At 40.4% G+C, this 72,089-nt stretch overlaps 2 long non-coding RNA genes across 2 annotated transcripts; one reads left to right on the forward strand and one right to left on the reverse strand.

The window, feature by feature from the left end:
- The first annotated feature begins 3,333 nt into the window (after positions 1 to 3,333).
- On the forward strand, positions 3,334 to 25,300 carry LOC124263584. Its single transcript, XR_006894895.1, has 3 exons — positions 3,334 to 3,343; positions 11,267 to 11,276; positions 25,171 to 25,300. It is a non-coding gene; the product is annotated as an uncharacterized LOC124263584 (long non-coding RNA).
- Positions 12,478 to 37,629, reverse strand: LOC124263583. The gene is made up of 3 exons (XR_006894894.1): positions 37,506 to 37,629; positions 16,973 to 16,982; positions 12,478 to 12,487 (listed from the first exon to the last, which is right to left on the reverse strand). It is a non-coding gene; the product is annotated as an uncharacterized LOC124263583 (long non-coding RNA).
- Between the last annotated feature and the right edge of the window lie 34,460 nt (positions 37,630 to 72,089).

Genomic DNA, 72,089 nt, shown 5'->3' on the forward strand with positions numbered 1-72,089 from the left:
GCCATTAAAAATGCAATTTGAAATTCATACTTTCTTTACTCACATTAATTTCAACATATATAAACCTAACTGGCAGATATGTTTTAAGTGAACATCTGTGAATAATTCCATCTGAAAATGTCCAGTCAACAACTACATCAGTGACGCAACAACGACATCAAACAAAGGAGTGGTCACTTGCAGTCAATATCGTGGGTGTCCACCGTGCGCTGCAAGACATGCTCGCAGTCTTTGGGGCATTGTAAGACACACATTTCTCAGGAACAGCTGTTGGATGGTCTGCAGCCTCTGATGGTCTGTGGTCTGATCATGACACCACCCCCTCCAAAACGATCATGTTCAAGGACACAGTTTGGCGCAAGTCTTTCTCTTTTACGTCGATAAATCTGTTGACGTCTATCTGCAAAGGATAAGTTAAACCTGGATTCATCTGAAAAAATGACATCAGGCCATGTCATGTTGTCAAGATTGGCCCCATTTACTGCCCATCGCTGTCTGGCAAGTCTGTGGTGATGAAATAAGGTTGGACCACGGTACGGGTGATGACAACGGATGTTGAAAGCACCTTTTGGGCGCTGAAATGATGTTGACTTGTCCCAATTGTCCTCCTTGCCTAAACATCAGCCTTTTGGAACCGACTTTGCAAGTGTGAAACTCGGATATTGCGGTTTTGTCGAGCTGTTATCACAGGGGGTGCACCAGGTCGCGGAAGATCAGCAACACTTCCGGTAGCCCGAAAACGTTGTCTGAGTCGACTTACTGTGGATGTGAATGGATGCACATTAAAGTGCCTGGCAATCATCACATCTGAAGCACCTTGGCTGACCATACCGATAACCTGATTCCTTTGGTCTTGTGTCAAGTGTGGCATTTTCTCAAAGTGATTGAGTTCCACAATTCCTTGTGCTTTTACAGGGCCTGGGTGCAGGTAATGCATGTGCACAACGTGTTTCATGAATGTTGTTGTGTTTACGAGAAATGTCAAAGGTTCAGTTTTAAGTATAAAAGTTCATGTCAGAGGAATGCTCCGGGACTCGAACTCGAAATGGGCCAGAATAACAGCCTTTTATTCCTACATCCTCTGTATCGCAGGAAAAAGTTTCAGGACAACAAATACCAATTGCGTTTTTAATGGCTTACAGTATATTAAAGATTTTAATTCGCATCTGAATATAATTATTTTTTCATTTAGAAAAAGTTTTTCACACATTGATATAGCAACGATGATTACCGTTCAAGAACTGAAAAGGATTGCCAAAAAACGCAGAGTGATCGGTAAGTCCCGTTTGAGGAAATCTCAGCTGTTGAAATTGCTCGGCATCATCAACGAACCTCCTCAGCCCACGGTGAAACAACTAAAGCTCCGAGCGAAGGAGCGTCGGCTCAGAGGTTATTCGCACATGAGGAAAGCCAAGCACGTCGAACTGCAAGAGGAACCCAAACCCGTCGAACTACGGTTCGTGCAGATGAAGCACGTCATAGGTCAATGTCTGAGAGGCTGGAGGCTGGACGTCGACAAAAAAAAACCTGATTCGACTTTGTTGGCGAGGAACTGAACGATCTGGGAAGCCTCAAATTTCAACTCACGGTGAGAATGTCACTGGAAAAACAGCAGACGGAAGGCACCACCGAGCATATCCAGCATTACTTCAGAGTCAAGCAAGAAGTCGCGACTCAACCCGAATCCATCGATACATCCATCGACACCTCGTTTGCAAAGATACTAGAATCCCTGGAATGCTTCACGCACATGGGCTCGGGCTAGGGTCGTACCTGGACCTGCCACCATACATGATGAGCGTCAAGAACAATGGCGATGATTGCATGAGGGTTGCGATCAGATCCGCGAAGTTTCCGGACAAAGCACATTCAGACAGACTTTCGAGCTATCCCAAAGATGATGGGACCAACTGGGACGGCATAGACGAACCCACTCCATGGTCACCAAAATCGAAAAACGACATAGCCATCCATTTCTTCGTACACGAATGGAATAAAATGATCGTGCACAGGATCAGCTCCCTCACAAACAAACACCGCAAAATGAACAATATATTCATGTTCCAGCAAGGTGACAAGTATCACTACACGTGGATAAAATATTTGAACAGACTGTTGTACGATCAATCGAAGCATAAGGAAAAGAAACACTTCTGCGAAAGATACCTGCACGGCTTTACGTGAGCCGACCTGCTGGAATCCCATTGGGAGGATTGCCGAGGCGTGGGAGAGACGGCTGGACGTAAAGATAAACACGCTAAAATTCTTCAACCAGAAACATCAAATGCTCGTGCCCAACGTCATCTACGCCGATTTTTAAGCCCTCATCAAAACCGTCGACACCGTCGGCCCCCCCCAAAAAGTTTCACGTAAAGGCAAGAACACAAAGCCGGCGGATTCGGGTACGTGGTCGTTCGATCCGACAGGAAAACGAATTTTCTGCAGAGGTCCCCACGCGGCCGAACGATTTCTCGCGTGTTTGAAACTTGATGAGAGAAAAATATGGAAAGCTTTGTCAAACACTAATTCCATACGCATGACACAGTGGGACAGGTTCCTTCATGTACAAGCTTTATATTGCCACGTGTGCCGGGGACGTCTTAAAAACGATACCGTTCAAGATCACTGCCACATCACCGGTAAGTACAGAGGTGCCGCTCACAACGCGTGCAACCTGAAGCTCAACCTGGACGATTGGGTCAACGAGATGCAATTACCTCCCATCGACCGCTTTTACAGCAACTTGACCGATTCCAATATCTCTCAGGACGATTACGTGCCAACCCTCAACGTAGGGACAAACTGGACTGCAAGAATTTGGGCAACTACCGCAACCTGTACTTGAAAACGGACGTGCTGCTGATGGCAGACGTGTTCGAGATATTCAGAAAAACGTGCTCGAAACAGTATGGCCTGGATCCCGCATGGTATTTCTCCTCCCCCGGTCTCTTTATGGATGCCTTGTGAAACTGAAACTACTGACGGATTATGACATGCACCTGTTCGTGGAGAAAGACCTACGAGGCGGGATTTAAATGGCATCCAAGCGATACGCGAAAGCCAACAACAAGTACGTTCCCGGTCACGACCCCGGCAAACTGACCAAACACATCCTCTATCTCGATGCCAACAACCTGTACGGCTGGGCCATGAGTCAGTATCTCCCCACCTGGGGGTTCGAATGGGTCTCCTCGCCCAAAATGATTGACATGAATAGCATCGCGCCGGATTTGGACAAAGGCCACATGCTCGAAGTGGACTTGGACTATCCCACAGAACTACACGAATCGCACAACAGCTATCCACTTGCTCCAGAACGATTGGTGGTGAACCCAGACTGGATGTCCGAATATCAACGAAACTTGCTTGGAGACAACGACCTGTTTAACGTCGAAAAACTTGATGATTAAGACAAAACACGTCATTCACTATCGTATCTGCAGCTGTACTTGTCGCTTGGAATGAAACTCACGAAAATACACAGGTCGCTCCAGTTCAATCAAAGGCCGTGGATGGAACCTTACATTCGGTTGAACACGAATCTGCAAAAAACAAGCCATGAGCGACTTAAAAGAAAATTTTTGAATTTGAGAAGATGCGTAAACGTGAAATTACTCAGATCCAGCGAGGGAGAAAACCTCAGGAAACTTATAGCCAGCCCAACGTTCAACCGAAGCAAGATGTTCGACGACGACTTGGCAGTGCTGCACATGCACAAAAGCCACATCAAATTCAACCGGCCCATTTACGTGGGGATGAGCATCCTAGAATTATCTAAACACTTGATGTACGATTTATACTACAATGAGCTGAAAAAGCAGTACGACAACAGGTGCAAAGTGCTGTACATGGACACGGATTCCCTGCTCATGGAAATTCACACCGAGGATGTGTACGAAGACATTAAGAAACACATGCACCTGTACGACATCAGTGACTACCCTAAAAATCACCCCACGCACAGCCAAGTCAACAAAAAAGTGCTTGACAAGATGAAGGACGAATGTGCGGGCACGCCGGTGAAAAAACACATCAAGCACGCCAGATTCAAGGAAGCCCTGTTCAAGAATAAAACGTTTAAACACCAAATGAACATGCTGAGTAGCAACGGACACATCAAATAATTGAACTCTTATGCACACATGCATACATACATCATGGAGGAAATTTATTACAGCCCACGCAGGTACTGTGAAAGGCTCGGACGACATCCCGAAACTCGCCAAAGCCGCTTGAGTCTCAGAAGACGTCGCAAAAGCCTGGCTTAAAAAACATCCCGAGAAGAAAATTCAACGCCGAATTGCATCCACGAAGCCGACCTCCTGTTTCTCCCTCACGACAGGGTGAGGCGTAAAACCTACAAGTATGCCCTGACAGTCGTCGATGTCGCCAGTTGCTACAAGGAAGCCAAACTGTTGACGAGCAAAGATTTGAATGAAGTCGCCAAAGCCTTTGAACGCGAGTTGATGGGAGCCATGTCACAACTGCTGGCCAAGCACAAAGTCCAGGTGAGACGAGGTATAGCGGGAGCTCATCGTAGCCAAGCCATTGTTGAGAGATTCAATCACACCCTAGCTGAACGCCTGTTCTCGCACCAATACTTGCAGGATTTAATGGATCCCGGAAACAGAAACACGGAATGGGTTGTACGCTTGCTACAAATGCTGGATGTCATCAACAACAGAGTCACCAGACTCGTTGGCAAAAGGCCGTCAAAGCCATCAAAATGAAATCTGTGGAATCGTCACCAGCGGCACGTCGGGATAAAACAGAGAAAACATTACCGGACTGTGTCAGCATTAGGCACTTATACCAGCCGGGCGAATACGAGGGAGACAGCAGAAAACGCGCCACAGATCCGATATGGTCCATGAAAATGTACAACATCGACCTGGTCGACATCAAAGATGGCAAACCGAACTTGTACTACTTGAAACACGGGCCGCCGAGAGCATTCGTCCGAGAGGAGTTGATGATCATACCTCACGACACAGTCCCTTACACATCACCCACCGTGTTTCTCGTCATGATTTTTTTATCAGTCTTGCATGCCTATTTGTTCTGCTTAATGTAGCCAGCCAACAACCCGTACACCAAGCCGAAAGAGACACACGTGTTTGCACTGCGACTCATCCGCCCACAGCGCTCGGAGGCGCAACCAACCCCAAGGCGACCCGAGCCTTTTTCCCGACTGAGCCCATTCTCACTTAAAAGTCAATATTTCAGAAACTATTCAACCGATTTTCATCAAAGTTTGCTTGCACCTCAGTAGTAGTATACATAATGGGGGTACTGGATTAGGGATTTATCCAAGTAAAAGTAAAGCCTTGGATAATGACCTGGTCCCGTACCCCCATTGTGTATACTACCCTATCTGACAGTGAATTTTGAACACTGATGTCATCGGCTTCTCATCTCATAGAGCAATTCATTCAGAGGTCACAATGTCATTAAATGACACTATATATAACGTGGGGGGATTTTACGTGGTGCTTCGGTGGTATTTGTGCACAGGTGAAGAGATATGAATCGGATTCTAAAAACCTTTAAGAATTATCTTTATTCCCTAGTTCAAACAAATGCTTTAAATACAGCTTTTTGGCATTGCATTTGCCTGAGCACCTCTGAGAAATTTGTTGGAACAGGCGCTATATAAATAAAAACTATATTATTTATACGAAATAAACTCTCCGAGGCAAGGTAAGGATGTCATCTGCAGGATGACTCCACCTGGTAACTATGACACCAGTCTGCTGTTTTAACTATATCACAGGCATTGTTTATGAAGTACTATCAAATAGTGAACTGTGGTCACGCCACGTGAATCTATCAGTCACAAACGCATGCAAAGTCTAGCAATAAAACGGGAATATTAAGTGCAATTAAATTTTGCGGTCCAAGATAATCATTGTGTGGCTAATTGTAAGTTTGTGAATGGACGATTTTAGCAAATCAGATTTCACATGCTGCACATTTACCTTTCACACAATCAGTTTTTCCAGTTCGGGTCTCCAGACACCTCATATTTGAATAAGTCGTCAACTGACAGGAGCCAGCTAGGACCTGAAACAGAAGTAAGTAGGACACATGTCTTGATCTTAGTATACTATCCATATCTTTATATCTCAACCTAATATGTTTACATATTCTCCTACAGAGGCTGCTGATATCATTATGCAGATTTTGACGATAATAACAATAGACACCGCGCTATGTCCACCCACGAGCGAATGCTCAATGTTGCATGTTCGAAGTCCACATCTGTCACATTAAATGCTCGTTCCCGCTCCGCTGCTGATAATTCTGGCATTTGATATGTGCCTTTAATATGTTAACCACCAGCAATCTCAGTCACAGCTTAAAGCTAAAAGCGGCATAAAACCAAACTCACTCACTCACTCACTCACTCACTCTTCATGTTTCACCTGGGCCTATGGCCTATATTGCTTTTTGAAATAAACTACTACTACTACAATGACGTCATAGTTCAGATCCACTTAGTATGATATTTTGCTGTGAACCGATTTTGGTGGGCCAGTCATATGGGAAATTGATTTGTTCCGGCAAATTCTGTCAATTCCTACTTGCAGATCACCAGGAGAAGCTTCCCGTGATTGCTGTCAAAAGCAGTGCTGAGATTTACCAGTACTAGCTTTCGCAATTTACTAAGCTCATATCATATCAGATCCTCAAAATTGCAGTTTTGGCAAGGGAATTAGTCTGACTGTTACGTATAAAGGAATGGGAGAGGTGTGACGTCAAATGGAAATTATTTTATACACATCCTCATGTTTGAAAAATTACGTATAGAATTGATAATACAGATACATTATCGGGACACACCTTTTCCACAGTTGACGTCTAGGTCTTGTATATGCCATTATTTTATATGTTCTTTTACTAAGTGGTGGAACAACTGATGTACCATATTAATTTCGTGTTTAACCTTTATCATACCGGTACTAGATCCCATTGTCAGAAACACTTCAAATTTACTGGGCAATCTCATAATGGTGTAACTAAGAAAAACCCAAAATTTCATAGTGATATCACAAACGGTTCAGGTACCGGTATGCCCCCATATGGGAACATTGGCACGAACATCGTAAAAAATGAAACAAAACTATGTTTTTGCAGCACATCTTTTATTTCTGCAAATTTAGTGAAAAAAACCTTCTTTAACACATACATCGGTGATGCAGGAATGTTCCTGGAAGAGCTAGGTAATGAAATGTTTGTTAGACAATCACATAATTAAGATGATGAGGTGCTATATAACTTGCAGTAGATTGGTATTGATTGGTACCTCCACTAACGCAGCTGGAAAGGGTTTTCTTCCCAAAATTTCAGCGACCAAAATCATGTCTAAGAGTTTCTGTTAGCTCAGCCTTGTCAACATTGCAGGAAATCATCCAGGACCAACACATTCAGTTGGCCAGCATCAAAGTAATCCTCCTCCAAGATATCGTAGGGAATTCCATTTACAAAGATCAGCTGAGGCAGCTGCTTGCTGATGTCCTCATATAAGGGCTGCCATTGAGTATAACAGCAAACAATGCGGGTAGGTTGGGGTTGGGTCAGGCCATGTCGGAGCACATGAGAGGTAAACACAGACTTTCCACAGCCACTGGGTCCCACAATGAGCGCATTCGAGGGACTCGGGAACCTGAACCGTTCTTGCTGCTGGTCCTCTTGGCGAGGAGGGTGTTTCCCTTGAGGAAGAGAATGTTTCTCTTGAGGAGGATGTAGGTGTCTCTCTTGAGAAGGGTCGCTACCTACAATAGGGGCGTCGTTATCCAGAAGAGGAGGTACGTTTCGAGCGTGCATCTGCTTCCAATGTCTCTGTAGATTATCTTTTCGTGTAAACATCTTAATAATAATAAAAATAATTAATTTGTATAGCACCTTTTTTCCATCTTTGAGCTGCTCAATGGCGCTGAACAGGGTAGATAACTTACATATCATATGCTTGATTAAACAGGAAAGTTTTAGACAGTTTCGGAAAGGATTTGTGAGAGTTTGCTGTTTTGAGATCAAATGGTAGATTGTTCCACAAGGTAGGGGCAAGTTTGGAGAAGGCACGATCAGCAAGTTTAGTCGATGTTGAGGGAACCGAGAGATTGTACATATTCTGAGATCGGAGATATCATCCAGGTGTATACATCTGGAACAGGTCCTTTAGGTAGAGAGGGGAGTTATCAGTGTGCAGAGCAGCGTAGGTCAGTTATAAGACTTTGTACACCACCCTAAGCCGAATTGGGAGCCAATGTAATTTTTTAGAACAGGCGTGATATGCTCATGAGGTTTGGTCCTTGTATCAATGCGAGCTGCCTTGTTCTGGATCCTCTGCAGATGGGAGATAGAACTAGATCCAGCCAACAACGCATTGCAGTAATCCAACCTTGAGGTCACATATGCATGGACGAGGAGTCTGCTGGTCTCAAGGTCAAGATACTTTCTTATTTTGCCAATGCTTGCTAGATGGAAGTTTGCTGTTCTGGAGATATTTAGGGCATGGCTCTCTGGAGAAAGATTTTTATCAAAAATTATTCCAAAGTTTTTAACTTGCTTCAATGTGGAAACACAGTGCCCTCCTGCATCAATGGTAAAATTATCAAGTTTATGAAGCTGTTGTTTGGTGCCAATAACGATGCATTCTTTTCTGTTGTTATTTAGTTTTAGTTGGTTGGATGTCATCCACTTTTGCACGTCTTTTATGCACCGTTCCAGCATTGAAATGGCTTCACATATTGCTCCTTGCTTAACTGCAATATACAACTGATTGTCATCTGCATAGCAGTGGTATTGCAGCTGATGATTCCTGAAGATATTTCCCAGAGTAGCAGTGTAAATGGAGAACCGGACCGGACCAAGGACCGGACCAAGGACAGAACCCTGGGGGACTCCATGCCGTAGCCTGTGGGATACTGACTTAACACTATCTACTGTAACACACATAGATCTGTTTTCAAGGTATGATTTAAACCAGGCGAGAGCTGGACCAGTGATACCAGTGGCACGTTCCAATCTGGATAGCAAGAGTGCATGGTTTATTGAATCAAATGCCGCCGAGAGGTCGAGCAGCAAGAGCAGCACTACTTCCTGTTTGTCCATCGATCTTAGAATGTCATTTCGTACTCTCACCAGAGCAGTCTCCGTACTGTGGTATGTTTTGTATGCCGATTGGAAAGGCTCTGGCAAGCTATATCGACTCATGTGCTCATTCAGTCTGGAAAGTATATACCTTTTCCAATACCTTTGATAAGAAGGGCAAGTTGGACACTGGATGATAAATGTGCAACACCAAAGGTTCAAGAGATGGCTTCTTGAGTAGTGGTGTTATCTATGCCTGTTTGAAGCAACTGGGGACAGTACTTGTAGTGATAGAAGCGTTTGTGATAGAAGAAGCAACCTGGGCCCCGTTTCACAAAGCTCTCGTAAGCCTAAGATCTCGTAACTTTCCTCGTAGCATTCGTACCTCCTATACTGTAACAAAGGAGGTACGACTCTACGAGAAAAGTTACGAGAACTTAGGCTTACGAGAGCTTGGTGAAACTGGGCCCTGGACTACAGAAGCAAGGCTGCCCTTAAGGAGCCATGTCGGAACAGGGTCCAACGAAAATGATTTGCAGGGTGCCGTGTCAAAAACTTTAGCTACCTCCGCTGGATCTGTGCAATTAAAGTTCTTTAATATATCTCCACAGAATGGTGAATCAAAACTAAGTGGACTGCTTAGCGTCTCTGGCATACCGGATAATTCATCCACTATTGTGTCTTTTTTGTCAATGAAGAAATTGGCAAGAGCATTTGACATCGACTTGGACTCATCAATTGTTCTTGTGTTCTGGGTGGCTGCTTTTGAATCAGTAAGCTTCTTGACAGTTGCCATTAACTGTTTAGAGTTATTCTTGTACTGACTGATAGTGTTCCGAATTATCAGTGACCTTGGCTCATCGAATGAGAACATTCACTCTATTTCTAGAGTGTTGGTAGATCTGTCTATGCACTTCCAGCCTAGTCGATCGCAATGTTTTCTCCGCATGGCGTCGCTCGTGTTTGTCTTTCCGAATTTCGTCTGTCATCCACTTGGAATTTGGACGGTCTTCCCACGGTCCAGACAGGTAGTCACTCCCATCGTGATCCAATACAAGTGTCCAGATTACCAGGGTTCAAGCTTTCTTTTATACTGTTGACGTTTCAAGTCAGCTTCCGCTCGTTTCAAAGCAACTTTTGCCCGATTCACTACAGTTTGCGTCTGACATATATCGTATTTTCATGGGTTGGGGTGTTGTCTTCTGTCCCCTCTGGGTTGTCACCGTTTTCATTTTAGCTGTTACCGGTCTCTTCTTCGCCTTCCGCGACGTCTTCTTGGTTAGTTGTGGTTTCTTTCTCTGTCGCGATTTTCTCAACGTGGTCTTTCTAAATATATCTCTAGGGTCAAATCTAATCTCTGACGCTCCCTTCATGTTGTTCACGTCCAATCCGTTTGCTGGCGAGAGTTAAACTGTTTGTCAGTCTACAGTACCGAAGAGTTTATACTGTCTTACACGTGCAGGAGGCCATCCTAGAAGACATTCTTTTCTTCACAGCACATTTGTTGCTATGCCTTAAAAAGCGATGGTATGTGTATGTTAAGTTGGTCTTGCAATACACACAGATATGTTCTGCACAGTTGCATTGATTAAGCATGTCGAATGATGTGTAAACAATTGATTAGGGCTGTGCACAGTTCTCTAAGAGTGTCGGTGGATGGCAATACACATTTCCAGGTAATAGCGATGTTACTCACTGGAAATACATTGCCTCATTTCAATCAAGATCTGTCCTAACAGATTGTGTCCACGCCAGTTTAGTTCATTCCTAATGCTAGAATCCGAGAGAGAGAGGCCAACACCCTACAATCTGTCGTAAGGGGATGCCTCTACTAACACCTTGGGGTATGTGTTCAGCAGCAGGGACCTTAGTTCCATAGACTGAGTGAATTTGGCATAATTTGCTTTTTTCACCACTTGTGGACTAATCGTACGCCACACGGTTGGATTAAAATTCTTCACACGTTTACCTAACTGTTTCTGTTCAGATGGAGATGATGAATTAAGAATACGCTCAGCAATAAGTGTATCTCCAAATGCCAAGGCTTTGCAATACATATAATACTGCTCCGATCAGTTAAAGGTTTTCCCATCCACTTCTATCTTCACAGGATAGTGTTGACTGAAAGGACTATTCCTCGAATAGAAGCATACATGACTTTCATCTTCAACAGTCCCTATATCGTTCGCATCACAACCTACTTCCAGCATCAACCTGTTTCAAGAAACAACTAATGTAACTGTTCTCCTGACTTCCTAATATAAGGTTCCTTTACTGAGGTACTGTTCACGTGACAGTGCATAATGTATAAAGGACTGAATAAACGCTTTCATTACTCATTGATGTCAAAAGTTTCAAGTCGTACGCTCTGCCGAGCGCGGGTTATTTGAAATCCGCGGCTGCATTCATCGTTATAGTCAATGCAGGGTGACATGACTACCTCGTCCTTGCGCGCACCCTTTTGAACTAGACTGTCTATCTATTCATAACACTTTCCTTTTGTTTTCTCGTCCAATGATGGGTATTCTGCATGAGTGCCTTTAAACACACACACTTTTCATTGACCTTTCCTGACCTGTGACGTCCTGTCTATGTTTACCTATGCACCAGCTACCGTGCTTTACTATGACCACGTGACTTGGATGAGCCAATCAACATCTGCTTCGGTTGGATCCGGCAAAATGTACGTCTGACGATTGAAACATTACTATTTAAGATCAACATGGTTAAGAAAAATAATAATTTATCTTCACGGAATTTTTTTTTTACAAAGCCTTTTATGACATGTTCCCATATGGGAACATTGGCATGAAACAGGTTAAGGGTCTTGGAACACCTACAAACTAGTCATGTAGGACAGCCAGACTTTAAATGACAAATGGCTATGACAGAGTACGATGATTCCAATTCTGTTTTCAAGTGCGCAAGTTCTGTGGTTGAACAACTGATGTAGCATAAACTTACGTTTTGGGTCTTGCAACTTGGACCTCAGTCCGACTTTGGATGACAGCTTCCTTGGACAGAATGGATTTTTTCCAATTGATGTAAGCGAATGGTTACGTTTACATGGAAGTCTCCTTCCTTTTGCATATGCTTAGAGATAATGACAGCCACAATGAGGAAAGGCAACGTTCATCACAAACAACACAGAGAAACTTACACCTGCTAAGTCCTTTCCTCCAACGAAATACTGTGTCTCATTCACAACAGTATTCATGGTCCACTTCTGATAGTTGACAAGTGAGAGTCGGAATAGTGTATACAAGAGCTCGACAGAAGCCACTTTGTATACATATGTTTTGGCATAACTTGATGCCTATGTTCTTGAAGACTACCGAACTGTAGGTAGACGTAGCTGGCAGTTGACAAGTAGCCACATCGAAAGTGAGGCACGCTATTAAAATTAGGAACATATTCCCAAGAGTGACAAAACACCACTTAGTCATGTTGTTGTTTTTACAGCTGTTCGATGCAGTAGAACAAGAAAAAATGAAATGTTGCAAAAACAATTAAATATGCAGCCTTTCCGTGATATCGTCCTTTTATATGTGTTCTCGTGACTGGCTAAATGTCACTTTGTCATCTTTCTGTTCATAAACAATATGTTTTACCAACCGAAAATATCACCTCCATCGTCAATGTGGTAGAACAGAAAAGACCAAAAAAATGAAATGTCAAAAGTCAACTTTCAAGATATTGCCATTTATATATATTTTAACAGTCTGGTCTATTATGGTTCAGCTTCTTATCGGTCAACCAATGTTAATCTCATGTGGGGATTTCGACTATTTCACCATAAAAATGACATATGCTAACAAAAATAGCAAAAGACACATTCTCTGATTTTGCATTAAGATAAACGAGTTCTTGTTCACTGTGAATGATATATTCATTATATTTTGCCACGATGGTAATCATTCAGACACTGATGTGTGTGGACTGCTTATGGTAAACAGATACAGCAGGCATTATCGAGAACTCTTTATTGACCATGATCCGTTTCCGGAATTCATCCTTCTTGAAACGTCTATAATTTCACATACAGTTAATAAGTAAAATTGTAGATTCTATCAGAACCGTATCTGTTCCATTGAAAGAAAATCTAATTCAGTATAATTTTTTAAAATGTTTTTTAGATGAGAGTTCAATATTTGTTTGTTGTTAACGCTTTGAACAGCAATGTGCCGGTGGTCTGGACATGCATGGGTCTGGACCACACAATTTGTCATTATTTGTTGTCACTTTTCGCTATTTCTTACGAGGGGGGACCACTTGCTGGTAAAACAGTCAGGTAATCAACAAGCGTGTGCAGTGAAATTTCAATTTCATACGTACAACTCGCACACCTGGCTGTTCTACCAGCAAGTGGTCCTACCTCATGAGAATAGCGAAAAGTGACAACGAAATAATGATCATTTGTTAAACAACTTATTTACTTGGGTGTCAAAAATTATCAGGCAAATCATCAGAGTTGGTCAGTCGATTTCCTGTGACTGTGCAATGAGTGAGTGAGTGAGTTAAAATTTAAAGTCACATTGGCAATATTTCAGCCATATCGTGACTAAAACTATTTCTAAATTCATAATACATACATATAATATATAAAACCCTGTCAACGAAGGACAGTAAAATTTCTAGATTATCACAAAACGAGTTAAAACTAGCTAGCATATATCTTTAAAAGTAGAAAACTATTTTTGGACAATACAATGTAAAAATGGGCTATATATCGCCAACAACTGAAGGCTGATCACCATGCTAGTGACCATGGGACTTACAGTACTTTGGCTACCTGCATGGACCCAAGCTGGATGTGACTGTGCAAAGTTTGATTTTGTTGCATTTATTAGAGTTTGTGTCTCAAATGAAGCCAAACAGACTCTAGATGAGATCCATGTTACGATGATTCAAGTTGATGTCATGTTCAGCAAATCGACTAAATCAATGACACCTGATCTGGTTTCATTCATTATTATTTCAGAGTGTGATGTGGTGCTGTAACCAATAACATTTATTTATTTATGTTTCCACCCCAGATTTATCTGAAAATTATTAATGAATGAAATCCATCCTCCCGACGGCTCTGCCAGTTTATCTTATCCAATGGAATTGCAGAAAACTGTGTGCCCCTCTGACAAGCGGCAGCCGTGCCAATTCACAGTTGTCAGAGGGGCATCCGAGTACATGGTCCAGATTACTGGTTGTCCGACCTTTTCCGTTTTTGTGGAACCTTCGATGGTTGAGTGGGTTAGATCGCTGACCTTGAGTGCTATTGATTAAGTGCCTGAGAGTAAGTGTTCGACGTGTACTGAATCTGTACTCTACTACGAATGAGTAATCCCAGATATATATTTTGCAACTGACCACTTTATAAAATGCCATTGAGTATTCTTAATGGAAGATATTCCTATTTCCATAATCCAAACAGGACATCTGGGCACCTCCCCTGACAGGTAGGGAACACTTCTCAATTTACCATCTTCAACATCTTCCTTATATTTTATTAACAATTGCACCTGGATGTTCTAAATGGAACGTAAAAAACATTAGAAGTGAATTGATTGAAGATCCATTTCAGGCGTGAGAATTTGTTAACGATGCTACTTGCCTGTGCATGTGTTTGTTATGAATACCACCGGTGGGACAGGATGTCGTCACTCTTTTCTCAAACACTTAGTATCTTCGCTATTTGATGGTGAATTTTGAAAATATTTCTCAGAGTGGACGCTGATCTAAGAAGAGTCTTGTCACTTGCGATTATACTTTCTGCATATCTATACTCTTACAATGAAATCAGATGACACTGGCCTCATATCGGCCTCTTATCGTATATACTTTTAAACAAATTCAATTAAAAGTCAGTCTCTCATCACATGACTGCTAAGGATTTTAGTGCACTATCGGGTTTTCCCAGAAGTAAACAGTACTTAAGAAACAAAGCAAAAATTCACTTCAATGTTTATTCGTCAATTTGCATGTTGTTTTGAAGGTGTAGCTGAATGGTGAAGAAAGAATCTCAAAGTGAAACGTTCTACTGAAAACTATCGTGACACCAGGTTATGCTTGGTGAGGAGACCAAGGCATAACGTTTCTGAAAACATCGATTTCCTGCGAGCTGGTTAGATTCCGTCCATGGATGAAATATGACTCTTGCTTGACGGTGTATCGTGTTGGTGTCTTGCTTGATGATGTATCGTTTTGGTGTCTTGCTTGACAGTGTATTGTGTTGGTGTCCTGTTTCACAGTGCATCTTGGTTGTGTCCCATCTCACAGTGTTTCGTGTTGCTGTCTGGTACGATGTATCAGGGTGATGACATTGTTGGCCAACTCTTATTCTATATACGTGTGAGTGAGTGAGTTAGGTTTTACGCCGCTTAGCAATATTCCAGTGATATCACGGCGGGGGACACCAGAAATGGGCTTCACACATTGTACCCTTTGTCTATAGACGTGTGAATTTTCACCTGTTTACCATTGAAATTACATGAAATAATAGCCCTTACACTAACGCAATGACGTCTTCTTAAAATGACTTATGCGTTTCTTCTTTCGAATAGTGGTTAAAGCGTTCCTTCGTCACGCTGAAAACCCGGGCTCGATTCCCCAGATTGGTATGATGTGTGAAGCCCATTTCTTGTGTTCCCCGAGGAGGGTCCAACTTTTGATCTTGTAGTTCTGCCATGGTCCCTAGTATGGTGTTCTACCTTCAGTTGTTGGTAGTCTTTAGCCTGTTTTTATATTGTAATCTATAGTTTAAGTGTTTAACTTAGTTTAAATAGAATTTCTCCTTTTAAATTAATATCTGCTTTATAGTTGTTTTACTGCCGCTACTGTTGAGGAGGTGATGACAGACACCCCTGATCAGCTAGCCGGCATCTCTTTATATCACTTTAAGATACAATTGAAATACTGTTATTTTACTGACGGGATTCTTATATATGCTAGGTATCTTTTTACTACACGTATCACCATAGTTATGATCAATAACAAGAAACTATGTAAAACAAAATATAGTATCATAATATATATTGCATGGTTCAGAGACAAACAAATGAAGAGTGTTAAATAAGTAATGCATAAATACCACTTCTAGATGTACAACCTAAAACTTTGCCATGACTATGTTATCAATGATGTTGCATTCTTATTATGATATTGATTTAAAGATGAATAAAACAAAATAAAATATATGTAGTTTTCTGTTATATATAATGGCCCAGAGGCCGTTTTCTCAAACAGCAGTCGCCGTTTTCTCAATTTTTCTTTTGGTCGATTTCCCTGGGGTCCGTTTTCACTATAACCCATAATAATGTAGTTTTGTATAGCGCTAGATTCAATAAAAACATATGCTCAAAGCGCAACACGAAATAGAATAAAATACATTACAAAAGACTGGATATTAGGGGGGAAGTCCATGAGTCTCTGTACAGAATGGGATTTAGGCATACTAGATGGTGAAGAGTTAGTTTCAGCTGAAACTTAAAATTGTCAAAGGACTTGATTCCTCTCATTTCTAAGTGAAGGTCATTCTACAGAGCATCGGGGCCGCAATTCTGAATTCTCTTAGTCCATATGTCTCCAGTCTGTAAGGTGGGACTTTCAGGAAATTTCTTCCTGGCCGATGTTCACCGAGACGTTTACTGAGGTATGGTGGTATTGTGCCCACCTAAACGTCAAGCAGAGTATCCTGGCCTCTACAGGAAACCAGGTAATGGCCTTGAGAACCGCAGTGATGTGGCTCATCCTTGAAACACGCGGCGGTTTTCGGTATCATTTGGATTTTCTTCAAGGAAGATGTGGATATACCCCAAAGGACAATATTGCCAACATCTAGTCGCGATAGGACGAGTGATTGCATAATGCTTTTCGTGGCATCAACAGTGAGACAGCTACGGATTTGACCGATGAAGTAGACAGCCCGGCATAGGTTGTTCACATGATCTTCCATGGTCAGATTTGAGTTAATAACAATGCCCAAGCTTTTGAAACATGGCACGAAATCAATTTGTGAATGACAGATCGACAAACCAGTATAGATTGTAGCTGTTGTTTTGTGCCTAGAAGGATGGCCTCTGTTTTTTTTTGGATTCAGTTTGAACATCCTGTTCATCATCCATCTATGTGTATCAGATGCACAGGCTGTGATGTCATTAAGAGCGGGTGATGACATCTCAGGTTTGAAAGTCCTGAACATTTGGGTGTCGTTCGATCAATGCTGTTGGTGTAGGCACCCATGAAGGGCCACCTCCTCGTGGTGGGTGCTGGGTCACGCTAAGCGCCCTTCAACCCCCCGTTGTGGACCCGGGGGGGATATTAGGTCCACCAACCCGTTTGCCGTGGGTTGCGCCCCTGTGTCGGTGGAGGACGGGATTCTGGTGGTTGAGGGCAAGGGCTCCAGGAACAGCGTTCCTTTGCCCAATACACCACTTCGACCCTTACTTCACCTAGACGGGTGGTTGAATTGGCCCGGTTCAACCAATCGGCTGGTCATGTCGAGCCCTGTGCATTACTTTTATTTGCACAAATTATATTATGAACTACATTTTTGACTTTAGGTCTTGGCTCTTTTTGTTTGTAAAATATTAAATTGGTTTTGAAATATATCCTATTTAAAATGCCTAGAGTCTTATGCCCAGAAGGCGATGGCTCATGGGCCAATCTGGTGGTTTGATTAATTTTCAATTAGTCTTCTGCTGGAGTATACCATCTCAGTATCCTTGGTGCTGCCAGTCGGCGACCCACTGGTTTATAGCATTGTCCTTGTGATACTCCGTGGTGGGTGGGGAGCTGGGATGGTGAACCTTCTCAAATTAACCATGGCTCAACCAAAAAAACATAAACGTGCATTAGATGAATGCTCATTCTCTGATGAGGACAATACCACAAACAAACCTCCTGATACTTGGAGCAGATTTCTAGTAGTTTCGTCTACTGATGGTGGACCTCTTAAATTAAATCCCTTTGCAACATCCAAAGCAATTTATGGAATTGTTGGGGATGTTCAAACTGTCAAAAAGATCAGATCCGGCTTCCTTTTGATCGAATGTAAAACGCAAAGCAATCTGCCACTCTTCTAGCAACAAGACACCTAGCCAATGTTGACGTCACAGTTTCTCCTCACAAATCCCTAAACAGCAGCAAAGGCATCATTAGAGATAGGGACCGATGGCTCTATGATATGAGTGAGGCTGACATAGAAACCGAACTTCAAAGTCAAGGTGTCACGAATGTGAAACGTTTCACAGCCAAGAGAAATGGTGAAATTATAAAAAACAAACACGTACTTGCTTTCCTTTTCTCAACCCAAACATCCAAAATGTATCAAAGCTGGATATTGTCTCATCGAAGTGGAACAGTACATACCGAATCCACTTCGGTGTTACAAGTGTCAAAAGTTTGGCCATGGTGCCCAATCTTGCAGGAATCCCATGACTTGCTACCGGTGTGGTGAAGCTGCACATGATGGATCTGATTGTCTCACATCTCCAAAATGTGTGAACTGCCATGGAGAACACATGTCTTCATCCAAGTCTTGTCCTATCTGGAAACGTGAGTATGAAATAGTCAAACTTAAAGTACAAAAGAATATAACATACCAGGAAGCAAAGCTTTTATTCAATGCAGCCCCGCCATCGACAGGTATGTCATACTCAGCAGCTGTCACACATCCTCTTTCTAAAAACGTCAAGTCTGTTGACTGTCAGACTGATATCACGTGGGTAAAAACAGAAAAGTACACTGTCATCAAACCATCTACTACTAGAAAAGAGACATCACAGTCACAGACTGATCCACCATCAATAGTTTCATCTCCTATTGTGAAAAATGCAAGCCAGAAAGTAGATTACACCCAAAAATCTGATCGATTACAAAAGGGTTCACGAGACCCTGTACAAATTTTCAACAAATTCCAGATACTGGAAGATATGGATGTCTCCCCTCATCCTCGTGCACGCGACAGAAGTAAGTCGCCTCGGACTGGGAAAAGTAGATCCCCAGTACTTCCACCATCAACATGAGTCATACCTCTTTCATTCAGTGGAATTGCAGAGGTCTGAAAAATAATTTCAATGAAGTACAATTACTGATACAGGACTTTCGACCGTCAGCGTTATGTCTTCAGGAGACATATATAAAAACTACAGACTCTTTTAATTTACGACAATATAGTGGTTATCACTGTTTCTCTCCTCAAGGTGATAAAGCAACAGGAGGTGCTTGTATTTGGGTAAGACAGGGTATTATCCATAGCTCTGTCCCTCTTAATACCAATCTTCAGGCTGTAGCGGTTCGTCTGACTTTACACATTGCGTTGACACTGTGTAGTTTGTATATCCCTCCTTCTTCCACTATTCAACAGTCTGATCTTCAAAACCTGTATGATCAACTTCCGAAGCCGTGTCTACTCATGGGCGATCTTAATGGACACAACCCGCTTTGGGGAAGTACCCATACAAATAATAAAGGTAAACTCCTTGAAGAATTCATTTCAGATAATAACCTATGTATATTTAACGACGATACAAGCACATATTTACATCCAGCTACGGGAACATATTCTTCCCTGGATTTGTCACTTGCTGACTCCATCTTGTATAATGAATTTGAATGGATGGTCCATGATGACCTATGTGGGAGTGATCACTTCCCCACCATTCTCAAAACAATCGGCCCTGGTGCTGATCCTCCTTTATCCAGAAGGAACTTTGCCAGGGCTGATTGGTCATTATATGAGACATTGTGTGCTGATCACTTAAAACATGATGTATTTGCGACCAGTGAAGATCCGATACAGTTGTTCTCCGATTTACTCAATGACATTGCTGACCAAACTATACCTAAGTCCTCTGCAGTTCCACATATTCGTAAGCCATGGTTTGATAATGAATGTAAACAGGCCAGAAAGAGCAGGAAGAAAGCTGAAAAATATTTTCGGCGACATCCTACTGTCCATAATTTAAATAAAGTTAAAATGTTAAATGCCAAGGCTCGACGTACGTTTAAACAGAATAAGCGTCAGTCTTGGAGGAAATATGTTTCTAAAATTAATTCACGCACACCTATGTCAAAGGTGTGGAACATGATTCAGAGAATAAAGGGCAAAGGTTCTAAATCTACTGTTCACCATCTGAAGGATGGTAATAATTTATTAACTGATAAAACTGACATTGCCAATAAACTTGGTGAAACTCTCGCCAAGCACTCATCTTCATCCAATTATGTCCATGAGTTTCAAAACTTTCAGAAACAACAGGAGAAGACCAGGTTACATTTTAACTCAGACAATGGTGAAGATTATAATGAATTATTTTCACTACATGAACTACATACCGCCCTTGAGCAAGCTCATGATACAGCAACAGGGGCAGACGATATCCACTATCAGCTCCTGAAGCATTTGCCCGAACCATGTTTGGAAACATTGCTAAATATTTTTGATTCAATATGGACTTCAGGGAATTTCCCAACTTCATGGCGTAATGCCATTGTCGTCCCCATTCCAAAACCCGGCCGGGATCATACTGATCCATCAAATTACAGACCAATCTCTTTAACGAGTTGTGTCTGTAAAACCATGGAACGAATGGTAAATAATAGACTGACATGGTATCTTGAAACCAATAACCTTATAACTAATATTCAATGTGGTTTCAGGAAAAACCGTAGTACCATTGATCATCTGGTACGACTAGAATCCTTTGTTAAAAATGCTATAGTAAATAAACAACATGCTGTATCAATTTTCTTTGATCTTGAGAAAGCTTATGATACCACCTGGAAGCATGGCATTTTGAAGGATTTACATGATTTTGGTTTGAGAGGTCGTTTGCCTCTTTTTATATCACAGTTTTTAAAAGACAGGCAATTTCAAGTCCGAGTGGGTTCAACCCTGTCTGACCATTATAATCAGGATCAGGGTGTGCCGCAAGGCAGTATTTTGTCTGTCACATTGTTTAGTATAAAGATAAATAGTTTATCAAAAGTTTTAAATGATTCAATTGATGGATCATTATTTGTGGATGATTTTAATATCTCTTGTCGCGGTGAAAATATGCACACTATTGAACGACAACTGCAGTTGTGTTTAAATAAAATAAATAAATGGTGTCTTGAAAATGGCTTTAAATTTTCTAAATCAAAAACTAATTGTCTACACTTTTGTAGGAAATATAAGCCTCATAAGGACCCAGAACTATTTTTAAATGGTATTCCCATTAAAGTTGTCAAGGAGGCCAAGTTCTTGGGTCTAATTTTCGACTCCCATTTGACTTTCCTTCCGCACATCAAATCCCTAAAAACTAAATGCCTGAAGGCACTCGATTTATTGAAAGTCGTTTCTAATTCAAAGTGGGGAGGGGACCAAACTACCCTCCTACACCTGTATAGATCACTTGTCCGCTCGAAGCTTGATTATGGCTCCATCGTATATGGTGGAGCCTGTAAAAGCAACTTAAAACTGTTAGATTCTATCCACCACCAAGGTCTGAGACTTTGTCTTGGGTCCTTTCGAACTTCTCCTGTTGACAGTCTCTACGTCGAGGCTGATGAGCCATCTCTTACACAACGCCGTATAAAATTAACTTTACAGTATATTACAAAACTTTATTCCAATGAGTCAAACCCTGCATATACCTGTGTCTTTAATCCACTCTATGAAGATCTGTATAACAAGAAGCCTTCTCTTGTTCCGCCTCTTGGTATAAGAGTGAAACCTTTCCTTTCTGCTGCTGGCATTGAGCTAGAACATATAGCTCCTTCCCGTTTTCTTTCTTCTCCGCCTTGGCAATTGGTTCGGCCACAAGTTGACCTAACATTAACTACATTTAAAAAATCAGAAACAAATGAATTACAGTATAAACAAGAATTTAGTCAATTAAGAAATAAATATAATACATACAAATCCTTATTTACAGATGGGTCCAAGGATGGTGGCGCGGTTGCTTGTGCCACTGTCATTGGGTCCAAAACAATCTCTTCCAGATTACCCAATGCCAGTTCAATTTTCACAGCAGAAGCAAACGCAATACTAACAGCTCTTAAATATATTAATAAACACCGTAAATATAAACAATATATCATCTTTTCAGATTCTCTTTCGTGTCTTCAGGCTATTAAAAATCTTTCTTGCAAACATCCACTTTTATTAGAAATTATTGAATTGTACAATGAACTTGCTACTGGCCAATGCGACATCGTCTTTTGTTGGTTACCAAGCCACGTTGGCATTTCCGGTAACACAATGGCTGATCTTGCTGCTAAGGCAGCACTCAACAAATCTGTGACACCACTTCTGATCCCATACTCTGATTACAAAGCTGCTATAAGATCTTATATCCGTGATCTGATGCAAAAGAAGTGGGACACTCAAGTAGGTATCAATAAATTACATGCAATAAAACCCTATATCGGTTACACTTACTTGGGTTGTCAGTCCAGATTTGAAGAGGTCATTATGCGACGATGTCGTATTGGCCACACTAGATATACGCATGAGTACCTATTAAAAGGTGAGGATCCTCCGTTTTGTATCCCTTTGTGATGAACGAATCACGGTCAAGCATGTCTTGCTTGACTGTGTTGATACTCCATCACAAGGGATATCTATTTCAAATCCCCAACTATGAAGGATCTTTTTACTAATATAAGTCCTCATTTAATTATTGCTTTTTTAAAAGAATTAAATTTGTTAACAGATTTGTAAATAGCTAAATATTTTATGATTGGAAGTTTGAATTAGTAACTGAGATTGTTAGTGGCTGTATCCTCGAGGGGGGTTAAAGTACTGTAAAATTATTGTCCTCCTGAGAGGGTACGTAAGTCCCAAAACATTCAAAGTAAATTTCAACTTTCCGTTTTTTAATCGTAGAATATTTGTAATTTTAACGTATGGCTAGATATGTCTTAATTGCTAACGGCTGAGGGGATGATATAAATCCAGCTAGGGCCCATGCAGGAAGCAAATGTACTGTAAGTCCCCATGGTCCCTAGTATGGTGATCTACCTTCAGTTGTTAGCGATCTATAGCCCATTTTAAGATTGTGTTGTCCCCTATGGTTAAAATGTTTTTTTGATTCAATTACTAGTTTTACATATATATATCTGTGATACTCTAGTTGTTTTACTGTCCTTCGATGACAGGTTTTATAATATATACATATTCCATTACAATGTAAAATGTTCTCGTCACGATATGGCTGAAATATTGCCGATGTGACGTTAAATATTAACTCACTCACTCACTGTTGGTGTAGAGAACAAAAAGTACTGGTACAAATACTGACCCTTGAGGAACACAGCAGGCCAGGGGTAATGGACTTGAGTTGTGATCACCTATGAAAACTGACTGATATCTGGGTGATTGATAAGATATAAACAGGCTTAAAGTTGTACCTCCTAGTTGCCTGCCATGGGCAAGCACTTGCAGCAACATGTCGTGATCGACAGTGTGAAATGCCGCTGATAAATCTAGGAGGACCAGGGCTCCAACATTACCTTTGTCAATGCCAGATCTGAGGATATCAACCACACTGAGGACTGTTGTCTCTGTACTGTGGTTAATTCTGTAAGCCGACTGGAATTCATTCAATAAAGTATTGGAGTCAAGATGAGACTTCATCCTGATGTTCACTGCTTGTTCTGTAATCTTGGAGATGAATGTGATGTTTGACACTGTCCTGCGGGGTCTAGGTTAGGTTTCTTTAGGAGTGGATGGATTACGACCCATGTCAGATTGTCTGCGAACACACTGGTAGCCAGAGAACAGTTCACCACAGCTGTGAATATGGGCAGTGGGACATCCGATATCTTCAGAAGAAAGGTTCTTGGTACCGGATCAACAGAGCAACTAGTCTTCTTTGACTGGTTGATTATTGCAGCTAACTCCGAATTCCAATGTAAGCAGAGATTCACAGTCAGGAGAAGAGGAAACATCAACAGAATTAACACCTGGAAAGCTGTCTCTGTTAGTTTGAATTTTACAGTCAAAGTACTCACTGACGAAATCCGCTAAGTCCTTCTATTTTGGTGTCTAGGTAACTGTGGATCCTGCTTTCTCCCCAAAATATAATCATGAAATAATCGAACATTGCCACCGATTTCATGCATTTTCTTCTGACAGAGGGCGGTGGGGTAGCCTAATAGTTAAAGCATTTGCTCGTTACGCCGAAAACCCGGGTTCGAATCCCCTCATGGATACAATGTGTGAAGCCCATTTCCGGTGTCCTCCGCCGTGATGTTGCTGGAATATTTGCTAAAAGCGGCGTAAAACCAACTCAGTCAGTCAGTCAGTCTTCTGACAGGATTCAGATTTCGCAGAACGCATAATCCTGTGGTGTTCATTACGGACACGCTTAAATACCAGCCGGTGTACCACTAGGCGACTCTTAAGCCATCTGTGTTCTGTAAGACGACACTGACGTTTGGACTGGCGAATCCGCTTGCCATACCAGTCCGTCTCTCTCCTCTGCTTAGTTGACCTCCAACAAACAAGACAAAGTGCCACACAACATCTCAGACAGTCCATTGGTGTCAGTTGGTGTGTGAACGAAGAGAGATGAACTTTTTTCAGCATCATCACGGCGGGGGACACCAGAAATGGGATTCACGCATTGTACCCATGCGGGGATTCGAACCCGGGTCTTCGGCGTGACAAGCCAATGCTTTATCCATTAGGGTACCCAACCGAGAGAAGGGGAGAGATGACAAGAAGAGGTAGACGTGTTGCTTAAATATTTAAAACAGCCAGACCATTTTCTCAAAAGGTTTTCATTATCCTCACTGAATATATACTTTTCAACATTATAATGAAGTTTTATAATTTTTAGGAGATGGTTAAAATTTAACGGTTTAAGCATGCATTAACAGTTATTGTATTTTTTCATGATAGTGCATAGGTTGTTGACAAAAATGCTTTCAGTTGGGTCACCCAGAAGAAATGAAGAGAGACTGATATCAATACTACGACTATATTCGTCCAGATGGTAAAACAGAATAACGTGAGTTTGACAATGAGATGGATTCTCCACAATTCCTATTTGCAACATTCATTTTGTATAATGCTTTGTATTTCAACTTAAGGCGAAACAGCACTTGCTGGGTCCTAACTTCAACCTAGAATGTGTGTCTGGGAATGACGTGAGTCGCACCAACGTCCCCGAAATCCGTGTGGCCTACCGCTATGACACACCGGTTGGGGAGCTGAGATCAATCTATACTGAAAGCCATTAAAAATGCAATTTGACATTCATACTTTCTTTACTCACACTTTTTTCAACATATATAAACCTAACTGGCAGATATGTTTTAAGTGAACATCTGTGAATAATTTCATCTGAAAATGTCCAGTCAACAACAACATCAGTGACGCAACAACGACATCACACAGAGGAGGGGTCACATGCAGTCAATATCGTGTGTGTCCACCGTTCCCTGCAAGACATGCTCGCAGTCTTTGGGGCATTGAAAGACACACATTTCTAAGGAACAGCTGTTGGATTGTCTGCAGCCTCTGATGGTCTGTGGTCTGATCATGACACCACCCCCTCCAAAACGATCATGTTCAAGGACACAGTTTGGCGCAAGTCTTTCTCCTTTACGTCGATAAATCTGTTGACGTCTATCTGCAAAGGATAAGTTAAACCTGGATTCATCTGAAAAAATGACATCTGGCCATGTCCTGCTGCCAAGATTGGCCCAATTTGCTGCCCATCGCTGTCTGGCAAGTCTGTGGCGATGCAATAAGGTTGGACCACGGTACGGGTGACGACACCGGGTGTTGAAGGCAGCAAGGCGTCCTTGCACCTTTTGGGCGCTGTCCCAATTGTCCTCCTTGCCTAATCATCGCAAGTGTGAAACTCGGATATTGCGGTTATGTCGAGCTGTTATCACAGGTGGTTGACGATCCGGTAACCCGAAAAAGTTGTCTGAGTCGACTTACTGAGGATGGATGCACATTAAAGTGCCTGGCAATCATCACATCTGAAGCACCTTGGCTGACCATACCGATAACCTGATTCCTTTGGTCTTGTGTCAAGTGTGGCATTTTGTCAAAGTGATTGAGTTCCAGAATTCCTTGTGCGTTTACAGGGCCTGGGTGCAGGTAATGCATGTGTACAACGTGTTTCATGAATGTGGTTGTGTTTACGAGAAATGTCAAAGGTTCAGTTTTAAGTATCAAAGTTCATGTGAGAGGAATGCTCTGGGACTCGAACTCGAAATGGGCCAGAATAACAGCCTTTTGTCCCGACATCCTCTGTATCGCAGAAAAACATCTTCACTGGAGGACTTTCGTAAGTTTCAGGACAACAAATACTAATTGCGTTTTTAATGGCTTTCAGTATATCTAGCCAGGCAAGGAGAACTCGGTCATCAGGTAAACACAACTGAACATGATCAAGGCCAATATGTCTATATAGTGTAAATAGTAAGTATATATTTTAAATGCACGAATGAATGAACAACTTTGAATGTTAGTGGCTTTATTTTCAAAGGGGATTGAAGCAGCGTGATATAATTGTCCTCTGGAGCAGGTATGTAAGTACCATGATATTGATGGTTAGGTGTTTTGGTGTTTTTCATTCTCCGTGGTTTTAGCAGTAACGTATTGTTTTAGTTTTAACTGTTTCGTTTCATATTCTACAACGCCGTGATGTTGCTGGAATATTGCTAAAAGCGGCGTAAAACCATACTCACTCACTCACATTCTACAAATCGCCAGTAGCCAGAGGGATGTTGTGAATCTAGGCGTTATGCCACACAGGTAATATAGGTTCAGTAAGCGCCCATATCCCTGGTGTGTGGCCGGACTTTGAACAATGACATTTACGTACTAGTTTACGTACTAGTTTTAGACCTATGTCTGTGATCATCTAGTTATTTCACTGTCCCTTTGTTGAAATGTTTTAGTTTGAAATCCATTGTTAAAAGCTATCGTAAACGTTTAAAACTTGATCAAGTCACAATATGGCTGAAATACTGCCGACGTGACTTACATTAAACTTACTCACTCGCTAATGGATCATTTTATCCTGGTAGTATGGCCTGCTTTATTATTGTATGCAGGTAGTAGTGAATGAGTGAGTGAATTTAAATCGATGGAGGGGAGACAATATAAATTTGTTTTTATTCTTGTCGTCTGCTAGATTCTATGTCATCTGAAAACCTAGAATTGGTTCATTGCCTAACTCTGGTACTCCCCAGTATGATGATACCCGTGCTTAAAACAGTTTAAAAATAACATTGAGGTGTTCAGTAAGATAAATACATTGTTCACTGGTCCCTCGGGGCCTATGGGTGATGTACACTCTACATATATTTGTGCTGAAGGCCTGTCCCCCTCGTAACCAGTGAACAACTGAAAATAAGGATCATATGTTTTAGTGATTGACAGAGTGCAATAGGTTATTATGTGGTTGTTCAAGTCAAAGAGTCGTAACCTAGCACATGCTATTTGCGTGTTATAGTGAGTGAGTGAGTTTAGTTTTACGCCGCACCCAGCAATATTCCAGCTATATGGCGGCTGTCTGTAAATAATCGAATCTGGACCATACAATCCAGTGATCAAGATCATCTATCTGCGCAATTGGAAACTGATGACTTGTGTCAACCAAGAAAGCGAGCCTGACCACCCGATCCCATTAGTCGGACCTTAATGCAGGTAGTAAACGTCTGCTGGACGATTGTACTGAAGTAGAAAAATTAAAACCAGAATGCACACCTTTAGTATATACGTTAAGTTGGACTTTAATGGAGGAGAGTGAATTACAATGATTCATGGGGCAACTTCCAGATTGTCCAAACGGCGTCGTTAACGTGAGTACCCACTTGATACCATTGGCATCAACTGGTAAGAGATCAGATCCTTTCCACACAGGTCAAACATTTCTTTGCATATGATAGAGAATGCATTCAACACACATCGTCTTCCCTGTACGACCCCTCAAAAATGCGTCGTGTGGAAACATATTTGACTATATGTACATTTTCTCCATCACAAGCCAGATTTAGGATGTTATCACCAGCATCATTCATAACTGTTAGATCTGCCCTGTGATCAACAAGTAAGAAGAAGATAGCTTCATATCCTTCACGTGCTGCAATCATTGCAGCCGTGCAGTCTTCCCCATCCCGACTGTTGATGTCCACAATGTTGTGTGTGAGGAGGTACTTGACTATCTCAACATTGTCTCCAGCACAGGCCGAATGAAGGATGTTTTTATTGTTATAACCAATTAGGGACAGATCAGCTTTCCAATTCACAAGTAGGTCAAACACGTCGTTGCGTCCGTTTATTGCTGCATGCAACACTGGCGTCAAGCCCCTATTATCTCGACTGTCGATGTCCACAATTTCATGTGTCAGGAGGTACTTGATTATCCCCAAATTTTCCCATTCACAGGCAAAATGAAGGATGGTTTCATTGTCACTACTCACTTGTGACAGATCTACTCCTGCTTCAACAAGAACGTCAAACACATTCTTATACCTGGTTGCATGCATTACTGGTGTCCAACCGTCCTTATTTCGACTGTCGATGTCCACAATGTCATGCTTCAGGAGGTACTTGATTATCTCAACATTACCCCCTTCACAGGCCAAGTGAAGGATGGTTTCTTTGTCGTCACCCACTTGTGACAGATCTGCTCCTTTATCAACAATGAAGTCAAACACATCCTTATGTCCATATCTGGCTGCATGCATAACAGGTGTCCAAAAATTCCCATCTCGACTGTCAATGTCCACAATGTCATGCTGCAGGAGGTATTTGACTATTGCAACATTACCCCCTCCACAGGCCGCGTGAAGGATGGTTACTTTGTCTTGACGCACTAGTGACAGATCTGCTCCTTCGTCAACAAGGACGTCAAACACATCCTTATGTCCATATGTGGCTGCACATATGATTGGTGTCATACCTTTCCACTCTTGACAGTCGATGTTCACAATGTCATGTTTCAGGAGGTACTTGATTATCTCAACATTACCCCCTTTACAGGCAGCGTAAAGGGTGTTCATTTTGTAGTCATCAACTAGTGACAGATCTGCTCCTACTTCAACAAGAACGTCAAACACACCCTTATGTCCAGACATGGCTGCATGCATGACTGGGGTCCAACCTCTCATATCTTGTTTGTCAATGCCCACGGTGACATGCTTCAGGAGGTACTTGATTATCTCAACATTACCCCCATCACAGGCCATGTGAAGGATGGTTTCTTTGTGGACACCCACTGGTGACAGATCTGCTCCTTTACCAATAAGGACGTTAAACACAGCCTCATGTCCACCCTTGGCTGCATGCATGACCGGTGTCCAACCTCCTAAATCTAGTTTGTCAATGCCCACAATGTCTTGTGTCAGGAGGTACTTGATTATCTCAACATTACCCCCGTCACAGGCCACGTGAAGGATGGTTTCTTTTTCGTCACCCACTAGTAACAGATCTGCTCTTGCTTCCACAAGTAAGTCAAACACAGTTTTGCTTTTGTATAATGCTGCTTTCATTACTGGTGTCCACTCGTCCTTATCCCGACTGTTGATGCCCACAATTTTCTGTAAGAGGACATACTTGACAATGTCAACATTTCCCCCAATACAAGCTAAATGAAGAATGTTCATGTCTCCATCATCCAGTAAAGACAGGTTGGCACCTTCCCGGACAAGTAGGTCAAACACTTTTTCATGTCCCCCCTTTGCAGCATGCATCACTGGTGTCATGTTGTTCTTCCCCACTGAGTTGATATTCGCCTGGCCATCAGACAAAATGTTCTTGACTCGAGCCACATCTCCAACCTTGCAGGCCTCGAGGAGAGTAGTGTTCAACTCAGTATACGCTTGTGTCTGATTCGGTTTCTCTGAAGGATATAATTATCAGACAGTACATAAAATGAAATATCATAGAAAAGTTGTGGTGTTTGTGTGAAAATGAATGTATTTACATGTTCAACATCTAAATTACAGTTAAATCCCGATGTATATAGTTTTCTTCAATTGCTAATACGTCGTGTTTGAAATGAAATGGAAAGACTTGAGCATTTGTTGACGATGTTGTTTGCCCTTGTTTGCCACTTAGTGTCATCCCTATCTGACAGTAAATTTTGAACACTGACGTCATCGGGTTCTCAGCGCATAGAGCAATTCAGAGGTCACAATATCATTAAATGACACTAAATATAACGTGCGATGGTTTTACTTGGTGCCTCGGTGGTATTTGCGCACAGGTGAAGAGATATGAGTCAGATTCTAAATACCTCTAAGAATTATCTAGTATTCCCACAACTGAAAATTACCTCGGGAATAAGTATCACCTATTCCTGCAAAGCACAATTTCGTTACATATTTGTACCAACTAAAGAGAAAGTCCATCAGATAAATCTCCCTGTGGTTTTAATCACACAGCAGAATATGTTCTTCATTAAGACTGCAATAGATCTAAAACACCAAGTTCTTTTAACTTTTGACTTTTATGAAAAGACTGGAACCATGTATGTGATATATCAATAAGTCACTAAAGGAGTTTCCCATGTGATAACAAACACGTGTCTCAAGTAGAATTCTTTGTGCTGAACGGAAAAAGAAATACTTCAATAGGTTGACGTCATAAGTTTCCATTATCACTAAAATGATATTTGATATACTATGTCATTTATGCATTTCTTTCCAAAGGAACATGTAAACATAGTGCTGTTAGAGATGCTCTGTTGATTCTCCATTTACAGACCGTGCTTGTTTCAGTGGAGTTAAATGATAGGTCAGTTTTAACAGAAAACGTTGTGTTCTCTTCCTAAAACAATTTGACAAACACAAATCCAATCAATCCATGTGCCATTAATACAATTTGCTTCATCGAGGAAACATACGTGTGAAGCATTAAATATCATTTCCTTTGTGTTCAAACTTATAAATGAGTGAATGAACGAACGAATCAAAACCAATATCAGAAAGGAAAACAATAGGACTTAAACATTTTTATCATATCTGTTTATTGTGTACCACTTGAGGAACAAAGCCTACACAGTTGTGTCCAGCTGAAACGATATGCAATACACGTTAGAATTTGACTTTATCACAGTTCTCTTAAAGGAACCAATGAAACGAAATGCTCAAACCACAGAAGACGTTTCTAAAGTGTTTTCACAGAAATAAGGAGCGATTAGGAATGTGTGTTTAGTCAACATTTCCTTCGTTTGTGGTGAGAAAAATTGGTACAACATAGACAGGCGCAAACAGTCGAGTACAGGTATTCCAGAGTGCATAGTGAGTTGTATTATCACCTGTAATGTGATCCTTACAGATATCACTAAACGATTCTTTAGCCATGCAGTGCGTCAATCGCCTTGCAAACAAATTGTCCAACACACATTCTCATCAGATGATATAAACATACAGGCTTCGTGAGTCTCAGCAATGTAATTAATGTCCATTACTTCAGGCATTCCTCTCTCATAAGATGGACACACTGTGACGTATAATACTGTCCAAAGCGGTATTAAACCCGCTCAACAAACTCTCACTCACTATTTGGATGATATACTGCAGTATATTCCATCCTGAGCAAAATGTATTCCGTTAATAATCATATTCGTCTTTCCACCTGAACCGAGGTCGCATGCCTTGACTGCAAATGCAAAACCGTGCAGCTAGATTAATCACTAGAATCAGACGTTAGGACCATATAAGCCTAGTTCAATGCGATATAACTGGTTACGGATTTGACAAAGAATTGTGTTCAAGATCCTCGTCATCGTGTTCAAGTCCCTGCATGATCTAGCTCCACCCTACATTAGTGAGCTTATCTCCCATTACATCCCCAGGTGGGCTCACGAAATGTGGAGATACCACCTACAAGAAGAAAGACCTATGGTGACAGATCTTTTTCCAAAGCAGGAGCCATACTGTGGAACAATCCCCAAAACAAAATCCAGGACATATGCGAACTCGACCAGTTTAGGCAAACGCTAACAGCACAGCTTTTTGGCAGTGCCTTTGCCTGAGCGCCTCTGCGCAATTTGTTGGAACAGGCGCTATATAAATATCAACTTTATTAATTACACGAGACAAACACTCTCAGTCAAGGTAAGGGTGTCATCTGCAGGGTGATTCCCGCTGCTAAAGTAAGAATGAGTATGACACCAATCTGCTATCCCAACAACATCACAAGCGTTATTCATGAAACACTATTAAGTAGTGAACTGTGGTCATACCACGTGAATCTATCAGTCACACATGCAAAGTCTAGTCAGGAAAACGGGATCATTGAGTACAATTAGATTTATTTTTAAATAGACATTGTGTGACTGGTTGTAAGTTGTGAATGAATGAGTTGAGATGCCGACGATCGATTTTAGCAAATCGGATTTCACATGCTGCACATTTACCTTTCACACATTCAGTTTTGCCAGTTCGAGTCTCCAGACACCTCATGTTTGGACAAGTAGTCAACTGACAGGAGCCAGCTCGGACCTAAAACAGCAGCAAGTAGGACACATGTCTTGATCTTATTAAAAAATCCATATCTTTATATCTCAAGCCAATATGTGTACACATTCTACTACAGATGCTTGTGATATCATTATGCTTTTTATGTGGATACTAACAATAGGCACAGAGGAGCACCAAAATTTGTCACCTGGGTGTCATACTGTGTTGTGTCCCTGGGCAAGGCACTTCGTCCACATTGCACTCAGTCCACCCAGCTGTTCAAAATGGGTACCTGAGAAGTACGGACCTATACGGTCATGCGAAGCGCTTAGTAGCTACTTTGGAAGTACGATTCCGTCAGGGATATAATGTAACGCCAGGGAGCAGCATCGTGTTGGATTCTAGGCGCACACAATTAGCATTATCATTATTATTCCACAATAGATGCGCCATGTCCACCCACGAGTGCATGCTCAACCTGGCATGTTTGAAGTTCCCATCTGTCACATGAAAAAGGCTCGTTCCCGCTCCGCTGCTGATAATCCTGGCATTGTGATATCTGCCTTTCACAGGTTACCCACTGGCAATTTCAGTCGACTGCAAGTTACATTGTTACGACACAACATGCATGTGCGATTCAGCAAAATCATGATGTTCATGATATTCCACTTACACCAGTGTAAGGGATACCTGCCGTGTACTACGTTCGTAACAATGAAAACACTTTTACCATATATATGCTGTTTTGGGTGCTTTTTCTGTGCGTCATATAATTTAGGACCCATGAAAAGGGGAGAGCTGTCGGACAGCTGGTTTGCTAGGCTGAATGATCAGACAGATTACAAGATTCATACGGATCAGCAATATAGATGCCATTTGCAAAGGAATACTTGTTATGTGAAGGACGCGTGTGTAGGAGACAGAGGACTGGATGTGGGACACCTGTTTGAAACCGTAGGTCAGATCCACTCTGTCTGATATTTTGCTGTCAGCCGGGCCTGTCAAATGGGAAATGAATTACTTCCGGTCACTGCCTTCAGTTCCTACTTGCTGATGACATGGAGAAGCTTCTCGTGGTGGGTGTAAAAATCAGTGCTGAGATTTAGCAGTACTAGGGGACTCAATTTACCGGGCTCAGATCATATAATATCCTCTGTTTTGGCAGGGCACTCGGCTGACTGTTACGTGTGAAGAAGTGGGAGAGGTGTGACGGCAAATGGAAATTATATTATACACGTCTTCGTGTTTGGAAAATCACGTGTAAAGTTGATAATACAGATACATTATGGGGCACACCTTTTCCACAGTTGACGTCTAGGTCTCCTATGTGCCATTATTTGATATGTCCATAGGCGGACCCAGAAGGGGGTGCAGGGATACCCACCCCACTCCCCCCTTTTGTGCTGAAAGTTTGTTAATTGACCATTGAAACTAGTGTGAAAATGAAGTGTGCACACCTCCTTTTCTCAATAGTGTGCACCCCACCCCCCAACCCCCAAAAAGCTGTATCCGCCCCTGATGTTATTTATATTAGGTGGTCGAACAACAGATGTAGCATATAAATTTTGTTTTAAGGGGTCTTGGAACAACTACAAACTAGTCATGTAGGACAGGCAGATTTTACATCACAAATTGCTATGACAGAGTACGATAATTCCAATTCTGTTTTCAAATGCGCAAGTTCTGTCATTGAAAAACTGATGTAGCATAAAATTACGTTTTAGGTCTTGCCACTTGACTCTCAGTCTGACTGTGGGTGACAGCTTCCTGGGACAGAATGGAATGTTTCCAATTGATGTAAGCGAATGTTAACCTTCACATGAAAGTCTCCTTCCTTTTGCATATGCGTAGAGATAATGACAGCCACAATGAGGAAAGGCAAAGTTCAACACAAACAACACAGAGCAACTTACATTTGCTAGGTCCTTTCCTCCAACGAAGTGCTGTGTCTCATTCGCAATAGTATCATGGTCCATTTCTGATAGTTGACAAGTGAGAGTCGGAATAGTGTATACAAGAGCTCGACAGAAGCCGATTTGTATACATTTGTTTTGGCATAACTTGATGCCTATGTTCTTGAAGACTACCGAACTGTAGGTAGACGTAGCTGGCAGTTGACAAGTAGCCACATCGAAAGTGAGGCACGCTATTAAAATTAGGAACATATTCCCAAGAGTGACAAAACACCACTTAGTCATGTTGCTGTTTTTACAGTTGTCTTAGCTAACAACTGAAAACATGTTCCATGCGGTAGAACAGGAAGAAATGAAATGTTGCAAAAACAATTGAATATGCAGCCTTTTCCAGTGTATGAAATAAGCCACAATTCCAGCCACACATCAGGGCTGGTAACTACAAAGGTTACCAGCCAAAAATGGATTTAACCAGACCAAATATGGTGAATTTACTCAGATGTATGGAACATCTAACAATTTACCAAACCATCGGACTGGCTAGCTGTAAATTTAGACCATCCGTCAGAAATGTAGCCCGTCTCGGTCGGTCGGACGAGCCTTACTTCTTACACTGCCTTTCACGATATCGTCCTTTTATATATATTTTAACCGTCAGTGTTCTCATGATTGACTGTTCATGAAACTATTTTTGTTAACAACTGAAAATATCTCTTCCACATTCCATTTCCAAAAAGCGAAATGCCAAACAGTTGCGATATCGCCATTTAGATATATATATATATATAACGGTCTGCTATGGGTTCTGCTTGTTATCAGACAAGCAATTTTATCTCGCGTGGGGATATCGAGTATTTCACCATAAAAATAGCATAAAAAGCAAACAAACACATTCTCTGATTTTGCATTAAGATACAAGAGTTATTGTACACTGTGAATAAAAATAATTATTCAGATACTGATGTGTGTGGACTGCTAATGATAAACAGATACAAAACTCAGAAAAAAATTCAAGCTAAATATATGCATGTGAATGAGTGCATGCGTGCGCGTTTGTGGGTGTATGATGAATTTCGATGTAACCTACACATGCATAATCTACGCACTGTTATCGTCAGGGAATATTAGTGGCCAATGTTGTTTAATGGCATCATTTCCTCTTTTACTGGTCTCTGTGTGGGAACACATTTTACAATCACATCAGGTGCTCCAACACATAGGAAGATACTGCTGGCATCATCCCGTTAGTATCTCATTGGGCCCTTTTGAAACACCTGGCATTCCTGGTATTATCATGTCAACCATTTCTTTTGAGGAGAGATGTCTTGATTATCTCAATATTTCATCTTTCACAAATACAGAAGTACTCATATGCAGAATGTCCATATTGCCGTAGCATAGATCAACTTCATTTTAAAGTCTGTCAAGCAAATCTTTATATTAAGCATTTCTGCCTTGTTTTCGAATAGTACATTGCTCATCATCTAATACTTGAATACGTGGCACGTTTTATGGATAATATCTTCTTTTTATTCTTTAAACGGGATTATAGGCATTTAGAATTTGGACGAACATGGATGCATGACACGTTTATTGTGGAAAACAACTTCTTTTTATCCTTTATACGGGATTATACGTCGTGCCTTCCAGAACATCATACTGAAAGTTCTGCACCTAACATAGCACTCAGGTAAAACATTTCTCGGTGTCCCTCCTTTGTTGTGTATTCCACGTGTTCTGCTGTGGTGTTTCACAAATCACCAGTCTCATTACAATCCTTGTTGATATTCCGATACGACACTGATCCGTGTTCATTGAGTTCTCCAGAAAGCTAATCAGCCTCGAGACCTCTCCATTCGCAGTATCCATTAACGAAGTCTTTATGCCTGAATGTGGTATTTCGGTATCTGGAAATCCATTTCTATTGACTTACTTTTCATTATACATTATTTGATAGAATGTATTTTTCTGTATCTCGAAAAAGGCGTCTTGTTGATTTCCTTTCCAAATATTCTCGGTACTATATTGTTATTCACCGTGTCGTACTTCATCGCCTTGGCATCTTCACCAAAAATGAAGTGTTATTGCTATGCTAGTCAATATTTGTGCTGCCTTTATCTTCTAGTATTATTAAACTAAAATAAAACTTAATATCAAACATGGACATGCATTGATAGTTGTGTCCTAAATTGTGAAAGGTAAAACAATGCAAGAGAAATACTTACAGCAATTAGTCCACAGTAACCTTTGACTTGGAACAAATTGCAACAGAAATGTTTTCACCACATTGTAGGAGCGTCCATTGTTCACTCAGTGCCTGTTTTGAGCAATATTGTGAGATAATCTTCATCTTAAGTGATAGTTATGGGGATTTTTTAATACAAACTAAACATTATTAAACTAATACATGAATACATAAACCAATCGCATTCCCTGGCATATAAAATGATTTATGAACGGTAGGTTCATGACCGTTGATCAATGGTCGGTTTGGACAGTCTGTTTTCTGCTACCTTTGGGAGTTCGTAGTGTTGAGCATTTAGGTGGTCTTTTCCTTCATTTTGTTCCTATTGTTGTTAAACATTCAAATGGAAGGGTTCGTATTTTTGGAGCATTTAGATGGAACTGTTTAAAAATTGGTTGAAAATGCATATATTCAATATGGCCGCCAAATATCAATAATTTATTATATATCTGCTCTCAGAAGACACATATGAATGATTTAGTTTTGAAACTGGGACTTTTGGGGGCAAGGATTCATGTGAAATATATTGTAACATGACTTGCATAATAATTCATTCAAAAAATTCCAAAATGGCCGGCAAAAATCACATGATTTTATGGCATTAAAACATGACATGTGCGTCATATCAAATTCGCAAACAGTGTACGTAGACTCTACCATGATTCTAGGGTATATTCCAAAAGACTTGGTGTGAAGTTAATTTCAAAATACCAAATATGAACTTTAGATTGTTAAGAAATAAGCTCTTTAGGCTATACACTACTGCCTAAAAGTTCATTCCCTTTACACGCGTCCGTAACGCGTGACGCAACCCGTGTGAGTCTCTCATGTGGAACCCGTTGGCCACGCGTTGCACACGGATGTGAGTCGCGTTGGTCACTCGTGTGCAACCCGTGACCCACGCATTTCGGAGGGAACAAACTTTTGACCAAAGGAGGACCCATGTTAAGCTAAAATTGGAGGTCGAAACTTCAATTTGTAATTACGGGATGAAGTCTCTTTAGATGTGATCTTGCAGGAAAATAACAGTGGTGTGATCAATCAGACCCATCTTAAACATATGACCATATGTTTCTACATTTTGTGACATTGTGTTCTTGTCATTGAAAGGTTTATTTAAATTCACATGACTGCTTATGCATGATATTCGCCGGTGTACAGGTATTGTTTTTATTGGATCTTAATTACTTTATGATGGCTTCGGTCATTTTGTGTCACCTTCATGGTCGTGCTGCTGGGAAGAGCTGCATTTAATCAGGGATAATCTACAGCAGGGATAGGTCACTCGCTTTCTTTCTCTAATAATTGTTGTAATTAGGTTGTGCCTCGTCATGCTCCAACGCACACAGTGACTTGGTTCGTTCCCAGCGCAACTTCGGTTGCGTTTACCAGTACTTTAGCCAGTTTTTTATGTCAGTCGGAAACTATCGGCATACTTTTGCAGGCATAAGATAAATTGTCAATATGATTTATGCATGATTCCTTAAATATCTACACAGATGTGTACAGTGCTATCATGATATATGTTTGAATTTATCTGTTATGCAATTAAAACGTCTCACTATGTTTCAATGCTTTTCTGTTTATATTGAATGCTTATGCTTTCCCCTTGCCTTTTCCTCTCAATTGCTAAATTATCTTCCACATACATCCAGGCTACCCCTCCCCGGATATTTGAAAGAAAACAAAACTTTCGCTAGAAAACATGTGTTAACATCGGCTGTCATTTTTTTAAAATATCTACTTTGAGACGTTTTTTACATTGGTAATTTAGCCTTCAGTTATCTTTCTGCAAGTGCGGAATGGCATGGACACTGACAGAATGTTAATGGACACTTTCACCTCTCAAATACAGAAAGTGAGTGAGTGAGTTAATATTTAACGTCACATCGGCAATATCCCAGCCATATCGTGACGAAAACAATTTATACGATACAAAGTGAAAATAATCTGTCGACTATGGACAGTAAAAATACTAGAGAATCACAGCTATGAATATAAAACTAGCGAGCAAAGCTAAAACATTCCAATTAAAGAAGACAATGCAGTATAAAAGACGGGCTATAGATCGCCAACAACTGAAGGTAGATCACCATACTAGGAACCATGCGGACTACTATACTAATACTGACACTAATGACAATTACTAGACTTAAAATGAAGTTAATGGAGTTAATACTTGTACAAAGCCCATAACATGTGCCCACTGTAGTGAGACTACTCATGTCACAGAAGACTGCACCAGTGACCTTAAAAAGTGTACAAATTGTTCAGGAAATCATTCTTCTTTCTCCAAAGACTGTCCAATCTGGAGGAAACAAATGGCAATCAATAAAATTAAATTCAACCAGGACATCAGTTTTGCTGATGCCAAAAAACTTGTGGACTCTGCAGCACCGACTGAATCATATGCATCAGTCGTCAGAACACATTCTGAAAACATGTCAAAAGTAACCACCTCGTCGATACATTGCCAAACAGATTTGACATGGGTTAAAACTACTAATGCTCAGTTTGTTGCACCTGAACAGTCTACTCAGACCTCGACCTCTTCTATCAACACTCACTCACTCACTAAAGGTCCATCAGAGCCCTGCAGTCAGATTTCATCTGTATCCGGAGAACAATCTTTGTCTCAGTCAACTCAAAAGTCTCAAGCAAAAACAAGCTCGAAGAATACTGTTCAAAGTAAAACCGACTCAAGAACAGAATCTTCAAAAAAGAGTGGAAGACCCCCGAAGGGTTCAGATAATCCAGTCAAATTGTACAATAAATATGGATCGCTTGAGGACATGGAAGTGTTAGAAAACTTCCATCCCAGGGAACATAGCTTGTCGCCCTCGAAAAAGGTGAGGGGTAGATCCCCTATTAACCCACCCAAAAGATAGTTTGTTCTACCAACATCGTGCAGTGGAACTGTAGAGGACTGCGAACTAATTTGCATGAAATTCAGCTATTAATCCAAGATATAACACCATCGGTATTTTGTCTGCAGGAAACATACCTGAAACTGACAGACAATTTTACCTTACGTCAGTTTAAAGCCTATCATTGTTTTTCTCCTCCAGGTGATCGAGCCAGTGGAGGATCTTCTATCCTTGTGCGACAAGATATTATTCACAGCCCTGTTACACTCAAAACTAATCTTCAAACTGTAGCAATACGGCTCACTCTGGGTGTTGCTTTTACTTTATGTTCTCTATATATCCCCCCTTCGTCAGCACTTCAACAGGCTGATCTTCAGTCTCTCTATGATCAACTACCGAAGCCCTGTATTATCATGGGCGACTTCAATGGCCACAACCCACTCTGGGGCAGTAATAACACCAATACTAAAGGTAAAATACTGGAAGATTTTATCTCCAATAATGACCTATGTATATACAATGATGATTCAAGCACTTACCTGCATCCTGCAACCGGAACCTATTCTTCTCTAGATCTGTCTCTTGCAGACTCTGACCTCCTAAATGAATTTGGTTGGTCTGTCCATAGTGACCTCTGTGGAAGTGACCACTTCCCAACTATTCTTTCAGAAATAACTCCATCTGATTCTCCATCATATACACGATGGCATTTTTCGAAGGCTGACTGGCCTTTATTTCAAACTATATTTAAATCGAAATTACGACCTGAATGCTTCAGTGACGTACCTGATCCCATTCAGATTTTTGCTGACGTTTTAAAGGAAATAGCTGATAAGTGTATACCGAAATCCTCTACAACTCCACACGTACGGAAACCATGGTTTAATACAGACTGTAGACAAGCCAGAAAAGCGAGGAAAAAGGCAGAGCGTTATTTCCGCCATCATCCAACTGTCCATAACTTAAATAAATTTAAAATACTCAATGCAAAGGCGCGTCGTACCTTTAAACAAAACAAACGACAATCTTGGAGAAATTATGTCTCCAAAATCAATTCGCGCACGCCAATGTCTCAGGTTTGGAACATGGTTCAGCGAATAAAAGGCAAAGGTTCAAATTCAGCTGTACACCATCTTAAAGATGGTGTTAACTTGATAACTGATAAATCTGACATTGCAAATAAAATTGGAGAAACCCTTGCCAAAAATTCATCATCGGCAAATTATGTCCCTGAGTTTCAGAGATATCAGAAACAAAAGGAAAAGACCAAACTTAATTTCGAATCAAATAAGATTATAATGAAGTGTTTTCATTACATGAGCTACATACTGCTCTTGAGCAAGCTCATGACACTGCAGCGGGTGATGATAATATACATTACCAGCTATTGAAACACTTACCGGAACCATGTCTGATGACAATTTTAGATATATTTGACAAAATATGGACGTCTGGGGAATTTCCTCCTTCATGGCGTAATGCCATTGTAGTCCCAATACCAAAACCTGGTAAGGATCATACAGATCCGTCTAATTACAGACCGATCTCTCTAACTAGCTGTGTTTGTAAAACCATTGAACGTATGGTGAATAATAGATTAACTTGGTATCTTGAAACCAATAACCTTATTACCAATATTCAATGTGGTTTCAGGAAAAATCGTAGTACCATTGATCATTTGGTACGCTAGGAATCCTTTGTTAAGAATGCTATAGTAAGTAAACAACATGCTGTATCAATTTTCTTTGATCTTGAGAAAGCTTATGATACGACCTGGAAGCATGGCATTTTGAAGGATTTACATGACTTTTGTTTTGAGAGGCCGTTTGCCTCTTTTTATATCACGGTTTTGAAAGACAGACAATTTCAAGTCCGAGTGGGTTCAACCCTGTCTGATCATTACATTCAGGATCAGGGTGTCCCTCAAGGCAGTATTTTGTCTGTCACTTTATTTAGTATCAAGATTAACAGTTTATCCAAGGTTTTAAACGATTCCATTGATGGATCACTTTTTGTGGATGATTTTAACATTTCTTGTCGTGGTAAAAATATGCATACTATTGAACGGCAATTACAGTTGTGTTTAAATAAAATAAATAAATGGTGTCTTGAAAACGGCTTTAAGTTTTCCAAGTCCAAAACTAATTGTCTACACTTTTGTAGAAAATATAAGCCCCATCAGGATCCAGAACTATCTTTAAATGGCACTCCCATCAAAGTTGTTAAGGAGGCCAAATTCTTGGGTCTAATTTTCGACTCCCATTTAACCTTTTTGCCGCATATTAAATCACTTAAAGCCAAATGCCTGAAGGCACTCGATTTGTTGAAAGTTGTATCCAACTAAAAGTGGGGAGGGGATCAAGCTACGCTCCTCCACCTATATCGATCATTGGTCCGCTCGAAACTTGATTTTGGCTCCATCGTATATGGTGGAGCCTGCAAAAGCAACCTAAAACTACTTGATTCTGTCCACCACCAAGGCTTAAGACTTTGTCTTGGGTCCTTTAGAACCTCTCCTATTGATAGTCTATATGTTGAAGCAGATGAGCCCTCTCTTACACAACGTCGTATAAAATTATCTTTACAATACATTTCTAAACTATATTCTAGCGAGTCTAACCCTGCATTTAACTGTGTTTTCAATCCCTATATAGGAGGATTTATACAACAAAAGCCTTCTCTTGTTCCGCCTCTTGGGCACAGAATTAAACCATTCCTGTCTGCTGCCGGCATTGAGCTGGAAAATATAGCTCCTTCCCGTCTTCTTTCTTCTCCTCCTTGGCAACTGGTGAGGCCTGAAGTTGACCTAACTCTGACAAAGTTTAAGAAATCTGAAACTAATGAATTACAATATAAACAAGAATATAATCAATTAAAAAATAAATATAATACTTACAAATCCCTATTTACAGATGGGTCCAAGGATGGTGGCGCGGTGGCATGTGCAACTGTCATTGGATCCCGAACAATTTCTTCTCGACTACCAAATAACAGCTCTATTTTCACAGCTGAAGCTAACGCCATATTAACAGCTCTTAAATATATTAAAAAATATCGTAAATATAAGCAATACATCATCTTTTCCGATTCTCTTTCTTGTCTTCAGGCTATTAACAACCTTTCTTGTAAACATCCACTTTTATTAGAAATTATTGAATTGTATAATGAGCTTGCTACTGGCCAATGCGACATCGTCCTCTGTTGGTTACCCAGCCACGTTGGCATTTCTGGGAATACAATGGCTGATCTTGCTGCAAAGGCAGCACTCAACAAATCTGTGACAACACTTCTGATCCCATGCTCTGATTACAAAGCAAACATTAGAACTTACATCCATGATCTGATGCAAAAGAAGTGGGACGCCCAGGTAGGTATCAATAAATTACATGCAATAAAACCTTACATTGGTTACACCTACTTGGGTTGTCAGTCCAGATTTGAAGAGGTCATCATACGACGATGTCGTATTGGCCATACAAGGTATACGCATGAGTACCTATTGAAAGGTGAGGATCCTCCGTTTTGTATCCCTTGTGATGAGAGAATCACGGTCAAGCATGTCCTGCCTGACTGTATTGAATATTCCATCACAAGGGATAACTATTTCAAATCACGAACGATGAAGGATCTTTTTAATAATATCAGTTCTCATTTAGTTATTGCATTTTTAAAAGAGTTAGATTTGTTGAATGAATTGTAAATAGATAAATATTTTAAAATTGGTAGTTTAGTTGAGCAGCTGAGATTGTTAGTGGCTGTATCCTCACAGGGGGTTGAAGCATTGTAAAATTATTGTCCTCCTGTGGGGGTACATAAGTCCTAAAACATTCAAGCTAAATTTAAACTTACCATTAGTTTTAATCGTAGAATATGTGTTCTTTTAACTTATGGCTAATTTGTCTAAACTTGCTAACGGCTGAAGGGATGGTATAAATCCAGCTAGGGTCCATGCAGGAAGCAAATGTACTGTAAGTCCCCATGGTCCCTAGTATGGTGATCTACCTTCAGTAGTTAGCAATCTACAGCCCGTTTTTATATTGTATTGTCATTTCTAGTTCCAATATTTTAGATTTAATTGCTAGTTTTAAATGGATATCTGTGATACACTAGTTGTTTTACTGTTCTTCGTCAACAGGTTTTTTAATTTCTAACTTTATTCATTTTTAATATAATTATAAAATGTTCTCGTCACAATATGGCTGAAATATTGCCGATGTGACGATAAATATTAACTCACTCAGTCACTCACTAAAATGAAGTGACAGAATAGGTGACTTTCCTTCAACATGTAGGTTTTCAGTTGTCACAACACTCAGCGAATGTAATCAGCTCTTGAAAATAAATCAGGCTCAATCGTAAAAAACACGATAGCAAAATAGGTGTCGGCAATGATAGATCTAATACAATTCCATGGGAAGTTATCACGTGTGATGGAGTTGTGACGTCAGACAAAGCGGTTTGTGTTGGAAACGTGGAAGGAGAAACATGTACTTAGCAGCAAAACAAACGTCACTTTGGAATTTTCCTTCGCAGGAACAGATAACTGTAATCACATTTAATGTTTTGGTTGTATATTTTTGACAACATCTCCAACTTTACCTGAGTAAAGGCATTACTTCCCAAACTCAGAATGGAACCCAGGGAATGGTCTCTAAAACGCAACCTGATCTCGGAGATGGTACGGTGTTCTCCATGTTTTCCATGCAACTCATGCTGCACGTGCTGTTCACAAGGACAAGAACAACTTCTTTAGGAATTATCCTCAGAAATTATCAGCTGAGTTACAAAACAAACATTGATCAAAGGATTAACCGATAACACGCTGAATGATTGATTAATTACTTTTATCTTGCACAGCGGATTTGTCAAAGGGTAGTGTTTATGTATGTAGATTTACTAATGTATACTGAATACACCCTGTCGTAAAGTGCCTGTGTACAAACAACGCCATTCCTTCTATAGATTAACAGCCAATACATTGAATGATTGTTCATTGTTGGCTAACTAATTTACTTTCAAAGAATGGCGGACATCATGCAATTAGTTGCCAGGTGTGCTATCTTGGGTGACCAATCAGATTCTACACCAATGTGAAAAACCTGAAACGAGCCATATCACCTTTTCGTATATTAGACTGTTAAAATACACATCACATGGAGCGGGATTGTTTGTCAGCTGCAGATGAATGTCATATCGTTCCTTTATGTGGATATTGATGGATACATTCCTCGAACAAGCTAATAGCCTGACATTTGCCTGACCATGACAGAATAGCTGTAGACAAGTTTATGATCAACCTGAAAAAGAAGTCAGACAGCAAAGCAAAACCATTTCTTAATGTTATGAAAATAAAATGCATTTCTCATATGTCATGTCTGGTTCAATTTGTACTGTTTTTGGTGATGGTGATAAACCATGATAAGCTTACATTGGGAAACCTGCCGCCCCTTTTGCAATAACAAGACCCACCCGCTACTTAATCCCTGTGTTGTTCTACGGTCCCAAATACTGGGAGATTGAGAACACCCCCTTACTTGGTGTTTGGGAACAGTGAACAACGATGAATTTGAACGATGTGACTTTAATATGTGTTCTTTCATAAGTGTTTGATTTCGTTTTTTAAATAATCTAATATTATCTATTTAAAAAAGTATTATCCTAAACAAAATCTTCCAAAAGTGGCAAAGTTACTACCCAAATTCGAAATGATAACTAAACAATCTATTAAATACAAACACTTAAAAGATACTTCAAAACATTAAAAACTACCATAAATTTAGAAATATTTGCAGGACAATAGCCAAATTACATACAGGCCATGCAAAATTAAATTCCAAACAGACAAATGTTCACACACTGCAACGAAACAGAAACGCCCGAGTACGTCCTACCACACTGCATACACTACCAACAACACGGAATGGTACTCCAGAGTTCACTGGACACAAACGCACACCTAACACTACAAACACTTCTAAGCCCACTAAATAACACTCAAACATTCAGGACTTAGGTATAATTCTTATCAAAACTGGACTTTTACTTCGCATATAATCCCATATGACCAGATAGTGCTAACTTTTAAATGCAAACAAAAAACATACAAATAACCAAAACAAGTACCAACTGAACCATCCCGTAATTCATTCCCGACCACTTCTTACCAATTTCCCAAATCAAAATTCAAACAATTTTAAGTATGCGACCTTGAACACTTTAAATTCAACTGAAACTTGGTCCCGTATGTGAGGGAAAACATCTCAGCCTGAAACCGGAGAACTGGGCTCGGCACATTGTGGATGGAAGGTGTATGCCAATACAAGCAAATCAGACACCAGCACCACCAGAACTGCGGTTTGTGATTGCTGCAGTTCCAAGAAGGATTCAGATTCAGATTCAGTTTATTCGGTAATTCTGGCCTTAAGGCCTACGTTACAATTGTTGTTGTTACAAAATACTATGCAAGTCACGTCAACATATGGTTACATACGTGGTTACATTTATGGCTACGCACAGAGAAAATATGTTTGAGATAAAATACTACAGACTTAACAGTCATAATATTCTTAGAATTTAACAAATTTGACAGTGAATGTTTGTCTATTACAGTATTTGAAAGAAATGGCATATACTATTTTCGCAAACTTAGTTACTTGGTACACACAAACATGACATGGAACTCATCCTCTATAGCGCCTGTAGTACAATTAGAACAGATCAAATCACTTTTATATTCTGTAGAAATACCATGTTTACGTGCCCTATTTACACAGAAAACATGAAAACCAATTCGTAGTTTACATAAAGCTCTTATCAAAGATTTATCATGAAAATTCAAATATACAATTCTGGTTCTAGCAAATGCTTATGAGAGGCACAATATTCTAAATATCTAGAAATACTAATGGACAGAGACCACCCTTGAATGAAAATATCACATAGGCGCTGTTTGAAAAGCGATATAAAACAATCTTCATTGCCAACCTCTTGGGCGCCATACATAGGAAAATCCAGTAGAAAAGAGTAATAGTCTAACATTAGACACCCAGTTAACTTTACCAATATCATCTTGTGATTTCAAAAAAGTATAACACTGTTTAAGATACCTTAAATAATGCATTTTACCACCTTTAACCAATATTTAACTGCTCTTAATCTGCTGAACTCAAACATATTACATCTACCAGTTTCTCCGTATATAGCCTTATTTGAAGCAAATCTACCTAGATTTAGAAATTGTTTTTTAAAATGCAGTTGGTACCTTTTCTATGCAATGGAAATGAGTCATACCCCAAATGTCTGATCCATATAAATGAATAGTCATTAGTTTACAATCAAAGATGGTCCAAGCATTTTGGAAAGAAATAAAAGATTTAGTTTTGAATAAATTATAAACAGAGTAGCTGTCTTAGATGCCTGTGTTGCCAAGCTTTTACACGCTGTTGACCAATTTAATCTTGAGGAAAATATCAAAACCAAGGTATTCATTACATCAAACACATTTCAGTTTAACATTTCCATAGTACCATTTTTCTTCCTTTTTTAAAACATCGCCATTTCACAGTTCTAACGGTACTTGAAATGCCACGATTGTCAAATGTGCAACGTGAACGTGCCGTTGGCATGTTGCAAGCGGGAAGATCAGTTATTGACGTCGCAAGAGCAATGGGATGCAGCCGTCGCACTGTGTATGACTTGCGAGGTCGTCTACAACAAACTGGCACCACTGCTGATCGCCCAAGGTCGGGTCGTCCACGTGTGACGTCACGAGCAGAAGACCGTCAAATCGTCCTACGTCACCTACGTGACAGATTTCTGCCGGCTACACGAACCAGGGCTGAGATGTTTAGAGGTCGTCTGTCCTCACAGACCATTCGAAATCGGTTGCGGGCTGCCAATCTCTATTCTCGACGTCCATATCGTGGGCCAATATTAACGCCTTTTCATCAACGTCAACGTCTGCTGTGGGCCCAACGCCACCTCCGTTGGACCCAGAGAGACTGGAATCGAGTCGTCTTCACCGATGAATCCAGCTTTACCCTCAGATTCACGGACGGCAGGCATAGAGTCTGGAGACGACGTCGTGAACGGTATGCCCAATGTTGTGTACAGGAAGTCGACAGATTCGGGGGCGGAAGTTGCATGGTGTGGGATGCTTTCTATGGGAACAACCGTTCCCGACTTCTGGTCATCCGTGGAAACCTCACAGCTGCTGCTTACCGCGACCAGGTGCTCACCTCTGAACTCGTTCCTTTCATGGCGGATAGTGGCCCAGGTGTACAGTTCCAGCATGATAATGCTCGGCCGCATACTGCGATGTTGACACGAAATTTCCTTCAAAACGCTGGAATCAACGTCATGGACTGGCCATCGAGGTACCCTGACCTCAATCCAATAGAGCACGTTTGGGATGCACTTGGGAGAAGGCTTCGTGGTCTTAGGAACCAACCTCAGAATTTGCAGGAACTTGGCGCTGCCTTGCAAGAGCAATTGCGCAAAATCCCCAACCACGTGTTCACAAGCATCAGGCACTCGACGAGGAGACGGTGTTTGGTGAATGCGCGGGGCGGCCATACACGATATTGAACTGAGAAATTTCGCATTTCTATTCTTGTGACTTGACATTCTGTATACCCATGTTTTGGAACGGCGGTGTAGCCTAATGGAACAGATTATGGCACTGTCAGTGTATCGAGTACATCACACAGATCTCAGCATTGAAATAATAACAATTTCACCATGTTACCATCTCTTGTTCTTTTATAGTTCCCTGACGAAAGAATGTGAAGTTTCTTTTTTGACTCAGTATATTAACATCATCTGCAAATAATAACATCATGATATCCTGAATATCTGGATATATAAAAACACCATATTAACGTTTATTATGAATTTCTGTTCGTTAAAAAAAAAATACCAAGAGGCTGACTTAAAATGCATCCTTGCCGTACACCTGAACTAGTGAAGAACATATCACTTTTACAATTTTAAATTTTTACACAAGATCTAACAGATGAATACATGTTATGCAGACGATTGTACATTTTCCCATGGCAACCTGCTTTTAACAACATATATAAAACTTTTAAGGATCTACATAATCGAAAGCCTTTCTAAAATCAACAAAAAATCGTCCCTTTGGTCTTGAGAGATGTTTAGAGAGTTTGCAGAGTAAATATATTGTCCACTGTGGAATAGCCGGGTCTGAAGCCAGCTTGAGCGTATATATAGGATGGATGTGAATATTTTTCCTGATACATTTAAAAGTGATATACCCCTATACTTGTTAGGATCAGCTGTAGGTCCTGATTTAAGTAATGGCATAATTAATGCAGAGTTCCAGGATTCAGGAAATATGCCAGTACTCAATAATGAGTTAAAAATGGATTTAGAAAACACAACATTTCTGCAACTTCTACCTCGGCATTCTCTTCCTATTGTGGTGCAAAACAGACCATACTTCCTGCACATACATCTCCGGGGGAGGATGGCATCTCAAGGAAATGTATGTGCAGGAAGTATGGTCTGCATTGCACCACAATAGGAAGAGAATGCCGAGGTAGAAGTTGCAGAAATGCCCAGTTGCCTGAGTTATTGGAAAACCATGAAAATGACGTTTGAATGCTGACATTGACGTTTCAATAAGAACTGTTCATTTCAAAATCAATTGTTTGTTACAGACGTATTTTAAGATTCATATTCCATTGTACATGTATATATACATCCATACTGCTGACGCATGTATATCAATAAGCTGATATTCGGACATATTGCGTTTGTGTATTTTAAGATTGGGAAATGCGATTTCTCAAAGATATAGCCTAAAGATAATATTTTTGGTCAAATTTCCTGACAATCTGAAGTTCATATTTGGTATTTTGAAATTAACTGCACAACAAATCCTTTGGAATATACCCTAGAATTATAGTAGTCTTAATACACTGCTGCGAACTTTGGCTGCCATTTTGGATTTTTTGAATGAATTATTTAGCAAGTCATGTTACAACATAGTTTACATGAATCCTTGCCGCCCAAAACCCCAGTTTCAAAACTAAAGCATTCATATGTGTCATCTGAGAGCAGATATATCACAAATTATTGATATTTGGCGGCCATATTGAATCTATGCATTTTCAACACATTTCCCAAACTGGGATTCCTTAGAACTTTTGGAATGATGTTCTGGGGACCTCATAGAAATGTACTGTGGTGAAAACATTTCTGTGACAATTTGTTCCAAGTTTAGTTCGTCACGCCAAAGACCCGGGTTCGATTCCCCACATGGGCACAATGTGTTAAGCCCATTTCTGGTGTCCCCCGCCGTGATATTGCTGGAATATTGCTAAAAGCGGCGTAAAACTAAACTCAGTCAGTCAGTCAGTCCAAGTTGAGTGCTAAATTGGCCAAGAATGCCTGGACTAAATGGGCAACTGAAGTTATTAAACAGTTTCATCTAAATGCTCCAAAATACCAACCCTTCATTTGAATGTTTAACAACAACAGGAACAAAATTAAGGAAAAGACTACCTAAATGCTCAACACTACGAACTCCCAAAGGAAGCAGAAAACAGACTGTCCAAACCGACCGTTGATTAACGGTCATGAACCTACCGTTGATAAATCATTTTATATGCCAGGGAATGCCATTGGTTTAAGTATTCCTGTATTTGTTTAATAATGTATAGTTTCTATTAAAAATCCCCCTACTTATCAGTTAAGATGAAGATTATCTCACAATACTGCTGATAACAGGCATTGACTTTTAAAGTGAACAATTGACGCTCCAACGCCCTTATCGATAACTCTTTTTTTTGCCATGATTCGTTTCCGGAAGACATCCTACTTGAAACGTAGATAATTTTACATACCACAAGTTAATAAGTAAAAATGTAGATTCTATCAGAACTGTATCGGTTCCACTGTAAGAAAAAACAATTCAGCACAAAGTTGTTGACTTGAATTTTTTTTGCCGACAGTCCTATATTTGTTTGTCCGTTGTTAACGCTTCAACAAGATTCCGGTGGTTTGGAAATACATGGGCCCAAACCACACAATCTGACCCCAGCGAAAACGGACCCCCAAAAATCGAGAAAACTGCCTCCGCGCTGGAGAAGGCGGCCTCCGAACACAGAGAAAACGGCCCCTGTGCCAAGAGTAAAAGGCCAACATAGTTGCACCAACATCAAAGGAGATTGAATTTTTCCTAAATAATACAGATTTACCTTTTAACAGATGGTTTATTTATTTGTTAGTTTCGATATCAATGGCGATTTTACCTTTGAAGATTGATTGGTTGTTTTGTTACGATGAACAAACCAATTTGATTGATTGTAGATTTACAATTAGTAAGATTAGTTGATGATAGAGAAAAAATATAATAAGGTGGTGTTTATATTGATGAGCGGATTAGAAGAAGCCAAGAAAGAGATCTGTTTTAACTAATTCCAAGTTGTGTTCTTGTAGTTTTGGCTTCTAGCTGTAATTTGTATATAAGTCAGTTACGATAATGGTAGGGCATATCACAAGTCACCGTGATACTGAAGTGGGCGTTCTGCAAGGAAACAATATACCGAAGTAAGGCCAAGATCATGGCTGTGGCATTAAATAGATCACAAAACTCGTTGATGATTAATATGGAAGATATTCCAGCTCAATATTTCTAAACCGTTTTCATGTATTCACTCGCTTCAATTTCTACTTGTCAGAGGGGCACACAAAGTACATAGTCTGGATGACTGGTTGTCCTTTTTTATCTATTTTGTTGTTGTTGTTGTTGTTGTTTGTTTGGGGTTTTTTTTGTGGCTGAATGGGTTAGATTGATGATTTTAGGTGCCTGACGCTCAGAGAGTGAAGGTTTGAATCCCTAATAAACGTACTTTAATCTGTTCTTTACTAAGAAAGGGTAATCCCAAATATAACATATGTTACAACTGACCACTTTCTAAATGGCATTGTGTATTCATAAATAAAGATTATTCCTATTTCCATAATAAAAAAAGGACAGGTTGGCACCTTCTCTGACAGGGAGGTCAAAAGCTTCTCCATTTACCACATCTTAAACATTTATTTTTTTCTTTTATTAAGCAATTGTATCTCGGTGTTTGAAATCAAACGTGAATGAAATGAAAATGAAATGATCGTAGGTCCATTTCAGACAAGAGGATTTGTTGACGACGCTACTTGCCTGTGCGGCCCGTGAAGATCTTCAGTAACCCATGCTTGCCTCAAGAGGCGACTAACGTGATCGGGTGGTCTGGTTCGCTGACTTGGTTAACACATGTCATCGTATCCCAATTGCGTAGATCTATGCTCATGCTGTTGATCACTGGATTGTCTGGTCCTGACTGGATTATTTACAGACCGCAGCCATATAGCAGGAATGTTGCGTAAAACTAAAGGTGTAAAACTAAAGGTGTAAAACTAAACTCACTCACTCACTACTTACCAGATCATGTATTTATTATGGATGACACCGGTGGGGCAGGATACCCTTACCCTTTTGCCAACACTTAAGATCATCACTAGTTAATTGTGAGTTTTGAACACATTTCTCAGAGTGGACGCTGATCTGAGACGAGTCACTTGTGATTGTATTTTCTGCATATCTTTACTGTCAGAACGAAATCGGATGACACTGACGTCATATCAGCCTTTTCTCGTACAGATTTTTAAAAAAAAATCCAAACAGAAGTCAGTGTCTCGACACATGGCTGCTAAGGATTTTACTGCACAATCAAATACGGCTTATATTTTTGTCTGGTGACTAACAGTGCCACGGAGCAGGTAAAGAGTGAGTGAGTGAGTTTAGTTCACGCCGCTTTTACTAATATTCCAGCAATATCACTGCGGGGGACTCCAGGTTTGGGCTTCAGACATTATTCGCATACAGGGAATCGAACACGGGTCTTCAGCGTGACGAGCGAACGGTGTATTTAACCTCTAGACTACCCCACCGCTCCTATCCAGGACAAGCAAGATACATGTGACCAACAATATCGTCTCACACATACATGTTGCTCCACATTGTACATAGGTAAATTCAAATTCAAATTTCACTATATTATAATCCCTCCGCACATCATACTTTATCAGAGCTAATGCAACAAGTATATGTACTGTTACAACTGACCGTCTCCGTGGTGTAGTGGTTAGAGCGTCCGCCCGGAGAGCGGAAGGTCGCAGGTTCGCTCCCCGACCGCGTCATACTGCCTGGCGCTCGGCATTAATGGGTACAACAAGGACTGGTCGGCTCGGAGTCAGTATAATGTGTCTGAGTGGGGTATTCATGCTTCACTGCGGCATGGTATCTCAGTGGGCTAGCACTATAAAACCAGCTTCAGTCTGGGCTAGTACAAGCAGCCGCACATACACATACACACGCATGCACGTCGTCATATGAGCGAAATATTCTCAAGCACGACGTTAAACCCAATTTCACCTCACCTCACCTGTTACAACTAAATGAAAACAGCGTTATGCAAGCTAACACGTCTTATTAGTGGCAGTATCTCTTGCTACCAGTGTCAGTTACGCCTTGGGTGCCCTGTTGGCAAATATTGTGAGGTGCTTGTTTGGAGAGTTTAATAGATTCAGTGGTGAATATGTCTCATTACAGCCGCTGTAATCTGGCAATCAATCTGAGGAAAATTTGGATCCCAGTCAACTGGCAGGTATAAAACTCAAGTGCATGATGGAGTTACAGTATGTCAATTCTAATTATCATTCAGCAAACCTGAAAGATCTGTTTTCCCGTGTGAGCTAGCATCGCATGATGATGTTCGAGATAAACTGGTTTGTATCATAAACTGGAGATTTAAATGTGTATAACTAATTGCCTTTTTATACATTTGGGCTTATGTTCCGCGTTTAAATTTGTATATAATATTGTTTTAGCTCAGGTTTCACATTGTAAATAACATTGTTATAGCAATATATTGTAAATAATATTGTAATGCTAAAGTGTGTTTGTAAAAATGCTTTCAAGGGTGACTTTGTTTTTCCAAAGGACTTGTGTATATTTGTGAACTTAGTGTCGTTGAAGGAAAACCAAGTTCTATGGATAGTCAACTTCCTTTTCGCAATGAGTGCGACGTTTCGGTGCAGGTAAGAGGTCGAAGTAAAGTATGGCGTAAAGATATTTGCATATGAATGCGGTTTATGTCAAGAACTTCCTTTTTTACCTTGAATCCTAGCCCCAAAGGACTCTCTATGACGATACTGGAGATGTTGCAACAAAAACAATGTTATTTAAAGTGTAACTCAACCATGTGATGGTAAAGATATAAACTACGGTTATAACGAACTCAGAATGAGTTTCGAGTTAAAAGTACAGCATCTGCCTGGGACCCCCAAACGGTAAGTTATATTAGCTGATTCGATATAAGCGTGTTCGTAATAAACGTGTATTAATGTAGTTGACAACATGACGTGTAGAAAACACAAGAAATGTTGAAAAACATGTGAGCGGATGTTTAGATGCTGGCTTCTGAGTATCACTACAACATGGCAAAGTTAGATGGGAACAGTTCGCTGCAGGTTTCCGTCATCCTCGATAATCTCCAGGGTATACGTGACGATAAGATTCCCTATAGTGGAGAGTTATCGTAACGTATACCCTGGAGATTATCGAGGATGGGTTCCCGTTTGATATACGTGTTATATAAAGTACAACAAAACTATTTTTGTCCATACTCTTATTTGTACAAGCTCATAGTACAGTGTACTGTACCGTCTCGTACATTTCAACAAACACTAGACTGGTCGTCATGAAACCAAGGCCTGCAACAATCAGATTGTTCAGATCATATATCGGAATGGAATCCGCCTTTAACACAGCTAGTTGAGAATGTGAGCTACTGGGACATTGCAAGAGTACTACTGAATAGTCCTTGTAGATTCCGATGACATGACACTTTTTATTGTTTTGTTTGACAGTGACTTTGCCTTTCCTTACATCACATCCTTGAACAAAAACAACCACATTTTGTCTCTTTCAGATTTCAGCAGGCGCGTGCTGCTACGTGAACTGTAAATCGAACACCCGCTGTGTAGAGAGACGTCGTGGTGGCGCTGTCTGTGTTGAGGGTGAGACTTCTTTTATGACCTTCGCTAAGACAAGACCTTGTGTTATGCTTTCTGTGTGAAATATTCTCATAGTATTGAGAGTGATGGTGTAGGTGAGGGTGATGGTGTAGATGGGGGTTGGGGTGTCGATGAGGGTGATACTGTATATGGGGGTGATGATGTAGATGACGGTAGCGGTGTAGATAATGGTGACGGCGTCGGTGACGGTGGGCATGAAGATGTGGGTGATGGTGTAGATGAGGGTGATGATGCAGATGATGGTAGCGGTGTAGATGATGGTAACGGCGTCGGTGACGGTGGGCATGAAGATGTGGGTGATGGTGTAGATGAGGGTGATGATGCAGATGACGGTAGCGGTGTAGATGATGGTAACGGCGTCGGTGACGGTGGGCATGAAGATGTGGGTAATGGTGTAGATGAGGGTAATGATGTAGATGACACTAGCGGTGTAGATGATGGTAACGGCGTCGGTGACGGTGGGCATGAAGATGTGGGTGAAGGTGTAGATGAGGGTGATGATGTAAATGAGGGTGATGGTGTAGATGAGGGTGATGATGTAGATGACAGTAGCGGTGTAGATGATGGTGGTGGTGGGCATGAAGATGTGGGTGATGGTGTAGATGAGGGTGATGTTGTAGATGACGGTAGTGGTGTAGATGATGGTGACGGCGTCGGTGACGGTGGGCATGAAGATGTGGGTGATGGTGTAGATGAGGGTGGTTGTGTAGACGAGAGTGATGCTGTAGATGATGGTGTCGGTGACGGTGGGCATGAAGATGTGGGTGGTGGTGTAGATGAGGGTGGTTGTGTAGACGAGAGTGATGGTGCAGATGAGATTGAAAGTGTGGGTTGTTACTTATTGCTTACAAATTGTAATGATAATTTAACGCGAGAACAATTCTAACACCTGTTATATTTGGGATTACACTTTCTCAGTAAAGTACAGATTTAGTTCTTTTGTTGGGTTTAGTCGCTTCCGGGATTTGACCACATAGCCTCGCCAGCTTCCGGTTTGTTATAAAGAGTGAAACAATGTTGTAATTGTATTATGTAGATTCATTCTAAATTATGTATGACTGTCTAAAATGTATTTAAGACTTCATAAATGGACAGATTTGAGCTTCTATCATCTCACATGGGGCGACTGGGTAGCCTAGTGCTTAAAGGTTCGCTCGTCAGGGCTCATTTTCCCAGCCTTCGTGAAAACAGATGCTTCTTCTTCAAGATAATTATCACTGATTTAGTTGCTATTACCATTGTTATTTTATGCTGCCTTTTTAAAGTAACTCTCTGATTTATGTATCCTCACTGAGTACTCATGTTACATGAAATATTGCCAACGTGAATTGACGAATGACTTATCCTTTATTCATATGAAGGCCACTAGCCAATATACAGACAACGTGCATGTATGTATAAAATAATGATACCTAACTTCGAACATGATATATACCATTAATCCCCAGTCTTAATATCATGTTGACATACACATTTGCAAACTTTTGTGAGGAACCTCTTATAGAGAAGCATTCTAAATTTATACATGTTCGGATTACAATACATTTTAGGCAGACTTTGAATTTAACTCACTCATTCAATGTAGCTGCTATTGCAACTTGCCACGTGATTGTATGTAGCCATTGTTATTACTCAGCAGTGTTATGACATATACCACCATGAGCTTGTAACAAAATAACTGACTGTATGACATTTCTTTGTTATTTGTTGGATTCACGCTGAATTCTTTCAAAACAAACTATATAGTTGAAATATATGAGAACGTACACAGGATTAACTTTCTGTAGTGACTGAGTGAGTGAGCCTAGTTTTACACCGCTCTTAGCTATATTCAGCAATATCAAAACGGAAGACACCAGAAATGGGCTTGACACGTACTCATGTGGGGAATCGAAGCCGGGTTTTTGGCGTGAAGAGTGAACGCTTAGATCAATAAGTTGCACCTCCACGATGCTGCCCTCAAAGACCGACAGCACATAAACTACGACTTGATCAACCTCATAATATATCACAGCTCACTGACTGGCCCATTAGAAGCAATATATGCCTTATGCCCGGCTATAATGGGTCTCATGTAATCTATACTTACAGCTTTAATGCATCTGACAAGAAAACACTATAAATGTTGACGTATGTATTCAGTGGAACATATCGTTTGTGAATATTGCTTGCCATGTTCAAGTTATGATAGTATTCATATTTTATTTTGTCAGCTGATTTTGCTGATAATCGCTAGCAGTTAGAGGGATGGTGTAAATCGGAGAAGCAATTTGTGGAAAAAATGACAAAAGTCAACACCTTTCACACCAGTGGTGAGCGGTGACATATTTAGGCTTGGACTGCCAACAAAACGTCGTCTTGTACGTACTTTAACAGCAGCCCATGAATAAAAACCTAACTTTATGTATTAACTGAATACATTATTTCATGACAATAGTTCATGAACGTTATTATCGATTACGCAATTTTCAAATCGATAATGATCAATAATGATTTCCATCAACCATATTTCGGATTATCGATCTATTTAGCCAGCCCTAGTGAGAGGGTTCAAATTTTAAGTCATATCGACAGCATTTCAGCCACAATAATACATCTAAGTTATTGTTCCAAATTAAACGCTTTGCTTACTATTTACAAACTGAATATATATTGCATACAAAAATGATCAATTGATTGGACTTTTGTAGCCACAAACAACCTAGGTTATTGTTTCATTCTTCCCAATTAAAACGTTTACTTACTATTTCATATTAAATAATAATAGTGGGTATTTATAACTGTGCCTGTATCCGTGCATTCAATGCTCCCTCAAAGCGCTACAAAACAGGAAAATCAATGTACAAGGTATACATGACACTACAAATAGTTGGAGTTAAAAAGGAAGAAAAAATCCAAGGGAATGATATGGACAAGTTATGGGTTTCTAGAAGGGACTTCAGTTCAATGATTCGGCACATTTGGCGTCAGCTGGCAGTGAATTCCAAGCAATGCTGCAGTGTAGGCAAAGGTCCTCTTACCATTATACATCTTGCAAGGGTATAAAGTGTGAGAGAAGTTCAGATAGATACTCTGGAGCTTGACTGTGGAGACATTTATATACAAAGTACAGGATTTTGAAGTTCACGTGGTACTTAACAGGGGGCTAATGTAGGAAAATGAGAGATGGAGTGATGTGATCTCGCTTCTATAAAATTTCAGACATATAATACGGGCAGCAGTGTTTGGCCTGAGTATATTAAATGTACCAACCTACGTTCATGCCTCCGAACATTTCTTCCCCGGCTATTGAATTTCTACCTAAGTGATATTCTTAATTCATATAGAATGTATCCCTCATTACGTCTTAATTGCCTCAATTAATGAGGTTGACGTTATGTCAATTATTTTAACATAATAGTGCGACCTATTTCTGATGCAACCATGGAGACGAGAAGGTTGATTTGGGTTGTTTAACGCTGCATAGGTTGTTTGTGGCTACAAAAGTCCAATCAATTGATCATTTTTGTATGCAATATATATTCAGTTTGTAAATAGTAAGAAAAGCTTTTAATTTGGAACAATTACTTAGATGTATTATTGTGGCTGAAATGCTGTCGATATGACTTTAAATTTGACCCTCTCACTAGGCCTGGCTAAAAAGATCGATAATCTGAAATATGGTTGATGGGAATCATTATTAAAAATGATGACTCGAACAACGTTTTATTTCACAAGAGGAGACCATTTACACAGAGGAGACTCAGCACTATTTGAGCAATACTGTGACTGTGAAAGTTGTGTATTATTAAAAACAACATTAGGCAATATAAATACCTCTGTTTTAATGGCAGCTCAGAAGCTGATGAATAATAAGGCAAGTATTATACTTTGTGGATGACAACTTCTATTTCATGTTATGATGACGTTTCGGTGTAGATTCTTACACCGTTGCAAAGCAAGAGTGTCAAAAGTATCATGCCTTTCTTAACATGAATACCTGTGGACAAAGGACAGTAAGATAGCGTGACTATCACACGAATACACAATAACATTTAGAAAGTGGTCAAATGTAACACGTTATATTTGGGATTGCACTTTCTCTGTAACGTAAATATTTTAGCACTATTGTTATGTTGAGTATCATCCGGGATTCGACTTCAGATTCAGGCACGTAATAGTCTGCACACAAAATCAGCCGTCTACCCCACATGCTAGTATAAACACTAGGTGGATTTACCTACTCCCTTCAGCTGTTGGCGGTTTTGACACAGTTAGCCTTAAATTTAAGGAACACATATTCTAGGATTAAAAACATAATAATAAAAAAGATCTGGGGATGATGTAGATCATAAATGTAAATTTACACACACATGTCCAGTGTCGTATGTGCATCTGGACTGAATAAGCTTCGTGAAGAATGAAGCGAAGTAAAATATTACATCGCAATGGCAACGTTGCAGCCATATCACGATCCTTCGTGAAGAGATACTGATATCTGTTGGCGGTGGGGTAGCCTAGAGGTTAAGTCGTTTGCTCTTCACGCCGAAGACCCGGGTTGGATTCCTCACATGGGTACAGCCCATTTCTGCTGTCCCCTGCCGTGACATTCTTGAAATATTGCTAAACGTGGCGTGACACTAAAAACACTCAGTTTCATCTGTATTCGGATGAATGTGATCTGTATCGTAAGGATGAACTCTTACTGCAGGTAGAAATTTAAAACTAGTAAGTAAATCTGAAATATTTTAACTATAAATGACAATACAATATAAGATCATGCCACAGATTGCCAAAAACTGAAGGTAGATCACCGTACTAGGGACCAAGACAACTTACAGTACATTTGCTTCCTTCATGGGCCCTAGCTGGATTTGCACCCTCCCTTCAGCTATTAGCAATTTGAGACAATCAAGCCATAACTTAGAAGAACATATATACTACGATTGTAAAGCATACTTTATCCTAACTGCTGTATAAAGAACTTCCCAACAAAAAACTCACTAACGTCTCCCACAGCTGTTGTTGGAGGGGTTGGAGCTGTACCCTGGCAAACACGTGCAGGTCTTGGTGCGACAAATAAAGTTCTTAGCTGCTGGACAGTCGTAGTCAGTTGAGCATCTTGAGTCAAGGGTCTTTCTGAGCGTGTTACCTGTGCATGTTCTCACTTACTTTAGACTGCACTTTATGTAAACGAAATTGAGGAGTTCAACACCAAACAGAAAAACAGAAGGAAAATGAACTTCATGTTCGGTGTTCAATTATGTTGTAAATCGTAGATGTGTTGGCAACAACAATTATTACAGAAACAATCATATGGACGAGACATTCAACATAAAACTCCACATTCTACCTGCACCTCAACTTCAACATCATCTACCCCTCACTTTATCTATATCATCTCCCTTGGCTACATCCCAACATTCATCCTCATCGATATCACCACCCACAGCTACAATTTGTAACATAAATGTAACCATTTGGATGCAAGACCGATACTCGCATCAACAGGGGTTATTGTACACATACTTTTGGAACTACAGTTTATTATACAATGTCTTTTACTGAAGACTTGACCGAGCTGAAGACTAGTTGCGTTGACCAGTCGAGTGGATAAGTTGACGAGGTTCAGAAAAATACAATAAACCATATCAAGTTTTGGCATATGTACAATTTTAGAGTAATTTAGAAATAGTAACAACCTAGCAACGAAAGGGTAAAGTACTTACAAATGTGTCTTTACATAGCTTACAGTCAACCGGGCAGCATGGAGGTCCAATACAGACTTGCAAGCATGTGCTTCAAACTGCATGAGTTTTGGAGAGGTCATGACGTGACCTGTGAGCTTTGACATTACACATGAAGGTTAAGGCCACGGGGTAATATACTGACCACATGTAAACATTGTTTTCACGTTTAATTGATAAGGATTGAAATGGAATAACTCAAACAAATTGTAATAACCTACCGAACAATTTCATTTCAAACAGTTTATACACTGAAATGTATGCAAAGAAATCTTACATTTACAAACTATAATGTGTTTTTGAAAGCATGCAGCGTGAATCCAACAAATAACAAAGAAATGTCATACAATCAGTGATTTTGTTACACGCTCATGGTGGTATATGTCATAACACTGCTGAGTTATAACAATGGCTAAATAGCCATATAACGTGGCAAATTACAATAGCAGCTAAGTTACGTGAGTGAGTGAGTAAAATTCAAAGTCTGTTAAAAATGTATTGTCACAATCCGAATATGTTTAAATTTAGAATGTTTCTCTTTTCGAAGGATGTGAGGTTCCTCGCAAAAATATGCAAAAGTATATGTCAAAATTTTGAAACAAAAATTAAGGGGGAATGATAAATGTGTAATGTATCGTGTGCGAAGTCAGGTATCATTGTAATATACACATGTTTGCGTTCTCTGTATGGATATATCACTCGTCAATTCACGTGTGCAATATTTCAGCCTCTTTTGTGACCTGCAACATTAGTACTCACTGTGAATTCATAAATCAGAGAGTTACATTAAAAAGGCAGTATAAAATAATATAGCAATGGTAATAGCAAGAAAGTAAGTTGATAATAATCTTGAAGAAGCTGCATCAGATGTCAGACTTTCGAAAGATGGCCAAGGCTGAATGTTGAAGATGAAAGTAATGATATTTACACAACCGCTGTTCATGAAGTAATGAGAAATGGGTTAGGTTTACGCCGCTTTTAGCAATATTCCAGCAAAATTGCGGGAGAAACAAGAAATGGGCTTTACATTGTATCCATGGGTGGAATCGAAACCGGGCCCTCGGCGTGACGAGCGAGACTTGAACCGCTAGACTACCCCATCGCCCCCAATGTGAGATGAAAGAAGCAAAAACTCAAAACTCAAAAACAATGGGATTCTATTGGGGAGTTTTATTCCGTTTCATAAAAAGGGAATGTACGCATCACCATTACCAGATCAAGCGGGTTATATGCTAGTCCCTCACTCGGAAGACACAACGAAATGGCTCTATTTTAAACGACATAGTGAAGTCCCAGTCTCGTGGATCACTGTGATACAAGGTTCTACCCTTATTATCGACATAGTTCTTGGAAATGCCTCCGGACAACGGGTGGTACTTCTGTCTGGGTTAAATATACGCTGGCACGATCGCCATAAAAATCAACCCTGCCGTATTTATGTACAACTAGGAACAGCTTCCACCACAAGCCTCGAGGGAGTCGAGGTGTTTATTGGAGATGAAATTTTACTCAACCAGATTTCTGCACCCGAACACGTGTACCTCATCAGCTTAAAGTATATTCATCGACGATTGACGGAGGACCAATTAAATATTATTTCGTAAACTATATATATAGTGCAAGGTGGGATTGTATCCGGCCATGGAGGACGTGGCTCAAACGCTCGAAACCGTGGATGGATTTCGTTTGCGACAGACCAAAACTGGACGAAACTAGTCAGGGATATGTGTAAATTTTGAAATTATGAATAATGATATATTTATTCATTGACACACTGATAAAATAACAATCATAAAAATACCAATATCCCTAACGTATTTTGTCCAGTATATCAATTGGTTGGTCATGCCAAGCCCTGTGCATCATGAGCATTTTTGCACATATTCAAATATTGAATTTATTATTAGTTCTTGACCTTTTCAGGTTTTATCACACGGTGGTGACTGAATGATGGAGACACACTTTGATGATTAATCAATGAATAAGTATAAGTAATTCTTGCTTTTGTTGCTAAGACTCCTTAACTTAATGAAGGCCAAGGCCTCAGAATGAGGCCACACGATATGTTTCACTTTACATTTGTAAGTATTCAGAAAGGTGCCTTCTTTGATACATTAATTTTGTAAGTATAGATAACTTGAGACCATATGTCAACTGTTAAAGTGGTGTCTTGTCAAGGATCCATTACAGATGTACAAGTATACAAGAGTATGATCATTTTGCAGTTGTTATGCGCTGTCTGGCATTGAGAGCTGCATCTTGGTCCAACGACGTCCAGAGAATCCTACTACATTGTGACGCTATAATGCAGATGAAACTTAGAATCGTTGAGAGGACAGTTTCACTAGTTCTGTTACTCATTTGCATGTACCTCCCAGATGGACAACAGGCAGAACAACAGAAAGCGGATATTGGAATGATGCAATGCAACGTTAACTGTATCAAAAGAGGCACAGGGTTTGCTTCCAGCATTGACACACTATCCTGCTATGTATCCAATAAGGATGCTAGACATTGGTCGATGCGAGAATTTGTCACAAGTTTTGCTTCCGACATTGATACACTTGCCTGCCCTCGATCACACAAGGATTCAAGGCATAGGACAATGAGGGGATTTGTTACTTTTTCAAAGAAAACAACCCAGGTAAGTTATTTTCATTATTTTTGGTAAAATGAAAATCAACTTTTGCTCATGGTAAACTGAATTGGGAACGGTAAACATTGAAAACATACAGGTACCCAAGTTACAAGTCCCCTCTTAAACCACCCAGACACATAAGGATTTAAACTCAGAGATTAGTGACATGTATCCAACATGCATGCACGTGCCACGTTCCGTGACGTCAGTGGGTTCGTCCTTGAGACGTGCAATGCGTTGTTGCACGTGCATTCTGGGAAAGAGAAACAGAGCAAATGAATGCCACACAATACTGTAACTTTGGAAAGCTCAACCCCTGCCCTTGCGATCGTTTAAAAAATTAAACGGCTATTGAAACGCATAGCATGCCAAGGCTCACGTCTGCACAACGTCATGAGGCCATTGGGATGGTCCGTGGGAGAATGTCTCAACGACAAGTGGCTGCACATTTCCACTGCCACCGGAACACCATTTCTGCACTGGCGAGACGCTACCCGAACACAAATGACGTCATCGATCGGCCACGTTCTGGACGTCCACGTGTAACAACGCCAAGACAGGACATATGGATAAGGGTGACCCATCTTCGCCACAGGTTTCAGACTGCAGTGATGACTGCCCGAACCATCCCAGGACTTCGCCGTATCCACCCCAACACAGTTCGACAACGTTTACGTCATCACGGGATCAGACCACGACGTCCCGCCATACGGCCTATCCTGATACAACGTCATCGACAAGCTCGCCGAATGTGGTGCCGAAATCATGGCCGCAGACCCTTGTTGTGGTGGAGAAATGTTGTTTTTTACAGATGAGTCCAGGTTTAACATTTCCCATAGTGATGGACGTCAACGTGCCTATAGACGCGTGGGAGAACGTTATGCACAGGCCTGTGTCTTGGAGAGGAATCGCTTTGGTGGTGGTTCCGTGATGATTTGGGGTGGAATAACAGCACGCCAAAGAACTCCTTTGGTGATTGTTCAGGGCAACTTAACTGGTGTGGGCTACAGGGATCAGATTCTTCGACCTGTGGCAATTCCTTTTTCTGCAACGTCATGGCCCTGGGTTAACATTCCAATAGGATAATGCTCGCCCTCATACGGCAAGGGTTGCTATGGATTTCTTGCAACACCACAACGTTGACTTACTGCCTTGGCCTGCAAATTCACCGGATCTCTCCCCGATAGAGCATGTTTGGGACGAGATGGATCGACGTCTACGCCGTCTTCCTCATCCGCCAGATAACGTCCTTGACCTTGCAACAGAACTTGAGAGAATCTGGCGTGACATCCCACAAGCCTTCCTTGCACGTTTGATAGGCTCTATGCGTCGTCGATGTACTGCTGTTCTCAATGCCGACATACCCGTTATTGAGCTTGTGACATGGTCGTTTGACCCCTGTCCCGCTTGTGAACTCGTGACGTCATTGTGATTGACTTTTCAATTTAAATTCTCCCGACTTGTTATGGTCTCATGATCCCTCCATTAAAGTTTATATGTACGTTTGACATTGTTATCGTACTTATCAACTGGCATAATATTTTGACAATGCACAGTTTCTTTATGTGGCTACTAAGTTAAAATCATAGATTTACATATCACGTGTAGACCTAAACCTGTGATCTTGTAGTTGTTTTAACTGTCTTTCGTTGACCGCTTTATAAAATTTGACTTGATGAATTGCTTTTATTTTCTTGTTTTATGCATGATGTGTCTAAAATACCACCGATGCGACATAAAAATTTCACTCTCTCTCTCACTCATGGTTTGCTTTAGATTTCAGGTGTGTGCTCTTACATGAAGTGTAGATCGAACACTCACTGTGTGGAGAGACATCGTGGTGGCGCAATCTGTGTTGAGAGTAAGACTATTTTTACAATTTGAGGTTGAGATGCACAGGGTCCAAAGGCCACCCATCATGGGACATAGTATTCGTCACTTTCAACATGGCGGACGTTTGTTTACAATTTATGCGTTTCACAAAAGATCCTTTTTCTCAACAAAAACTGAATGACACACCTAAATATTTTGTCAGATGGCCCCTCATTCTTCTAGCGGAAGTGTGTGCTACAATTTATGAACTTTCTCCATATAAATGATTTGCCAGAGACGTAGTATCTCACTTAAAAGTTCATCACGGTTTGAAATTGTGTGAGCGATTATGTTGATACCCGGAGACTGTGCTGGCCAAACTGTGGTTTTACATTATTATCCGACATGTAGGTAGTTAACAAGTGGGCTAGATGTGCCGGGGCATTGTCATCCTGGAAGACATAGTCTCCCTGTGGAAAATGCCTTGCAATAACCAGCCACAAGTTGTCATCTACTATATCCATGTACTTTTGAGCATTAATGCTTCCTTCCACAGCAACTTAGGTAACTATACCAAGAATGCACATGCAATCCCATATCATTGAAGACAGGCGTTGTTTTGACATTTCAACGTACTTTCGCCCCAAGTAGACACGCTTATTCGTCCCAGGCACTATCTGGCTTTCATCAGAGAAGATTAATTTATTCCATTTTTAGCTGACAGTCCAATCCTTTCTCTCCCTGCACCACTGAACACGATGCTTTCTTATTCACCTCTCTCGAACAAAACTTTTTGCTACTTGACTTTTTAATCCCAGTTTGGACAAATTCCTCCGAATTGTTTTGGGTTTGTTTGTTGTTTTTTTCACAGAATGTCCTTTCCCTACACTCACTGAATTTTGCAGTTATATCGTGCAAAGATTGACTTGTGTTATCTTTCACCAAGCGCAAAAGTGCAGTTTCCTCCGCCCACTTCGATGACGATTTTCAACAGATCTGGTGGTACGAAACTTTTCAAAACATTATTGACTGCTGTCCTTGGAATATTCAGTGTCCTTGCTAACTCTGGTGTATTTCCCACTTCAATGGATGCTTGGATTATAATTGCTTTGAAGGAGTCGCTCAGTTCCGCACTTTTTCACCCCATCGTGAAAAAGACCGATTACGGCAGATGTAAACAGAAGCAGACGACAAATGACGGTAGCCATGTGACTGTCACGTGACCGATTAGCTTCCCGCAGCCCCTGACATTGACTGGCTGCCAACTCACCGAGTGCACAACTGCGATATCACTCTCTATTTTCGGGACGAGCGCAAGTTACTTATGTCCCACCACTGTACCCTTTTTGATCAACGTCTTAGACGAGACTTTGTGTTTGCTATGTAAATAAAAGTAACAAAACCATTTTAGCATCCATAAAAAAATCTCGTTCTACTATTCCGACTATCTGACGAGCATGTGTTTATGAATCATTATTAAAGTGATGATACCTGGTATTCGCGAAACGGTGAGTGTGTACTGCTCAACCAAACATAAGTATATGCAAAGCTAGTCAAATGGTCACTTGCAAAAATTTGGGAATGTCTGGTACAAGTCAAACTAGGGAATGGCATCAAAATGATATATTGAAATTTTAAGTTACGATCTCGAAATTTTCAGATAACAAGTTGATATTTCACGTTGAAAATAAGTCAAAACTCAGATGGGCATGAAATGCTACCCTGACCACAGATAATTTTGTGCTGTAGTTGTGATTATTTTTTTTGTTTTGTCTTTCTTGATATATCATTGGTTTACGCTGAAAATTCAAGACACTACGTTGAAATTTCAAGTTGTTCTCTTGAAATTTCAAAAATAAAGAACAAAACACCGCATTTTCCTAAAAGGCTTCAGTACGTAAAGGCTTCCATACTTTTGCGATACATGCTTGTGGAGAAGTGTGGTTTTGTTACTCTGAATCTTTAGGCAGATATCTAAATATGAAACAAAAGAGTCTGCCCCTCTTTTGTCCCATTTCTTTCAAATTGAAGATGGTAAATAGCTGGGAATTGATGGAAATTGAACTGTCTTAGAACATCCTGGCCAAATAGCCTTGTGTCATGTCTCCAGGTGAGTGAAAGGTCAAACAAAATTCATCAAATAATTCTACTCAGGTTTTAATCGAGTCGACTAGACAACCATGTGATCAACAGCATGAGCATCGATCTACGCAGCTAGGATATGATGACATGTGTCAATCAAGTCAACGAGCCCGTCAAAGAGAATGTGTATATACTAGCATGAAGACAATCTTGGATATATTAAGCGGGTATATTTTGATGGTGAGAAAGTCAGCAGCCTCAGTCATTTAGTGTGGTGCCCAGAAATCAATGTTTGAAAGAAAATGATTCCAGAGAGAATCCGAAGATGGATTCCATCCAGCATAAATGGAGTCACAGTCCAGTTCAAACCACGTCAGTAATTTGTTTTTGTGTAGGGGGTTTGCTGAAAATATTAAACTGACTTCAACAAGGGATAAATGCTTGTATTCAACAGGACACCCTCTTTCTTGAGGGTAAAACGTTTAGCAGCGGTTACCGCCTGTTCTTATTCCTCTGTAGTAATTTCTTCTGCAACCTAAATATCAGAAAATGTTTTGATTGATCAGAAATTGAGAGACGTGGACTCTCAGCATGAAGCGACGTTCTTGAAATTCGACACAAATTCCACATACAGCCTTTTATATATTACACAGGTTTATTTTAATGGTTAGAAAGTCAGCAGCCTCAGTCACTCAAAGTGGTGCCCAGAAATCAAAGTTTGAAAAAATGATTCCACAGAGAATCTGAAGATGGATTCCATCCAGCATAGATGGAGGCGTAGTCCAGTTCAAACCACGTCAGTAATCTTTTTTTGTGTAAGGGGTGTGCTGCTTTTTGATAGTTTTAATTTCTGTAAGTCCCCATGGTCCCTAGTATGGTGATCTATCTTCAGTTGTTGGCAATATATAGCGTGTTTTTATATTGTATTGTTTTCTATAGTTAAAGTTTTTAGTTTTTCATACTAGTTTTATATATAAATCTGTGATCCTCTAGTTATTTTACTGTCCTTCGTTGATAGAGTTTTATAATTTGCCTTTATTTATTAGGACTTTATTTATTATTGAAAATCCTCGTCATGATATGGCTGCAATATTGCCGATGTGACGTTAAATTTTAATTCACTCACCCACTTTCTGAAATTGAAACAACGTTTCTCGTCACGATATGGCTGAAATATTGCCGATGTGACGTTAAATATTAACTCACTCACTCACTGAAACAACGTTTAATAAATCTTGAGCCTTTAATCATTTCTACTTTGAACATGTGAGGTAGAACGGTTAGATATTGCTGAAATATTACCCCCCAAAATGTCCTTTTTCACACCTTAAATAGGAGTGCCATCTAAACTTAATTCCATGTTTTTATGTTGTTAATATCCTACAACATTGGAACATCCGTTTTGGATTATTTAGACTTAGCTGCATTCACATAAGATATATTTCTTGTTCAGTTTGACATTGAATTATTCTGTGTATATATTTCAGAGATAGCTTACTGTTTCAGATTGGACATCAACACTGAATGATGTAGTTGACAATGATGGAGAAGATGAGGATGATGGCGAAAATGAGAGTAAGGTTATAAATGAAGGTGATTGTTCAGTGATACTGTGATTGAGAGTGTGATGTTAAAGGTCCCGAGGAAGGTGTTCTTATACATTATACAACAACAGTAAATGAACAGATCTTGAAACAATTCTTTCCCCATCATGATTCTAGTTTGTTCTTCCCCCATCATGATTCTAGTTTGCAAGCGTCTTGCAGGCGCTCTTGAATTTCACCAACGTGGCTGGCTGGTGTCGTTGTTGCTTAACGCCGTAATGAGCAATGTTTCAGCTATATGGCGGCGGTCTGTAAATAATCGACTCTGGGCATCGATCTACACAACTGAGAAACGATGCCATTTGTCAACCGAGTCAGCGAGCCTAACCACCCGTTCCAGTTATTCGCCTTTTACGACAAACAGGGTTTGCTAAAGATCCATTCTAACCCGTCTCTTCATGGGTAACCAAAATGGTACAAGGCTTACACAATGAAGCCTTCAGATAAAAGGAATACTGTTCAAAAGAGGCGTTACACACCTGCCATCATAACCTGAACCATTACATCAGCTTATTCCCTCACTGGTTGCCCCCACTTCATTACAGCTTTCATAACATCCATCTCCGGAAGCTGTGGGCAAGGTAATGGTAAACCTAGGGGTGAGGATAAAGTAGAAAATGATACGACTCAAGTCCATTGCGAGGCTGAAGGTGTAAATGAGGATTTGGGTGAAGTGGAGGGGGCAGAGGTTTTACTAGAAAGCCTGGATATTTAAATAATTGGGAGATACTACTTCCCATTCCATTCCCTTCTTGACACGCTTGATTCGTATGTACTTTTGTCTGAGAAACATTTGTGCCTGTCGACATTTTAAATTACAACAGCTGGGGTAACTCGCACAAGTGAAAAAGTCAGCAGCTCTCTTGAGTCCAGGTGCTCAACCACCTCTGACTGCCCAGGAGACAGGATGTTTGTATGCTTCACCTGGACCTGCAAGTGTGTACCAGGCTACAGCTTCAACCCTGCCAACAACAGCTGTGTCAGACGTAAGTCAGTTTTTCGTTGGGACATTCTTTGTATAGCAGGCAGGATACAGTATGCTTTACCCGGACTTACAAGGGTACAGCTTCAACTCTACAAAAGACAGCTGTGTAAGACGTAAGTCAGTTTTGCAGAAAGCTACCGTAATCGTAACGACCCATTTTTAAGACGGCCTTAGCGCTAAAATCCCACAGAAAATACATATTCACTGATCTAGTACTTTGTTTCACAGGAGCAAAATGTTGAGTGTGATTTTCTAACCTGGTAATAACCTGGTATATTGTAACATAACAATTAAATCCCTATGTTAAAGAAAGAACGAATTCCCTCTGTACGAAGGTTCTATGGTTAATACAATACGTGTGATTCTACAATCTATTCCCCAGGTTGCAAATCTTATGGTGACAGTTTCACATTGTACGTCGGCCTGGGTATCCATGGCCACAACGATGCATCTGCAGGCAGAAAAACAACTACAACAGAATGTTATCAAATGTGCATTAGAGAGAAAACGTTTACTTGTATTACCTGCGAGATTCAGCGTTGGCGTAGACATTGCTACCTTTCGAAATCTGGGTACCTTGATGTACTAAAAAGAGATAGAAAGAAGAGATCACTAATTTGGAACCTTTCGGTTAGAAACTGTGCATAAAGGCGGAATCATACAGTTCGGTCGTCGAATCGAGATGCCGAATTCGACTGAGTCGTATGTCTGAGTGATTAATCGAATTCAACATACAGAACAAATCGGACACTCCAACCTGCGTCCATTGTGTCGAATGTGGGTAGCCTGTTCTAGTTACTTGGCAAGTTGGATGTGGTGCGGGCCAATCAAATTGCGTTTTGGTGTCACGTGGTAAATTTTTACATGCAAGTTCGAAACATGGCTTCTTCTGCTTCAAAGAAACAACGCCTCGATGTTTCACGAGAGGAAACTAAGCGTTTCGTGGCTCATTATCTGCGATAAAAGTTGTAATACGACTGAACAATCTTCCGGTCAACAACTTCTCGTTTTCTTCGCTTTGGCATTGTTGTCTTCTTCACATAGTATAGCACAGCAGATACCTGCTGTTAAGTCTCCTTAAGACATGTTCATGCCATGGAAACACAATACCGCAAGATATTATGATATAGGCACATATATCGGAAGATGGAATCGTGTAAGACGTAGCAACTCGATCAGTCGATAATACTTACAGCGACCGAACATGAACATGCAACCGTGTGAGTTGCGTTAACAGCACGCCTGAATACATTGGAGTCTACTACTGTGTATTATAGATGTTACATAATTGTAGGGCTGGCTAAAATGGTCAATAATCGGAAATATCATTCCCTGGAAAATGATGAATGATTATCGATATGAACATTATGTTATCGATATTATTGTACATTAACTTTTGTTTCTTTGGCTGGCATTCTAGAAGTTGAGGATATGAAGAGTGAGGACAATTTTATGGATATACAACTTCTTTATTCTGTATAGGCGACGTTTCAACATAGATTCCAATATCACTTGCTTGACAACATGGGGTAGGATGTCTTTAGCAATGGGTTTCATCTACACTTAATTTTTGCAGACAGGGCCTCTTTCTCAGTATCAGGATTCAAAGATCGCACTTTATACAGAACAGATTTGAAAAGAGGTCCACAATCAAAGTAGATGGTATAACGCATTGTTATAGCCAGTAGATCAAGATAACTTTCCTCCCAGCATTTCCTCAGTTTTCGTTCAATCCATCTCCCACTACGACCTTTATCGCCGTTGTCTTCCTTCTTGCTCAATATATACTACCCATCAAAAGTTTACACTCACTTAAAGAACTCACTATATGTTATGTATATATATACTCATGCCAATAAAGGTTGTCATCCCCCTCCCCACCCCAACCCCACACACCCCACATCCACACCCACATCCCACCCCTCACACCCTCTCCAATAAAACGAAATGAAGGGGGTGACAACCATTATTGGCATGAGTATATGTAGTTACATCGAAGATATAGTTCTCCACTATCTTGGGGGAACCAGCTGCAAACCACATGCAGATGAATTGCTCGAGGATCATGCATCAAATTGCTGAAAAGCATGTGCAAATGTCGTGCATGTGAGCAGCTGCGTTTTGATGTAAAGTTTTGTTAAGAATTGTCCAATTTTCACTGAGTTTCATCATTTACTGAACTCATGACAACAATCTTTTCAACGTTAGGAATTTGTTTTACAATACATCAGTTCATGTGTAAACAGTACCCTTAAACCGTATAGAATATTTTGCAAAATCTAATTTAGATCAGTTGACTGAAGTGAGTGGCAATATTTACACTAGTGAGTCTAAACTGTTGATAGGGAGTATGGCTGGCTAAAATGATCGATAATCGGAAATATCATCAATAGGAAAATTATGAATGAATATCGATATGAAAATTGTGTTATCGGTTGTATTGTACATTAACTTTTGTTTCTTTGATTGGCATTCTAAAAGTTGAGAATATGAAGAATGAGGACAATTTTATGAATATACAATTTGTTTATTCTATATGGGCGACGTTTCAACATAGATCCTAATGTCACTTGCCTGACAACGACAGTAGAATCTATGTTGAAA

This window comes from Haliotis rubra, unplaced genomic scaffold, assembly GCF_003918875.1.
Source record: "Haliotis rubra isolate DU_JTF1 unplaced genomic scaffold, ASM391887v1 Scf89, whole genome shotgun sequence".
Taxonomy (NCBI): Eukaryota; Metazoa; Mollusca; class Gastropoda; order Lepetellida; family Haliotidae; genus Haliotis; species Haliotis rubra.